This window comes from Merops nubicus, unplaced genomic scaffold (assembly GCF_000691845.1).
Source record: "Merops nubicus isolate BGI_N331 unplaced genomic scaffold, ASM69184v1 scaffold2250, whole genome shotgun sequence".
NCBI classification, from domain to species: domain Eukaryota; kingdom Metazoa; phylum Chordata; class Aves; order Coraciiformes; family Meropidae; genus Merops; species Merops nubicus.
In genome coordinates, this window is record NW_008584634.1 from 1 (window position 1) to 52410 (window position 52410).

Consider the following 52410-nt stretch of genomic DNA (forward strand, 5'->3'; position numbering starts at 1 on the left):
ATTTTGGTGAGGATGCTGTCAAGTCAGGAAAACATGTCATTATTTCTGTTGGCATTTGCTGTACCTGTGGCATAATTGGAAAAATTTGATAGTTTTCAGATATTTATGCATGGTAACGAGTTGGCAGGGCAGGCAAAGGTAGCAGCTTTCAAAACTAAAACCAAATTGCAAATAATTCTTCAGAGTTTAGCTATAGAAGTACTGTGCACAAAAGACCACCAGCATCTTTGAGTCCTGTGTATGTACTTTCAGAGAACTGCATCAAGTGACCTCACAATAAATATACAGCTGAAATTCCAGAACCAGAATGTGCACACATGATCATTAAAGGACTAGTACACCCAGATCCTGTGGGTGAATGTTTCTCATAGAGTGATCTCCAATGTGACCTCTCAATACTGGTCATTAAGCAAAACACCTTTCAATTTGGGAACATACATATTTGTTAACTCTACTGGCTACCAAAAATGAAATAATTCAGCCCCAGTGGAATGGTTGGAGAATGTGAAATAGTTGCTCTTTTTAAAGCAACTCCTCCATTATTTTTCTGTGCTCAGTGAGTCATGAAGAGCCATTTAGTATAGCACTGTCTAATGAGCAGAGGTAAGAAATTCAGTACGAGAACCACCAAAGAACCACAAGAAAAGCCTGAGAAACAGCAGTGATTAGAAACTGTTCCAAACACAGTCACAGTTAGTGTTGCATTAGTCTCTTAGATTTCTGCTTTTATTCAGCTTCTCAGTTCTTAAAGCCTAATTTTTATATAAAAAAAACCATGTTCATAAATCTTCAGCTAATTATTCCAGGTGTTTCAGTTGCAGGCACTTCTCTAGAATTTGGATCTCAGAGTTGTGATTATCAAACCTTGAAAATCAGAGCTTTTAGTAATGCTCTTTAGGATCTATCTTAAAGAAAAGAAACAAAAAGAAAAAGATTGCATTAAAATCTGTGACCCAAAAATTCATTTTAAGAGGAACAATTTCTCTTCCAGTCATTAGGAGTAAGAAAGGAAAGGGAGCTCATGTCTCAGCTGGTTTGATCCAACAACTTTTTTGAAAGGCACTTGCATATGAACTGAGATGAAAACTGGTTTTGTAGTGTGACTTTTAAATTACACAAAGCTTTCCAAGAGAGGCTGCATTAGCTTTCAGGTTTCTGTGCTTGTGCTCAAGCTAAAGAGTAATTTGGCTTGGACCAAAATAACTTCATGGACTGCAGCCTTTCTTCTCCCTGACTTTTATGTTGATAACTTGAAACTACATTCTTACTTACATCCAGAATCCTTTTACAAACTGATGAAAGCCCCATCAATGTTTGATTTAGATCACTGAAATATGGCTTGAGAGGCACAGATTTGCTGAGTTGCATTCTGTTGGAGGCTGAGAGAATATTCTAGAGAAATCTCACCATATTCTTGCACTTTTTTCCTGCCATGGTGCTTTTACCCACTGGACAACAGACCAACAAACTGACACAGAATGATTATTCACATACTCTTCCATTCTTAGAGGCACTTATTAAATATCAGCTTCTTTCTCCAGTGCAACAGATGATTTAAAATAATATTTTTTTTTTTAATCCCTGATATCTCTTGATTTAAACTTCCAAAATGTCAGAAGATTCCATATCCACATTTAAGATCCTAAAGAAGTGGCCAGAAGGTAAACAGATATTTACCATGGTAACATCTGTGCAAGTCAGTAGGACTCAGTATTTGAGAAAATGTGTCTGTTTATTAAGAATTTAACTTAGTAGAAAGAATTTAGTAACAAGAATTTGATAAGAATTTGAGAAGCAGGGTCTGTCAGGGACCTGAGTGCACTAATAGGTCTTAATAGCCCTTACCAGCCCCACCTGACACCCTCATCAACCCCCACTACCCATGGCACCAGGGACTGCATTTAAGCTTAGGTGTGGTGGTGCAGTGCCTGCCTAGTGCAGCTACATCTGTGCTCAGCCCTCTGTCTCACTGATCTCACCCTGGGTATGGCCACTGGCTCTGAGTTGCTGCCTTTTGCTCCCAGGTTTGCCAGCATAGAATCCTTTAGGTTGGAAGGGACCTCCAAGATCATCAAGTCCAACCCTTGAGCCATTAGGGCTCTAAAGTCCTCTGCTAAAAAAGATCAGAATCTGTCAGGGTTGGAAGGGACCACAAGGATCCCCCAGTTCCAACCCCTCTGCCATGAGCAGGGACACCTCCCTGACAGCCCAGACTCTCAGCTGATCCTGGCTACCAGCTCTGCCTGGCTCACCTTGCTCCTGTGCTGTGGGATGGTGCCCTGGCTGTTGAGGCTTCTGCCCCCCTGAGTTTATTGTCACCTTCCTGGCCACTACAGAGCAGCTGGCCTTTGCTGTTTCCTAACATAGCCTAACGTTCATACTCTGCCCTTAAATTCTTTTCTTTGTTCTTAGCTCAGTTTTTGTTTGTTTGCTTTTGTGTTTAACACCTTACTGTTCAATCACCTCAAAACATCCCTGTGAGAAAAGAAATGCTATTCTTTCTGCTCTGCAGGTCTTGCACTGGCGTTGAAGTGGATCAAAGTCACTTGCTAAACTGCTGAAAAGTTATTCTGGAGGATGAGGTCCTGTAGTGTTCAAATCAGCCAAGTGAATGTTTTTCTACTGTAAAGCAGCTCTGGAGGGATCATCCAGAAACTAGTTTGTCAGGTAACAAGCATTGTTAGGAAGAAAATAGGCTTTGGCTTCTGTACAGTACTTGGAAACTCCTCTGTGACAGAATCTTTCTTGGTCAATTTAGACTAGCTTTATAGTTGTGTTGTAATGGGGAGCATAGAACCTTGAGTAGTAAGAGGTGGTTTAGTAGAGCTGTGTTGATTTATGCTGAGAAATAGATCCATGATAAAAACACAAAGCTGCTTAATTCTATAATGGTGATTAGACCTGGAAGCTTACTGTATAGTCTGTAGAGTATTTATTTTGATGAACTTGAAAACTGAGTTCTAACAGGAATAATTTAAGTGTGAAATGCATATGCTCAGAAAATAGGTTTGAGTTTCTTTGGTATCTGACTTCAGACTGCTGCCACTATATTATTTTTCTGTTGTTTTTATGGAGTAACCCTAAAACAATGGTTACTCAACAATGACCATGTTGACTTGCTGTCGGCAAAACACTAGAGCACATTAAGATCACTGCAGTTGTCTGGTGATGGTGACTAGTTCTGATTGCTGAACAAGGATGTTCCTCTGAACTGCAAGGTAAACAGTTCTGTTCTCTCACTTTAAAAAAAAAATCCAAGGAAATAACTCTACCACAAGTCAATGAATTTGAAAACAAAAAGCCTGAGTAGACTGCTGAGTATGTATAATAGCAGTTTTGTACTGATAGCATGGTTAGGATTTTTTGAACTTCCTTTGTGAGAATAGAAATGACTGTATTTCGCACTGCTTCTTCTCCCTGACAATCAGTCAATATAAACACTGAGAAAATGTAGCATCTTTTCTTCTTGTGCCCAAGGCAGCAGCCATGCATTTGTTTATTAAAATATTCTTTGTGTAGTAAGGTCAAAGGCTTAACTTCTTAGTGGCGTTGAGTTTTGTGGGGGCAGCAAGAGAGGATGAGAGTTTCACTCTTAGTAAATTACATTTTGTTATTAAAGCTGCAAAAAGCAGTAAAAATGTGAGAAGAAAATGTTTTGCAATCAGGGGAAAATACCTCTAAATATCCATTCTTTATGGAAGCGTTCTTCAGTCTGAAGTCCCATTACTGAAAATCTGCTTAGAAAAGAGTGATTTTCTTACAGGAGAAGAAGCAGTTGATTCATTCACTTGAAGTGAGCTAAGGCCTATCTGGATCTGACGTCCCTCACCAGGATCCACTTGTTTCTCATACAGGGAGAGGTCAGTCACTTCCTGCTGGTGACACTCTGAAGTTTCAGTTGGTACAAGAAGGAAACTGTATGGTGGTGTGCAAAACAGCTCAACTGCTTTGGGGAATCAGGCCCAGAAATTTAAGTCTATATTCAAGGATGCATGTTTTCAATGTGTTTCAGCATATCTGTAGCCATCTTGAAAGAGCAGAAACAATGTTGTGCTCAGCTTTCCTAATCACATGTCTGAATTTCAGAATACTCTCTCAGTGACAAATTCTTGGGGTTAGTAGGGATGATAAGTTTGTCTGCAGTGCTGCAAAATTACTGCCCAACTATGTTTTCACAATTGGAACTGTCATCTGCAAGTCATGAACAGGAAGGCCAGTTCCATAGGGAGCAAACAGAACTACAAAATATAAGTGGGACATAATAGTTTGGCTCTTCTTCTGCAGAACACATCCTCCTTTCTTTGTGGAGCAGTGCCAGTGTTTTTTATCACTTTGGTTCATATAGTTTTGCTTTTGAGGTGTTTGTTTATTCAGAGAGCTTTATCTTTTGCTTTTTAAACTCTGAAAACAATCTTCAAACAGAAGTCCACATTTTTATTAAATCAAACTCCTGAGCTACACTGACTTTTTATTGTAACCATATTGAGCTGCTGACCAATTCAACACCAAAAAATTAAGCAGGGTATATTTGTTAAGGGAATTCATGACACTACCAGAGAATAGAAGTCCACTGTGTTGGCATTACTCTTATGCCTAGAAATGTTAAGCAAGTCAAAGTGCTGGGCCAGCAAAGAATAAGAAGTCTCTGCTCTAAAGAGCTTGTCATCAAAGTATAGGGAGCCAAGAAATGGAGACATACTGGCAGGGAAATGGCAGGTAGCAAATAAAGACAATACAGGCCAGGGCTGATGATACAGCCAGCAGGTTCTGTGTGCCTGCAGCCTAGCTGTTGTCAACATCTCTTGTTGGCACTGCCACCAGCACGAGGAATGGCATGAAGACAAGCAAATCATGCATGCTGGAAACTGTGTTCAGGGAATGACAGAAATGAGCATCACCCACTGACAACAGGGGAGAGGCAGCAAGCCAATGCTGTCTGGAGGGTGAGAGGCACACTGGAGATAGATATTCCACCAAGGCCCTTGCAAGTGAAGATGAGCAATGTATATCTTATTTAATAGAAAAGGAGGGGTTAAAGAAGGGGATGCATGGCAATAATAGTCAAAGCAGTAGGCTAGGATAGGGTAGGATCAAGATGAAATGGGCTCAGACTGAGCTGGACATAGCTGCACTGGCACACTTGCATCCTGTCTGCAGCCTTCTGGTAATTGCACTGTACATTCCATTAATTAAGGCTGGAGAAAAAGGATGTCATAGCAACTGAAACAGAAGTCAGTGAGGATCCAGAGGCAGCATTTAGCAGAGTAAGTATTAATAAAGGCCACACTGCAGAGGTAAACAAAGAAGAATCTCTTTTCCTCTAGAGGCCTCACATGAACACCTGCAAAATCAGAGTCCAAGGTGATCATGGGCTGGATGGCAGCACTAACAGGGGAGTTTATAAAGAAATGGGTGCATGGCTTTATGCTTCTGTACCTTGAGAAGCTCTGATTATAGAACTGTGGTGGATTCTCTTCTAGGTTAAGCATTAGGTCTGTTTCAGCTTGGACTTTGTGTGAAAGGTTTCAAGCTGCAGCAGGGAGAAACATCTATGTTCTCAATGGTTATGACAGAATCCTGCCCAAATCTTGAACACTGTTGTACTGTTCAAGAACCAAATTCTGCTTCAGCTGCTGCTGGCTGTTTTGACTTGGGCAGGACACATCACTGAAACTCAGCTAAAATATCTTCTGGTATTTCTACTTTGCACTCACTCTTCAGGCTGTTTTCAGGAACAATAAAAACACAAGACTTTGAAAAATTAGTGATGTTAGCAAGTGCTCTTTTTCTCCCTTCTTATCCTGCCCAAGTTCCTGAAGGCACTGGGCACAGCACAGTCTAGAACACCAAAGCACAGGACACCAGCAACAGCTGTGAGCTGCAGAGACTTAAGCTGCAGTCAGGGATAAAGCTGTCTGCTCATTAGTGCAGTAAAATGATTTTCTCTTGCAAGCTGACAATCTTTTCAGAATCATTGATGGTATTTTTCACAGGGATTTGTACACCAAGGCAGTACGTGCCAGGAAGAATAGCTGTATAACCATCAGGGCAGTGTATGTATTCTCCATAGACCGTTTGAAGACAATAGTGCTATTATTTTAGGAGAAAGATGAAAATTCTTTAACATCAAATGAGACCATACTTTGTTTACCTTCTGGTTATCATGAACTATTATCTCCTCAAACTCCAGGGTTTTCATTTTGATTGCTGTGTGTGGGTACAAATTGCTTCTTATTGTTCCTCTTCCCTTAGTGTTTTCATCAGAGACCTGTCTGTCTCCATTACTGTCCTCTGTCCTACCTGCAGCCTCTCCCCATGACAGGCTCTAGTCACTGAGTTCTTTCTATTTCAGAAGTAACTGCTACATAAGCAGATGAGATTAAAAAACAGTCACAAACCAAATGGTACCAGTTTTTCTTTCCATCAGCAGTACAAGCTCTCTGTTAATGCTGACCCAAACCTGGCACTGCTGTCTGTCACGGGCCACTGTGCACACCTCTAATAGCAGCCAGTACTTGGCTGGGGGAAAATGCCTGACAAATAGACTTTCTCTGCATTTTTTTCTCACTTCTCTGCCAATAGTTTTTCTTTTCCCCTCATCTGAGTCCTACCCTAGCTGGGAAACACACTATTCTGCTGTATCTCTGCATAAGCAAATTTTTCACAGTGCCTGCTTCCAGCAAAGATGCCAAGGCAGCTTGGAGACCACCATGTGCCGACCCCATGTTTCAGCCCACTGAAGACTGAGCTGCCCGTGGCACAGACCTGGTTTATTAGAGGCAAGAGAGTAGCAAGGAAAGCTTCCTTTAAGATTTGAATCTAATTATTGCCTGAAAGATGGGGAGGATTCTGCTTAGAAGGCAGAATCGTGTTCCCCCTCCTAGTTTTCCTAGGTAGAGAGATAAAGCAAGGAAGGCAAGGGTAATAAAGGCTTTGCACCGATTGAAAGTTAATAAAAAATGAAATATATTAACAGGGAACAGAAAGGAAGAAGGGTAGGGATTAACAGGATAAAAAGATTACAGGTGTAACAAGGTAAGAAGGGAAAAATTTCCAAAAATATGAAACCAGGCGCTGCGTTGAGGCTCCCCAGTACTGGATAGGCACTAAACTGCAGCATCATTTCATACATGTGAGAAGAGCTTGAAAAGTGAGAGATCTTATTTAGGAACTAAAAGTAGGGAAGCTTCCAGCTGAAATAATTTGAGAAGAGTTTGGGTGACTAGAGCTCCCTGAAGAAGGGTAGGCTTTGCACAGAGGTTAAGCCACAGGAGACATGGTAGGATGGATCTGAGTTCAGCCCACAAAACAAGGTATGAAGCTCTTTTTAGAGTCACTGCAAAACCAACTTGGCTGGTATTGAGAGCTCTTTGTGTGACTATTTTGTCTTCAGACTCTGAAAAGGACAAGAGGGTCAGAGGTGGGTTCACCTTTTCAAGCTACCTGACCTTGAAGCCATAAGCCACTAGAGTAGGCTGGGAATGCTACTGGGGAAACTGAGGCAGAACACTTGCTGGGTGGTGTCTTGCCATAAAGTGGCAGTCTAGTGCCAGGTTACAGAGCTCAAGTCATGCTGCTAGAGGCACCACTGATGTTCACCTCAGTGGAAAGTACTTTTTTGTTGGGAGGCTGCAGGGAGGCTAAGCCTTAGAAAACCAACAAACTTGTTTTTTGTTTGAATGGACTTTTCTAAACCATGGTTTTATGGTTTGGCCCTTGTGTACTCAGTCCAGCCCTGGGGTTCTCACTCTGCTGCTGTGGGGCCAGCAGCTCCAGAGTGGTACATGCTCACTTGCTGGCTGTACCTTGTGGTTCATGCTTTTGCCATTCACTGTAGATCTTGGCTACCCTATAAAATTAGAGCTACCTATGAGGTGAATCATTAGTTTCTATAACTGAGCAGAAACCACATTGATTTGATTTACTCTTTTCTGTTTGGTCTACTGACTTTTTTTTGGGTAGTCCCAAGACTGTGCTCCTGCAAAAGGCTATACAGAACTCAGCACTCAGTTTAACAATTTTATTTACAAAGGGTGTTCTTGCCTGTATGTCCTCTTGCCAAGTTACTCCAGGCATGAAGAACTTCATTTAATTTCTATGATTAATAGAGTACAAAGAGGACACATATTACACAACTCTCTCCATGCACTGTTACTTGGGCTGCCAAAATTGCAGCACGCTGTATGGGAACAGCTAGGGAGTGGGAGGGTTCCCACCTGGGAGATCTTCACTTTTAAGTTGGAAAAAGAACACAGATGGTTGAAACCAGATTTCTGTATAAAATGAGCAACCAGTTTTCACCTGCATATCAAAGTGGGTAAGTTTGTTGCAGGTACCTGAGCAAACATGGGCTTCTGAAAATGCTTCTGAGAGAAAGGTGTTTTCAGATGTTACAGCCACTGGCAAGCAATACCATACTGGATACCCAGGGCTCAAAGCTTTTGTACAGGAGGGCCTGAGTATGGAAGGCTGCTAGGAACTCAGATTTTACAGTTTGGGATTGCCTTTTGAAAGGCAGACACTGAAAATGGATAGACTCTCAAGTGAAAAATTGGTCATTTCTTCCTCTATCCCATCACAAGACCTAGCGTGTCTAGAAAGCAAGTAGAGTGTCCATTGAGGGCAGCACTGTTATCCCCAAGACGTTTTACAGGGGTCATAATTTTCATTCTCCCCCTCATAAGGGGGGATAAAACTGCAACTTACTAGCAAGCCTTAAAAACACCCAACTTCCTTGCTTTCTGCATTCCTTGTCTGTGGTAACACAAAACCCAGAACTGCACCAAAGAAGAGTGGGAGTCTGCCTTTCCCATTACTGAGCAGTCTGTTCCTCTGTCCTCGTTTTGGCCTCTGAAACCTAGCTCATATTTTGGAAAGCTTAAGCTCAGGTGAGTGTCTGTAAATACATCTCAGGGAGACACATTCATGCCTGGCTGAACATATCCCTGGTCTTCTAACTCCTGGCATTTCCCAACAGCAGCCTGCTTATCTCCTAAGCAGTGTATTACCTGTTCTTTCAGTCCCCTCTGGACTGCTGCAGATGAGCTAAAACCCAATTTCCCACAGAGCTCCCAGCCAAAGAAGAGGAGAGCGTTCCCTTTCACTTAATGTGCAAGAACTCCTATGCTCATTTGGACTTTAATTAAATTTTACCCATGCATTGTCTTTCTCTTGACCTGTAGACAATTTTATCAGTTTCATGGAAAGGTCTATGGTCTTTTTGCTATTTCTGTCTATGATTCATAAAAGCTATGAATAGAAGTTAATTATCAGTAGCAAGAGGCACAGGTGAAAGTCAGGACTTTACAACTGTGAAGGATGTTTTCACTATACTTATATGTGTCAGAATTCAGAAAGATGACTTCTGGGCAGGTTTTCTTTTTTCCAAAAGTGACTGGAGGGCAGTTCAGACCTGGGCCACGTGCCAGGTGGGCTCCTGGCATGTTTCACAGACAAAACTGTAGCAGAAACATTTCAAAATTTTAGCATGAGCCAGATGGCTTTAGAAAGTACCTGGGGTTGTGAACTGATAAGTATTTTTTGTTCCATTAAGCTTCCCAGGGATATAGCAGAGTTAAGCTTTTGATGGAGAATAAACAAGGGAGAGGCAGAGGGTGAATTTCCCTCCAGATCTGCAAGTCTAGCAGTTTGATAACTTTAAGTGAAATAGCCTTACCTGTAAAGAAAAACAGTTATCACTCAGTAAAATACTCTGAATTGTCCTCTCTGATTTAATACTGCATATAAACCAAAAGCAAACCTGAGAGAGAAAAAAGCTTTGTGAATGCTTATATGTCTTTTACTGACTTCCCAAGCGCTAGCTACAGAGAGTGAGATGCCTCATACTTCACACCTTGTGTGGTCCTGGGACATGGGACCTACTTCCATGGAAGCTGAGGCATTGCATACAAAACAGGCCACCTGACTTGCCTCTAGCAACTGGCTGTAATGCAGGATCAGACAACTGTAATCATAGGAACACTGTTCCATTGGACATGAATCTTAGTGTTAGGGTCCAATTTTCAGAAACAATTTCACCTAGCTTGCAAGTGCTTTGCAGGCCCCACAGGCTAAGGAAGGACACCAGATCAGCAGCCCTGTCTGGGCTAGTGTCCACTTCTCATTGGGAAGACTTTCTCCACTTCATACTGCATATTCTTTCATAATATACACTCAAGAGCTCCTGAACTAAACAAATTAATCTGGAAAGGCATACACAACAATGCCAAATTCAATGAAGCAAGAAGACACACATTTTCTATAATGTATGATTTACTTGAAAAAAAGACTGCATTTATTCCATTATTTGATTACTCTGCCAAACATATTATGGGCTCCTCTAAAAATGCCAAAACTTGGATGCTTCCAGGCTAACTGGAAATGAAATATTTTCAGTGCACTGACTTGTTATTAAGATGAGAGGAAATAAGAAGGAAGAAAAATGTCATCTGTGACCCAGGGAAAAGGAAAACTTAATGTACAAGCTGTATGTAAACAGATTGAGTGTTGGTAATGTGCAAAACTAAGAGGATTTGAGCTAAGGATATTAGAAAACTGAGTCAAAGAACATCTCTGATGCAGTATTTATGCCTGTCCTTGAAGACTCTGTCTCAAATTTTTTGTCTTACCAGTTTGATAAGAGCAGGATGTCACTGTGTGCAAGTTCTTTGAATATAAATTTCACAAAATAGGATATATCCCATTGCCTCCTTCCTCTGCACTTCAATCAGTAAGATGCACTTTCTGCTCTACTCCCTTGATAAGCTTTATTGGAAGATAGTTTGGGCTTTTGCCAGTCCAACACCATTGTTTGCTGCCTCATACCTACAGTGTGCTGCACCCAAGCTCTGAGTATGCAGGAACATCAAGCAACAATTTGGAGTTCACATCAATGTCTTTTGAAGTTTGTGCCATTAATGTCACATTCATCATTGCCCTGATATTAATGTGTCTGATGTGACACACAGAGAAGAGCACACTCCAGAAGATGACCATAAGAATCTCAGATGTTGACAAAATTGAAAATTTTCAGGTGATTAGCCACCTTGGGGCTCAGTTCTGCCACAGCTAGTTGACACCTGCTTTGGTTGTGTCTAACACTGCAGGGCAGGGATACTCACTGAAATCTCTCTGCCTGTCACAACAGGTCTGCTAAGAACTATTTTTAAGGTCTCACACTTTGAAAGCCTGTAGAGTCTAAGAAGTGTCTCCTCTGGTTATGTTCAGAGGCCTGGTGACACAAGGTAAATGTTACACTCCTTAAAGGACTTTCAAGGAAAGGAAATCTGCAGCACTACAGGTGAGTGCCTTTGATATAGAGGCACAGCTGCTGTTCATGCAAAGACATGCAACCCCTTTTCCCTCAGTTTAAGATTGGGTATTCCAAGTGTTCATTTAAGGAAAGGTACATGAGAAGAGGAATCTGTGCAGAGCTGGGGGAATACAGTTCCCACTGTTACTATCACAACCTCCCCACAAAAGCTTTCCACAAACAGTTCACACCATCTATTTTTACTACCAACTGCAATAAAGCTAATAGCTCACATTAGTGTCATTTTGATGGTGGGTGGAAGGCCTAAACTGTGATATACAGGCTGCAGTATCTGCTTAGAACACTTTTTTTCACACTCTAATTCTCTATTGCCATTAAACTCCACTTTAGCACAGTAATGGGCCTTCAGCTGGGAATACAGCAATTCGTACCTCTGTGCACAGTGCAATATAAAGCAAGATTATCTGTGTGAATAAAAATCTGCTTGTGCATGCCCTAACACAACTGAAAAGAAAGCAGACAACTCTTGAAACAAGTGGTTATTTCCTGTTCTCTGCCTAAGATATTTGTGTCCTTTTTTTAGAGCAGAAAGGAATGATATTACTGGGTTTTATCCTTACTTTTTGTTTATTTTTAGAAGTGGACCAACAAATAACCATGACCTAAATTCTACAAGACAGAAGTGCACACAAGCACATTGTTAAATATCAGAATCTATTTGAGTTCAGACAATTTCAGCAGAACTGTACACATTCATCTTCTTTAAAAGCAGACTACAAAAAACTCACCAATACAGTGAAAATGAGCAGTGAAGTCTAATATTTAAGACAGAGAGTGAAGACATCCTTTTCATTTCTTTGTCTTCATACCAGGATAATGTGGATATAGCATTAAAATTCAGACGTAAATCTGTCAAAAGTAAAAAAGATAACAGCACTTCTAAGTGAGCATTAGTTTTATACTGTCATTAAAGTGAAGCTGGAATCTGGCTGGAACAAGCTTCAAACTGGGCATGTGCAGCCCCTGCCTGTCTCCTGTATTTAAATGGAAGCTGCTGCTGCTGCCCTTTGCTAAGCTGAAGATGGAGTGAAACAATCTGAAGTGAGAAACTCTGCTTTGGATTTCACATTATTCCAGAGAGTTTAACAATTTGCTTTACACACACACAAAAGAAGGTAAATTGGCTAACTTAAATTCAGAGGAAGGCTTTTCTTATTTTGTTTTTGCTTAGATTTTCTTCACATGAATGATCATCCCATTCAAAGGGGCATCTCTTCTTCCTCTGAGGATCCCAACAGCATCAAAATTGTGGAATCCTTCAGCGCATGGAATGACCCAGAAGCCAATACCTACACGCTGATGGACCTGCCTCTTCGAGCCTCAACTGTAAGTGTTTTCTGTCACTAAAAGCTGTAGCAAGTAGTTTTGCTGGCAAGATTTGCATTCATAGAACTGTGAATGGACATTTAAGGTGCAAATACATGTTTATTTCTGTAATGCAGTAATGAACAACATAATGAGTACTTTAACATCTTCCTTTTGTTCTTTTAACTATCTATTTACTGCAGAAAGGACTGTAGAAGCAGTTTTTCAGCAGTTACATGGGCAGAAGACAGGAATGTGTAACAGCAAAGTACACCAAATATGTTGGAAACTATCCAAAAAACATGTTCTTGTGCATTAAACAGCTGTTTAGCAATTGGAACACAATGCTCTCTTCTGTTATTATTCAAGATTGAAATCCCTGTCATTTCTCTAATAGTCTGTAAGTGCAGTGGAGTGCTTATGTAAATGTTAAAAAGTTCTTATTTGCAGTTGTCCAAGAAAGCTGTTCAGAAAGTTTTCCCAGGGAAGATCTATCAAAGCTCTTTCTCTGTTGTTCAATACTAAAAAGAATGAAAATTTCCTCAGAAGTGTGAAGGTGAGACTCTGTTATTGTGACACTTGAGGATGAAATTTCTTCAGGCTCACTAAAAATATTTTCCATCCCACCCCACAAGACCAAGCCAAGTGAATTCAGGAGTCTTCTTCCTGCTTCTGTATCTCATCATATACTATTAGGATTACAAAGTTTTGCTCACTTGTTATTTATGCAAAAGTCTGTTTAAAGGTAAAGAATAATAATAATAAAAAGAACCAGACCCAGGCTACTTTCTGAAGTTTTTAAAATCTGAAATTCAACTTAAAATCTTGATGTGGTCACACAAAGTATTTTGGAATTGCCCACATAACACAGTGGACATTTAGAAATTGTGTGCAGGTTTCAAATGCTGCAAACACTTAATGCATATAGGATGTTGGACTGGGAGATTCAATTATATCCTAATTTATAAGGATGGACCAGTAAATATTTTATTATTTGCAAAGTAAAAATGCAGTCTGTTTACATACTTTTTAATAAAACCTGGATGTGTGCAGTGTATTACAGGAAAACAGAGAAGTGTCCTGAGCCAATGCACTTACAATCTAAATTAGATGGATAACCTATGGAAGAGGATAGCAGAACATAGCAGGGAGGGATAAGAGGGAATCAAGAACACATGGTAAAATGGAAAAGGATTCTGGGGACAAAGTGATTTACACTGGAAAATTAAAAATTGTTTTTTTCCTTATTCTGCTGAAAGGGACTGTATTTTCAAAATTCTGCCTTTTAATTTGGCACACAGATTGGTTTAAGAGAGTTTCAAGGCTGAAAGCAACATGTGCTGCTTCTGGTTGAGATTAAATCCGGAAGATAGGATGCAAAATCTGCTACCCAAATTGCTCAATAGGACAAACGTCATCTATGGAAAGCCCTGCTGCCTACTGGAAGGAGGGCTTAGCAGTCACCCCGCTGAACCCCTAATTGAGGTGGGATTACATTCCTCTCTGCAATGCCTGTCGTGACAGAGCAAGTGCCTACAGAAGCAAGCCCAGCAACCAGAGCAAGAAACTGTGAAGTGAAATAAGTGCTATCAGTTGTTTGAGGCCTCTTGTAGGCAGGCAGTACAAACCCTGCACCTCCAAACCCTAGGAAATTACAGTATTTCTGTTCTGGTAATTTTTCTAAACTGTGTGTTTTGTTGTAATGTGAAAGGCCTAACACTAACACTGGTTGTATGTCATACTGTGTAAATAAGAGGTTTAATTCCCTGTTACTTGTAGGAAAATTAAGAACAAAGAAACCTGACACATGTGGGACTGCCAAAACTTTGGCTTTATTCCACTAAAACACTCATTCTGCAAAACCAATGCCTACAGTTTGAAGCCAGATGAATTCATAAAAACAACAACGTAGCAGTCCCTGTTTCCTTTTCCCTGTCTTGTTTTACACCAAATTAGATATAATCCATCTGATGTTCAGGGAGAAGTAGCTGAAAAATGTCCTTGTCCCAGTCTTTTCTGTTCCTGGCTTTTGAAACAATGTCACACAAATAAATCAATTAATCAATCAGAACCAACACTGAAGCACGTTCAAATCCCCCAATGACCTTATAAGCACTTATTTTTTCCCCTATAAATATAAACTAAACCTTGCTTTATACTCTTGCCATTTGGGAGAATGTGAGAAGCAGGCTGTATCAAATGTGATTTATATTCAGTACAAATATTTACATGTATGGCCTTCCTCCCACCATCATCACTGTTAGCTTTAGTGAGAGATCAGTAATTATCATTGCCAAATAAACAGTAACTGACACAATTTTTTTCTTACTCTGAAAAAGAACAAAATTTCCCCCCCCCCCAATAATAGTTGAACCATATTCTTCACCTGTTGTCCTTTATATACAAATATTTTTGTCATACTATGGGCAGGAGGGGGAGGGTTGGACTTCCAAAACAGTGTGTCTTCCACTAGAAGTAATTCAGAGGTGAGCTAGTTTGGTTGGTTTGGGGCATTTCAGTCAATTATGAAATAACTACTTAGAAAACCTCCTTTAGAAAAACGTGTATGTTAAATAGATTCCTGAGGCAGAATACATGCAAGCACCAAATATTCCTGGGTTTTTATATCTGATTTAGACTTAAACCTTCTAGTCTGGACAAATCACTTAGAATTGTGGTTTTCTCCTGGACTGCAAAGGAATTCCTTTATCCTTTTAAGTTTCCTCAGATCAGTGTCTTGCAGGGTCTTGAAAAACTTCATGGTGAAATACAAGTCCTGCTCTACACTGATGTTCTCTGTGGCTCATTCTTTTTTACCCCTTCTCTGCTTGCACCAAGCCATAGCAGAAGGGACTGTGCACTGCTCTGTGCACAAAGAATCAGGCTGGCTCCTCAGATCATCCCTCCAGGAAGAATCCTGCCTCCCTTGGAATCAGGAGTGGCAGCAAGCCATAAATACAGAATAACAGGACTCCACATTGTGCTGCAGCCTCCACAGACAAGGCCAGAACAGCAACAATTTGGACATATTTATCTATCAATCACTTCTCCAAACTCCCCAAAAGCATCTCAAGTTTGTAAGTCTCAGTCAAGTTTATTGAATACTAACTGAAAACACAGTCAGTTCTGTTTTAGCTGGTTTGTTGTATGTAGTAGACAGGCATTTCTTCAGGGAGAACAATGAGCATTTTAAGAAGGCAGGCTGGATAAAATCTAGCTGTTTCCCTCTGTTCTGTAGTGTTTCCACAAGGACACAGTTATATGTGCTGGAAGGCAAAACACATAGAGCATCTTCACAACTTCTTGCCACAGACTCCACTGAGGCAAACGATAGAGGAGGATTTAGAAAAGGATTACACCTGTATATGGAGGATAAAAATATCCTCCACTAAGATTATCCTTTCAAAGGGATAATGATCCCTTTTTAGGATACAAACCAACTGTTAAGACTATACAGAAAACGAATTCCCATGTCACTGTTCACTGTGTGTGTTTCACAGCTCTGTGAGACACCCAGTTGTGGCTAAAGGCAGGCTGGTGTTTTCTCAGGAATGCTGCCCTGAATTTCGGTGGCACGTCCAAGTTCCTTACCACATCAAAATTATCTATCTGATTCTGCAAAACTATAGTGTAAATAAATGACGTGCCTTTCAGAGAGTAAAACCACAAATTCTTTTATGGTTCTAGCAAAAGGCCAGTTCTCATATACACCCAAACAACACTATAAAACCTGTTTATAAGGCTGACTGAAATGCCATCCTTATCTAGTGATGTTCTCCAACTGACCCTCAGTACTCACTGTGAAGAGATTTTGTTATGTTGCAGTTACTCCACTGAAGTCCTCCACAGCTTCCATAACCATTTTGTTTGCTTGCTTGAGCAATGTGCAATATTTATATTGACTGACTGTCAGGAAGTTGGTGTTGCCCAGTAATTGTTTCCTACAGAATTAATGTTGAGCTAAGCCACCCACAGCACAGTTGGTCTGTGGGTATACTGGCACCCACTGGTCCAGAGCCTCAGGTGCAAGCATCTTTTATTTGTTGACTAGGGAAAACTGTAGTCCATTTTCCATCCACTGGAATGTGTCCAACCTCTTAGCTTCCAGTTCAGTTTCTTTGTGCATTTAGTGATGTTTTAAACTATGCTATGTTAAGTAAACTGCTTTGTCATATAATGACTTCAAATAATGAAGTGCTGGTGTTGCCTGTTCATTTTACTTAGCTTTGTTACGAGGTGTTTACAGGAACAAGGCTGAGCAGTAAATCATCCAAGGCAACAATGGTGTGTGTTGTCAATGCAACTGAAATAGCTGTTCAGAATACTCTCAAAGGACAATTGCTACAGTGGGGATTGCAACAGTGAGATTTTTATTCTCCCCTGCCAACCAAGTACTCATGCTCTGGGGAGGCAACAAGAGACTAAACAAGGCAGATCTGCTGGAGAAACTGAATAGAGAAAAGTTTTGGGAGTTGTCTGATTTCTTGATTATCCCACTAACCTGATTTCTGCAAGCACCATCTTCTTCTCCCCGCCCTTTCTTCTGGCATACAATTCCTGCAGAAGATCTAGAGCTGAACTTGATACAGGCATGTGTTTTCATCTTCCAGTAAGGAAGCTGTATGTGTGCAACTCAGTGATGAATGTGAAGTAATTAGGCCCTGTCTAATGATTTGTTGGCAACTGGTACCTTCCTTTGACTTAGAGAAGCTTTGAATCAGATGTGCCTTTCCAACAAAAACAGGGGAATAACTTTTAGAAATAATTTACTTTTTCCTCTTAAAGAACAGCCAGAGTTGGGCCTTGTGGTAAAAATCCCAGGCCTACAGGAAGTCCACTGTAAAATGTGAATTTATTCCTCTTTGTCACAAACCTTTTTTTTTTTTTTTGTCTGTATATTTAAAGTTATTTCTGTCCTATCAGTGCTCCAGTATAAAGACTATTCCTTATTTTTGTCACACTTGACATTTTTATTGACTCTGAACTTGTTTCACTCTTTAATAAGTCATTTTAAAGTTTTCTTATGTCTCTTAAATAACCTTTCCTCTCTTATGATTTCTCTGTGTATTTATGTTGATCTTTTAAATTTTTCCTTGTCCTTAGTCCTCCACAAATTTAATTCTAATTAAAACCATTTTAATCTGTTCTTTGTAGCCAAAACAAGCTCCTTTAGTTGCTTTGTTTCTGTTACTTTGATCCAGTTCTGATTAAATGGATAGCTACAGGGAAAACCATCAGAAATCTCCATCCTATTAATAATCATCATTAGCTCTCTGTAGAACAGCAGTTTTAAAATGTTCTAGCCACAAGGCTAATGAGGAAAAAAAAAACAAACAACAAAATAAAACAAAAAACCACAACCAAAAATACCACCCAAACCAAAGAAGATCTCATTTAATTAAAACAGTTCTATCTCAGACTCTCCCTCTCCATTTGCCTTTAGTATGGGATTTTGTTTGTTGGTTTTGTTATTGTACTGGCAGAACAATTTCTACCTAGGAAAGATGCCCAACTTTGCATCAGGAACCTGAAATATAAATGCCATGGTCCTGTCATTCAGTTAATGTATCAACCTTAACATTTTGCTCCAATTACGGTAACAGCCAGAGCTACATTTTCTCTCTCTAAGATCAGAGTATTTGTGCAGCATTTCATTGTTGCTCGTGTAGAAACTGAGGGAGTGCACTCTCCTTGCTGAGGACTGCTGGAGGCAGATCTTCAGCACATACGCAAAGAAAATCTCTTCCAGAATTCCAGACACTCCTGGGTTTCACCTCTTGCTACTGGCACATTGGTTTGAGATAGACACTGGCTCTAATAGCTTCAGCCTAATCTCACCAATTAATTCAGAACTAATGTCTGCCTCTATTGTCTGAAAATACCCATTTCCTTTGATAACTGGGGTGTTGTCAAAGGCACTTCTAAGTTGCACTTAACAGTGTATGCCATCTACCACCACAACGGTAGCATAAAAGGGAGAACTTCATATCTACCTCTGTGCACCTTCCTCCTTTCCTACCAGCAACCCCCCTTTTCCTGGGAGGAAGGATTGCCTGTGACAGCTGGACCACCACCTGTGATTTGTGATTTGAAAGAACATACCCAGCCTCAGAGCACTAACCTTGGTACAGGCACAGACCTTGCGACTTTCCTGGGGAGGAAGGATTGCCTATGACAGCTGGACCACCACCTGCTGGTACTTGTGATTTGAAAGAACATACCCAGCCTCAGAGCACTAACCTTGGTACAGGCACAGACCTTGCGACAAGCAGTTCCCTTGTCCTGGATCCCAGGGCACAGCCAAGTTGAGAGTATTCATAGTCGGCAGGCTACAAAAGACTCAAAATATTTCCTGGGCTTTTCTCAGCCTTGGTGTGGTTCTTATAGCTCAGTAGCTGAGGAATGTCACGGCTGCAGCTTGCAGGATTGAGCTGTGAGCAGTGGTCCTGGCATGCCATCCCAGAGTGAGTGCCACCCTTGACGAGAAGAGCCTGGCTATGAAGAGCCACGAGTGATCCTTGCAGACGAGTGAGGACAGGGCTTGGTATTTCTCATGAGTCCACTGGAGTTGGAGCTGCTGCCAAGACACGTTTAGGACAGTGGCAATTATACAGAGGTGAGTGTTTTAAGTCTCCTTGCCTGACCTTACATGAAAAGACAGCAGAACAGTGATGGTTTGCACAGATGCTATCTCCTCTTCAATTCCTGTGAGGTCATTCTGCTTCCTGGGTGCAGTCTTACTGTTTGCTTCATTACCAGTCTGGTGTCACTTGGCCTAAAATGTACTTGTGACTCCTGATACTGAAATAAAAAATGTTTTTAAATGATTATTTAAAATGCTGTAGTGTTCAGACTTGGCTACTGAATTTTGCTATGAGTTATTGGCTGATTAAGACACAAATGCTTTCATCAAGTGCTTTATCACACTCTTCACAGAGAGCAAAACACCTTCATTCAGTGTAGAATGAAAAGAGAACTGGTATGGAAACCAGGCATAAGGTATAAAGGATTTCTGCTTTACTTTTTATGATCCTTAATTTAGTTTCCAAAAGATTCTTGTTCAATGCTGCCAAGCTTTGGGTAACCAAGTCTTGAGAGCAGCTCAAAATTCAGTGTTATTCGGTGGGAGAAATGGAACAGCCATACTACTAAAGGAATAAGTGCATGTTTAGACCATTTCTCTTGGTCAGAGAAGTCTAGCTGGTAATGTCAGAGGGCAATAGAAATCATACTTCACAGGTACAGAAACTTTCCTGGAATGAAAACTACAGAAAACTTACTTGTTAAGTACTGCATTACTTGATGTCAGATGCAAGGAGACTGGTCCCTTCCTGACTTTTTTCTCCTCTATATATCCTTATCCTTATATATGTTCATATCTTTATTTTGGGATAGAATAGACTGCTTTTCTTCACCAAAATTCTATATCAACAGTAAACACATAAACCACCCTTAGACCTTTGCACTGCTGATGGCATATTTATCCCTTGAAGGTCATCAACAGTAAACGTAATTTGAAAACAATTAGCTTAGTCTAATTTTTTTTGTGTGCTGTCTTTTGCATTCTTGACAATTTCCTCTTCTAGAGAAGCAAATGACAGTTTATTCAGCAAAATTTGACAATATATCTGTGAACTCTTGTTTACTCCACAGAAGATGACAGTGCAAGATGTTCCTGGTGCCTTTCCTACAGTGGATGTCCCAGCCCACGCCCATCATACGATTGGAGTAGTCATCCTTATAGTGGGTATCACAGGAACTCTGGGTAATTTCCTGGTCATCTATGCTTTCTGCAGGTATCTTTCTTTTGGATTTTTTCTTTTAAGTACTCAGATTCATCAATTTTAGCAGTACCTTGACTATGCTCTACAAATGTAGTGCAGGTGTACTACCAGACTACTGTGCAGAGACAGTAAAATGCACCGAGACACTTTGCTGTAGGAAAAGAGATGGTAACTTGCCATTTCCCTCTGACTTCCCCCAGCGACCACAGCCACAGCAAAACTGTCAGCAAAACTGCAAAGCATCACATAGATATGCCAAGCAATCCAAAAGCAGCCACAGTGGAAACCTTCCAGTGAATTTTTTTGCTCTACTGGCTGAACTGTGACTGCACTGGACTCATGGGATGTTTTGCACCCGTCTCCCACGTATCTGCTCTATTTTAGTTGTTTCCTTCCTCCTGCTGCTTACTACTCAGTTTCTTTTCCTCCTTTGTTCCTTAGTGGCCATGTCTCTTGTTTTCAGATTTTCTTGGCTTATTTCCTTTTAACTGCCACATTACAACTTTTCTACCCGCAGGAAACTGAATCTCTGCCAACAATGTGGCAGTTCCATAGTTTGTGTTCACCCATCTTGCTTCTGTTCTATCACACTGGGGCAGAGCATTGGCATGATGTCTGGGCTAGTGAGCTTCTACTTCATGATTGGTCTTCCAGCACTAATGTAATAAACATAATAGCAACTCTATTATAATTTGCAGTGTTAACTTAAATCACTGGAGTATGGACAAAAGCAGTGGGGCTTTTGAGCCGATATTTATGTGGTGCATTAAACAGAATGTTTCAATATGTGCATTCAGAGCAGGGAAGTGTGAACGACACGGCCTTAAGAACAGAAAAGGTGCTGGCATGCAGACCAGGTGTGTGAGGATGAAGTACCTGAGCTGGCTTAGGCCTGTGAAGATGTGAAGACAGAAAGTGATACTGACAGCAAATAACAAGCGCATCAGAGGCTTGCAGAACATATCAGATGCCTACAAAGTGGTCTTCAGTAATGGCAAACCATAGAACAGCCAGTTGCCTGGAACAGAAATATGTTCAGTAACTTTGCAGGCTACTGAACAAATGGCCCATGAGCATCTACTAATAATAGCTCCTTACTCCTAGACTGACAGATAGGGGACAGGGATTGATTCTGCATCAGTGCAAAGAACCCATCGTTTATTCTGGTATTTTTCAATTGCATTTAAGACCAAAAATTTGAGAAAGGAACTAAAAAGTTACACTGAGCCCCAAACTGAGGAGCTCTCTGTTTTGCTTTTATGTGCACCCTTTAAAACACTGCATCATAACACTGTGAATAACACAGACAGATGTGATACACTGAAGGCTGGCTATCGCTCTCTTTAAAGCCAGTGCCTGGACCAGGGAAATGAGGATCATAGAGAAGAATTAATGTAAATCAAAATGCTTCATCTGGTACATAGTGAGTTTGCTTAATCCCTGTGTTTGGAAGTCACTGCTGATCTTATCAACAGTGGGAAATGCACTCCCCTCCCCCTGCTCAACACGACCCAGATCCAGAAATCCATAGAATACATCGACTTTAATTTCCTGTTAATCATGGACATGCAGTGCACTGGGTCAGAATACTTAAAGAACAATATGATTTAACCCCATTGCTAAGCAGGTTATCAAAACAATCCTCTAAAGTGCACAAGAGTATAAGGGTGTAAAACTGAGCCTTGCTTATATTCTCATGAAGGAAGCAAGGAGCACTCTGCTCCAACCTGCTATATAGCGTCCCTTGGTATTTGTGGAGCTGCCAAGGCTCATGGGGAAGACTAACAACATACTTAACACTGCAGCAGTGTTTAGCAACATTCCTTCTGATCTCTGTAGGAGCAGGAGCCTTCAGACTCCAGCCAACGTACTCATCATCAATCTGGCTGTGAGTGACTTCCTGATGTCCATTACGCAGTCTCCGGTTTTTTTCACCAACAGCCTTCACAAACGCTGGATTTTTGGTGAGAGAGGTTTGTATGTGTTCTTTCTATGATATCACTAAGTGTGTTCTTATCACAGTGGCATTTTTAATCCACAGTTTCCTTAACCTCAGGTACACTTGCAATGTTGCAGTGTTTCTCAACATTGTTCCAATATTGACACAAACGTTCCTTTGAATATTTTTGTCTGTGTGCAACAAACACATTCCCACCCCAGGGAGGATAATTACATACATGAGATAGATACAAAAGGTGACATTGGCAGCAGGAGGCATGGGACTAGTCTTCTGGCTAGCATTCTTCCCCAGTGCTCTCATAACTTAGTTACTGGCAGAGTCCTGTGACAAAGAAGCAACACCTCTCAACACGCCAGCTTAAAAGCTCTTCTAACCAACCTGCTCTGGGACTTGCATCTGGAAAAAGGGAGGCAAGAAAGCCTGGCATAAGTGAATCTTCACAACAGAAATATTGACTGAACATTTCCTGTGCAGTAAGTGAAGTGGAACAAAGGTGCTTTCATCCTCCCTATACAACCATAGTGCGAGGAAGACTAGTCTTTGCCTCGTGAGCAGGTATTGACAGAGAGGAAGGTCACAGAAGTAATGTTGCTATTTTCATCTCTGATGACTAAAAGCACAGTTTCATGCAGTTTCCAACTGGATACATGTTAAAATAAAACCAAACCAAATCCCCTGCTTTTAATCATTAGGCTGTTTGAATAATTAAAATCACTCATTAATATATTGACAGTTTCCAGATTTACTTCAGTTATGCTGATCTTGAGATATAAGTGGTTCCACGATATCCAAGTAGCTATAACCCATTGTTAGGTAAAACAGCTGTTTCTGTGGGAGCTGCAGTAAAACTGGAGTTAAACTGCTGAAACGATCCCTCTAGAAGCATCAGAAATCAGTAAGTGGAAATATGTTAAGTAGCACTGTCTCCAGCAATTCAAGCAAACAAAATCTTTGAAGTTTATCTCCATGGATAATGTAATTAGCAGGACAGAGAGCAGCTTTGAAACAGCATTACAACTGCAGGAAAATTGAAGCTCCATTGCTTTACAAATTCCAGATGACATTAATTCACAAGTAACGCAGACTTGAACTAGCCCAGACATTAACTAGCATGGGTAGATTAATTTCACTGCTACTTCTGTCATCTTCATTGAAAGGCTGTGAGCTGTATGCCTTCTGCGGAGCTCTTTTTGGCATTACATCTATGATCACTTTGATGGTGATTGCCTTGGACAGATACTTTGTCATCACAAAACCTCTGGCTTCTCTTGGAGTGACGTCTAAGAAGAAGGCCCTAATAATCCTGGTAGGAGTCTGGCTGTACTCTTTGGCTTGGAGTCTCCCACCCTTCTTTGGATGGAGTAAGTCAAATGGAATAAACCTTTTTTTTTTCTTTGTAACATTGGATTAAAGATCAATTGCATGTATAGAAAAGGGCTGAATTAATGGCTTGCATATTAGGCTTGAATAAATCAATTTGAAGGAAATCAATAAAATACATATTGAAACTGAAGATCTCTAATCAAAAGAAAAAAAATCCAACATGTATTACAGCATATTATATGACAATAGCAATTTTCCTTAATCTCATCACCTACTGAATAAAGAACAGTATATAAAATCAAGGACAAAATTTATGAAGGATGCACCTGCCTATGATCTCATAATCCATTGAACCAAATTCAACAATATAAAAGCAAAATAAATGTATTTGTGAGTTTTCTGATTGCTTTCTTCCTCCTCAAAGGTACTGTGTAAGACATCAATCTAAATTTCTTTATTCAGATAAAAGAGGAATACAGTCAGAGTATTTTGTGCAAGTAGATCTTCAGTAAGTCTCGATTGTGTTCTAGGCAGACAAATTGCACTAGGTGTTGGTCACATTCTCTGTTCAGGCACTGGTATCTTCACTAAGGCTTCCATTAAGGGTGGCATTTAGTAATAACCAAGTAACTAATTTGCTTTTGTGAATCCAAATTTTATGCCTTTGAATTGGAACACTCAGCATCTTGATCCTTGCAACTTCAGAGTTTTTATTATTCTTTCTCATTGAAGAAATTTGTTTCCTATGAGTCACCAGTCTGTCAGTCAGTTAGAGTGAACTCACCATTCAAAACTCCAGCCTATTATTGTGCTCCCTAATTCCAGCAGAGCATGTGTCAGCTCAGCTGAGTTGAGAACACAGCAATGTTTGATCTTCCCAAAGGATGCTGCAACCAACTCTTTTACTGAGTAGAATTTCAGCAGACTTTTGTTATTGTCCTGTTATTGTCATTCTGGTCCCCCATAAACATGAAGCATGTTTAAGCAGGCATCCTGCAATACTGGGAGAAGCTGCCCTTAGTTCATTGAGGAGCTGTTAGAACAACAAAATGACAATTTAGTCTTAGATTCCAGATTCTTAATTGGAGAAGGTGGAATAATTGCTTGAAGGTTGTTGTTATCTTGTAATTAGATTCTAACAGTACCCACAGCACTAAGTCTGATGTGGTAATTAGATGCTTCTGGGCACATCTGGTGCAGTACTTCTTAGAGTTCAACAGAAAATACCACTGTAAACACTGAAAATTAAAATAGTAAGGTAAAAAGACATTGCTGTTGACAATTTCTTTACTTACCAGGTTGACACAATTCCTTTAAGATTATATTTTATTCCAGGTAGAATATTATGTATGTATGATTTTTTTATACTTGTACTCAACTTCAGGACACAATTAATTTGAGCTGCACAATAAATCTTTCTCCTTTGCATAGGAGACTTCTCTTGTCTGCACAAGCTTAAAGAAGCGGTAGCAATAAGTTTCATTTCACTCCTTAGGAAGACTAATCTACAGGAAATGGTGGTATTTAAAAACAATAAAGGTCTGATCCAAGACTCACTGAAGTGTTTGGAGAGATGCCTTCTGACTATACTGAGCTTTAAACAATAATTTAAGATCTGAAACAAAATTATTCACTTTTCTGATTTGAAGCCTTAAACTGCTGAACATAAATACAATTGGGCAATCGAGTAAAAGAAACTAAAAACAATTAAATAACTGTTAAGGTTGGGAAAAAGTGTTATGATGATCAAGTCCAACCGTTAACCCAGCACTGCCAAACCCACCGCTAAACCATGTCACAAAATGCCAAATCTACACGTCTTTTAAACACCTGCAAGGATGGGGACTCCACTTCCCTAGGCTGTTCCAGTGCTTGACAACCCTTTCATTGAAAACCTTTTTCCCAACATCCAACCTAAACTTCCCCTGGCACAACCTGAGGCTATTTCCTCTTGTCCTATTGCTTGTTACTTGGGAGAACAGACTGGCACCCACTGTGCTACAACCTCCTTTCACCTGGTTGAAAGAGCAAGAAGGTCTTCCCTGAGCCTGTTTTTCTGCAGGCTAAACAACTGCAGTTTCCTCAGTCACTCCTCAGAAGACTTGTGCTCTAGACCCTACACCAGCTTTGTTAGCCTTCTCTGGACACCCTCCATCACCTCAATGTCTTTCTTGGAGTGATGGGGCCCAAAACTGAACACAGTATTTGAAATGCAGCCTCAGCAGGGCCGAGTACAGAGGCATAATCACTTCCCTAGTCCTGCTGGCTGCACTATTTCTGATACAAGCCAGGATGCTGGTGGCCTTTTTGGCCACCTGGGCTCACTGCTGGCTCATACTCAGCCACCTGTTGACCAAAACCCCAGGTCCTTTTCCAAGGGGCAGCTTTCCAGCCACTCTTCCCAAGCCTGTAGCATTACAGGGGTTGATATGGCCCAAGTGCAGGCACTTGGCTTTGTTAAACTACATACAGTTGGCCTCAGCCCATTGCTTCAGCCTGTCTAGATCCCTCTATAGAGCCTTCCTACCCTCAAGCAGATCAACACTCCTGCTCAGCTTGGTGTCATCTACAAACTTACTGAGCATGCCCTCAATGCCCTCACCCAGATCATTGACAAAGACATTAAACAGAACAGGAGATGCTTTAGACAAAGAATTGTGTATCCTTTTAAACTCTTTTTCCCTTTAAGAGAATAAGACTAAATCACATGTGATTCTAAGTGTCTTTTTCTAACTTCTGCACTCCAAGGAAGAATCACCTCATGGCTTGTGCTTTCTCCTGTCTTTCTTTCCAGGTGCATATGTTCCCGAGGGTCTCCTGACCTCCTGTTCTTGGGACTACATGACTTTCACACCATCAGTCCGCACCTACACGATGCTGCTTTTCTGCTTTGTGTTCTTCATTCCTTTGATTGCTATTATATACAGCTATGTCTTTATCTTTGAGGCTATCAGGAAGGCCAACAGGTAAGTAGCCAGCAGTCTGTAGTCTTTATCCTTCTATTTAAGTGACTGCTTATTTTCTTAAACCAAAGACTAACAGAAGGAAATTGGGAAGCTTTTCACTTTTAATTCGTATTCATGACCAAGACAGGAAACCAGACAAGAATTCTGTCACTAGTCAACACAGTAAGAAGTATGATCCTTAGAAGGGCAACTCCTGAAGTTCACCCAGAGCTGTTCAGTATATTGTCTAATGAGTGGAAAAGTGTATAAGCAGCAGCAATAGAAATCTAAAGGCTGAGAAGGGACTAAATTAACTGAACAAACAAAATAAAAGAGGGACATTAGAGACACTTAACAACAGTGTATTGACAACTATTCCACAGAGAAATAATAGACAGTCTTGAACCACAAGTACTATGTTTGGCAAAGCGTGAGAAAGCAGTAAAACATTTAGTCACTGGTTTCTCAAACAAAAACTATTGTGAAAATAAAGGCCAATATCTGCCACTACATTTGTAACCTGAAGATATCTGGCCTGTAGATATCAGCATATCTACTCATACAGCTCAGAAGTACAGAGTGAGAGCAAGGTAGAAAAATCAGACCTAGGGAAGCAAAGATTTCTCTAACTATATTTAATATACCATTCTTCAATTGGCTTGAATTGTGAAATTGGCTTGATTTATGTGGAAGTTCTTCAGGCACAGGACTACTTTCTTCACTGAAGCACACGTGAATTTTGCCACTGGTTAGTGCAAGAACAGTGCATTGAATTGTGAAGGACTGGTCACATACACACATTAACGTGCATTAAAAGTGCATGACATCTATCATAAACTAATGTAGTTATCACTCCACTTTGTGGATCTATTTGCTCAATTCTCTACCTCCTTTTTTTGCTGTTGTATTTTTATTTCCTCTAGGTCTATTCAGACATTTGAGTGCAAAGATGGAAACAAAGAGTTCCAGAAACAGTATCAGAGGATGAAAAATGAGTGGAAGATGGCCAAAGTTGCCCTGATTGTCATCTTGCTTTATGTCATTTCCTGGTCACCATATTCTGTTGTTGCTCTGGTAGCTTTTGCTGGGTAATTATAAATGTATCAGCAAAGGAATATTCAGTGAAAGCAAAAGGTGTGAAACTGTAAAAGACAGATGAAAGTCAAAGCTTCCTGTCAAGTTTAATGCCTGAAGTGCATCCAAAACATTCACATAGTTAGAAGTGACATTTAGCAAATGAGGCACACACTGATTGTGATTTTTTTCTTAGTTTGACTTTAAAAAAAAGGAGAAACAAAAAAGGAAAAGAAAACAAGAAGGTTATTACTGGCAACATAACATTACTGTGCTGATGATAGATTCTCTATGACAGGCTATCTGAACTATATGAACTTTATTTAGCACCAAAATGCTAAATAAAGGGCTCACAAAGATCCACCCAAGGGCTGATGTCTTTTCTTTCTCCTCTTCTTTTACTTACTGAAGTCTATTCATTTTCTTGTGTTACATCAAACTGCTGAAATTTCTTCAGTGTATAAGTGAATTCAAAACTAGTACATAGTTGTATTGGGGAGCTTTTTGATGCTGAATATAGAAGATTGTAAATGTGCATTATCTAAGCATGCTCTTCATCTATTTAATTGCCAGCATCTTATACAGTTATTTCAAGAAAAGCATGATACTATTGATGCAGTAGCTGTACATAGTTTGACACCAGACTATAGTTTATACAACCCAGTACAAGTAATGGGTTGTGAACTCAGATGGCTGGGCTCTGAGTGCTTGTTTCTCCCATGATAACATGAATTTTCTGTGCTTCAGTTTAGTCTTTGTAAAATGGGTGTGACTATCTGCTTTAGAAAGTCTTGTCAGTGGCAAATCCTCAAGAAAAAGATAGCTATGACGGTACAAAACACTTTATTATTATTTTTCAAGTCAGAAATAAATAAAATGTAGGTTTTCCTACAATTGACATACAGGATAAATCTAGTTATGACAGAGAATTTTGAGAGGCAGGGATGATCTTTGTTACATGCCTAAGGAAGAGGCCACTGCAGGACCTCTTCTCAAACATAGCTTAGGGTGGCAGCTTCCTAAGCACAGCACTTCTAAAATCTTACAATGAAGAAGTAAAAGTTTTAAAAGAAGAGCATTCTTTCCCTTTCTATCCAGAGAGTCAATTCCAAGCAGCAGCAGCAACAATTTCTCCATGAAGGTAAAAAATGCAAATCCTTAGGATGTGTCCCAGTCTCTCATTTCCTATCCCAGGGACACTTAGGTACTGGGCACCCACCAGCCGTGGCACTTGACCAGCTAGAGACAGAGGAAGACCAAGAAGACAAAGAAATGCAGCACAGCTACCCTGCAGCACTACTTGCTCTAAGATATTTTAAAAAAAAAAGAAAATAAAAAATGAGGAGATGTTTTAGGCTAACCATTTCAGCTCTATAGAACTGTCAGGCTGTCCCATACAATCAGTGTCTACCTGAAGATGATAAAGTGCCCACTGAACTTGACTTCTGGCCCATGTCTTACACTGAATGAAATGTGAACAAAAGGATAATTTTATAACTCTGCAGTATGTGACTAATGAGCATTTGCAAATTTTGCTCATGGAGACATCTGGTGAGGAACACAGCTTCATTCAGCTTTTTCTCCACTTGTGAAGTATGCCTTTTAGGCAATCCTTCTGGGATTCTTCTGAGATTAATAGACCAAGCCTTCTGTGGGCTTTTCTTCCAGCAAGGTCGTACTGTTGTGTGTTCTCCAGGATCTGTGAAACACACCTCTAACCAATGCTTTAAAAGTATGATTAGGAGAAACTATGTTAAAAATTGTATATGAAGAACGTGCTTATCAGAGAAAAGCCTTGAATTAGAGATGAAATGGCATCTCAACATTCAGGTGGCTGACAAGATGGTTCTTGTACTACCACTGGCAAAATAATTCTCTGTCATCACAGAGCATAAATATTCCCATAGTATGATGAAAAATTTCTTCACCAAGATGAGCTGCCACCTACTTATGCAAACCTCTCTGTTGTTTGTTTGCACACTCATCTGAGAGAGACCTTCTTCTGAGAGAGGACTGAGAGGAAAACCTTTTTTCTCCCATAATATCATAGGAATGCAAGGCTAATGAAAGATGGGGCTTAGGCAGGCTGGTCAGGAAGAAGAGCTGTGATAAAGAAAGGATAATACCCTGGGGAAAAAACTGACTTACAAAGCTACTTCACTTAGAATGCTTTCTACCAATGCAGGCAAAGGTCCTCATACCCTCTAAGTAGGTCTATAGGGAATTTGCCTGTTGCTATGGTCTGTGCTGTTCTATTGACATTCTTCTGACTAAGACTTAATGGGTTACTTCAAGCTGTCTTCAAGATTAACTGGCTGATAGCAGCATGGCAGATAGACATCAATAATAATTCTTTTATCCTTTATAGTCACATCACCTGCATACATGCATGCTCACAGTAACACATGACCATAACATGACACCTGGAAATACTTCCTCTTAACTTTTTAGTTCAGGTCAGGCAAAAAATAAAGTTGGAATAGGAAAACAGACTTATTAGTTGTCTTTCCCTATAATGTCTCATTCTGCACACCTCTTCAGTAAAATATTACTCAGCAAGGATATCTGCTGGGCTTGGAACAGACAGTTACTCCAATGAAAGCACATTCACTTACTGAAGGCAGGACTGAGGAGAAACAACATGGCAATTACCATCATCCTGAGTCATAGTGGTGAAGTACTGCACAAAAAGCCCCAAGAAAATGAAATTCCTCAGAAATGTGTTTAGGCTGGTGTTGATCTTTACAGGCAAAAGATGTAAGGTTTGTTCTCTCACTGCCTGGGTACAGAACTGCCCCTTCTGCTCTCTCTGGACCAATAATAAGGCATTGCCTTGTCAGTGTGTGACTGCACAGACTACAGAGAAGTCAATACTAAATGTATGATGCATTTACATTACTCTAGGTACTCCCATGTCCTAACACCTTTCATGAACTCCATACCAGCAGTGATTGCCAAAGCTTCTGTCATCCATAACCCCATCATTTATGCCATCGCTCACCCCAAATACAGGTAAGTTCACTCTTATGAGCTATGCTTATTATAGCAAAGAGAATCAGACAGTAACTTTGTCACTTTTAGGACGAGTACCTGAACTCTGCTTCACCTGCTCATTTCATCTCTGCAAGACAGCTTTACTCTCCCCAAGAAAACTTCTCAATACCATATAAATGTCAGTTAGATTTGTACCTGGAACAAATTGCTATGCAGATGGGAGTTAGAGATGTTTATGGATCCTGATCTGTACTTTGAGATTACACGATAAAAAGTAAAGACCTACCCACCTCAGAGGAAAACACCATAAATTTTTAAACTATCTTTATGAGAGATGCAGACATTTGTCAGTGTTGCAGATAGCAGTTTGTTAAATTAACCAGGCCAGTGAGAAGTGCAGCTCAGTGAGTCAATCCACCTCTTCCCTTTCTTGAAGCTTTCATATTTCAGGCAGTACTTCTTCTGAGTTGTAATGTCTAAGGTCATTACCATGCCAAGGCCAGATGCAGGCTGTGAGATCAGATGGATGGTAGCAAAGCCACATATGTGTTGTTGCTTCATTCTTTACAATGACCTAATGAGGAGTGGATAGAGAAGAGGTGGGCATGAACATCTAAGTGGGGAAGGCTGGGAGAAAGGGGAAAGCTAGGCAAAAGAGTTTCCTCATGCTGCATAGGAGGAAAGAAACACTGTAATATAACTGCACATTTTGTACAACTCTACAGATAGCCAGCAAACAGCTGTGTAAAAGGCAGCTAGAATAGCTGCTTAGGGGAAGATTAAAATAATTCATTATGTGGTACTTCTGCGAGGTTCATTTTAAAGGGACAGAATGTTATTTTTGCCCTGATTAAGCTGAAAGCAGATAAAGCATCATTTTAATAGCTCCCTTCAGTTCGAAGAGTTATATTTTAATGCCCTTAACCCTGCCAAGCAATAAATTTGAGTTCTGCAGAACACTGTGAATAAGTGATCTTGCAGGGTGATTATATATGAGACATTGGATATCTGGAAAACTCTTTCTGTACCCAGTAATTTTCCAGTCCATGCAGCATTAGTTCATCTCTCTGAATAAATGCATTGTTTATGATGACTGAATTTTTGTGCTAACAGAAAAAAAATCTGACTGGTTCTACCTCTCATCTATTAGAACAGCCATTGCAACACATGTTCCTTGCCTTGGATCCCTGCTGAGAGTTTCTCCTAAAGACCCACGGTCTTTCAGCAGTTATCCCTCCTCCAGACGAGCGACCGTAACCAGCCAGTCTTCTGAGACCAGTGGGCTGCAGAAAGGAAGAAGGCGACTGTCATCTCTCTCTGACAGTGAATCAGTAAGGGAGACAATTCCCAGACACCCAGTTTTAATTGCAGAGTAATTCATTTTCATTCAGAGTCCTTCAAAGTGGTAGGTTCTTTGGATGAAATGCATTATGGTGGTCATTAGAAGAGCTCCGTAGAAAGTGGAGGGACAAAGTGAAATAAAAGACAGAGGGCTGAAGTGTAAAAGCAGGATGCAGATCTTTGTATTCTTGATGACTTGTGGCACTGAGGGAAGAGTGAGAAGATGGACCAACAGGAAACTAAGAAAGTAATAGAGGCTTAGAGTCAGAGCACCCTTGAAAATCTGATCATACTTCTAGGACGTGCTTGTCTGGCCACAGATTTGGAGTCTTGACACACATCAAAAAGAAACTGGAAACTGCTAGTCACTAAATAGTGCTCTAGTGAAAGCAAGGTTGTAATGAAACAGGTGATGCTTTCTGAAAGTGAAGTGGGATGTATTTGGAAACATATTAATCATCAGGTTTAGACAGATCAGCAAATCCATTACAGAGTCATTCTCACAGAAGACTTCAACAGCTTCTGCTGCCAGTCTAAGTGAAACCAAATGTTTTGCACAGCAGCTGAAAACAGGGCAAATATTTGGCATCCTAGGCTCTCTCTTGCAACCCAAAGTTAACGTTACTAAGTAACTAAGCATGTTAGCTAGTTCACTGCAACTGTTTTAAATGAGATTTTCAAACGTATGAAAAAACCATAATTTTCTTGGTGATTCTTTTTCATAGACAAGATAATAACTGTATCCATTTTTCAACTTCTTTGCACTCTATACTCTTTTGACTTTCCAGTTCAATCAAAATGGAGTTCCTCTGGCTACTAGCCACCATTCAGGTGGAGGGTTTTAAAACTGGCCAATAGAAAAGGAACATTTTTGTATTGCATCTCTTGGTCTTTTGCAATCTCAGGATTGTGAGTCCCAATTCTTAGAAAAACAACAGACTCCTTCAGTAACACTCTGTGTTCTTGTACTACTATCAGTGCTGGCGAAGGGGAACCACACAAACAATTGAACCATACTTTTTTCTTAGGAAAGCAACTCTTAATATTCATGTAAAACAGTGGAATAAGGAATAAAAATTACCCACATTAAAAAATTCCAAGCAGTTGATATGCTTCCATCTGGAATTTTCTGTAAGCCTTGAGTAGGTCTGGATCTTGTTCAGAACAATGACAGAGTCAAGATTTTCTAACAAGAATATAAGTTTCCCTTTACTGTTTGATTTGACCATAGAATACTCTGATTTAAGAGTAAGTGATACTAGTTTAGGTGAAGTACAGAGAAAAAAGAAGGGCTCAAATTTAAAACAAACAAAATTGTTTTGATGCTTGCTGATAATTTATCTTGGAAGGTTTTGCACACTATATGCTCAATGAAGCTATGAGACCTCTAGACACACAATGCAAAAAGGCAGTACCTGTGCTGCCATGTATTTTATGTTACGGCTGGTCATCAAACTGTAAGCCAATAAATTATCTTTATGGATTTTTTTTGTACTCTTGTGGATGCAAAGGTTTTCTGGACCTTGGAAAGACCTAAAGAAACAATTTCAAATCAGTTCTTTGCAGGGAAAAGGAGTCAAGCTCCAGAGCAGATGCTCAGAAAACAGTTGCTTCCATTTTAAAATTCAATCAAATGGGCCTGTATGTGCTAATACACACTGTGCATGGAATGGGAGGCACAGTCCATGTTTTTTAAAATGTTGGGATCCAGAAAATAGCTTAGCCCAACCTATTGTGCTTCAGCACGAAAATATACAAAAACAACTGTTCCAAATTAAATTGCTTTTTCCTTCCCCTCCTTCGGTGTTCCCCTTATCCTTCCCCACAGTTACACAGAAAAAATGGTGCTGATCCTCCTTAGAGCACTCCATCTGTTATGGATTAAAATTATGGTACAGCATGGCCAATTGAGATTCTCTTTTAGCAACAGACTCCTCAGGCCAGTTTCTCCAGATCCATCAAAGATCACATTTTTCTACACTTCTTACTTTTATTTTCTGCCCTGGGGAAGGTTTATCAAAGTATCAATAATTTCAAATATCAATAATTTCAAGTATCAAATATTGAAAATATCAAAAATTGCTTTAAGTATTTTCAAGCAATTATATACTCACACCTGATGGAAGCTACATCCAAAGCACATGAAAATCCCTTCCTGCCTGGAAAAAATTAAGGAAGTATATTGCACTGTCATGTTCCCCCATTTTAAGGCAAAGTACACTGTCAAACATAAGACAGGTTGGTTTGCCATAGGCTGCTCATCACGACTTCAGCTGCTTCACTGTTTTATTATGATCTGTGGAATTCTCTGATTCTTCATCACTGCAGCAAAGAGGCTGACTGAATGAGGAAAAGCAACAGAGGTTTTGACTTCTAAGAAAATCTGGTGGGTTGGTTTTTTTTGGTTTTGTTTTGTTATCTTTTGTTTCTCCGTTAACTGGAAGAAGGTTTATAAAATAACAGCTCTTTCATGAAACAAAACGTTTCTAAAGCATTGATTCTGCAGTCCCCAGGCATTTCTTCTGCTTATTTCTGCTTCCACCCAAATCACTTTGGAAACTTTGGTCCTCATTTCTCCAAAGACTTGTGCTTCCTAGTTGGTGACTACTATGGAAACACTGTCTCCTCATAGCTACAAGGTACATCAGAGAATTGTCAACAATAGCCTATAACAAAACACTATTTTGTTTGAAATTTTGAAGTGCATCCTGTGGAGGGAAAAAAAAAAAGTAAGCTGAATTTTAGACTCAACAGACTCGATAGTTTTATTCATACTGCTTGTAAGCAAAGACTTTATGAGGTCATACATGGCCTAACTTTTGTGAAATGTTTTTTATACAATGTCTGCCTCTCACAGTTTCTGTCTAGATAAAACTGATTCTCATGAGGCAAATTAGGTGGAAGTCTAAGAAGCCTAGAATGACTGGTTTTGCTGTATTCATTTTAGGGTTGCATTGACACAGAATCTGATACCCCCAGTATGTTCTCCAGATTTGCCAGCAGACGTGCTTCCTGTGAAATGGATAAAGACATAACTCAAACCAGTGACCTGAGAGCCAAACCCAAACTGAGGAGCCATGATTCTGGGATTTCTGAGAAGGTAATAGACTGTGTAATATCTAAATTCTCTGACCACTGATAAGTTAACAAATCTGCACATTTTACCACAATTAATCATGAAGGTTCCTGCCAAGAAGATGGGCATAAACTATGAGTTAACACGAGCAAAGACTTAGAGGCTATAAAAGGTCATCAGCTTTTTATTGCCACCCTGGTTCATTATTCATCTGTCTGCAATTCTGACATGCAGCAGTGCTGTTTTTGTGATCTTAGCATCTGAATGGTGTGTTGTCTTGTGTTTGGCTTAAAGTGGGCATTCAGTAATATTTGTATTGTATATGTCAAAATTACTTGGTCAATCTTCTTGTTTTCTTGCCATTTGCTATCAAATGAACATATATATAGAGAGAGGTGAAAACTGGGCCTATCTTTAGCATCTCTCTTTTCCCAGCCCATCTTCTGCTGTCCCTTCTTTTTCTTTTTCCTGTAATTCACATTGCATGTATGTAAAACACTGTGACACACTTTTATGTCATTTATGTCTTTCTTATCTGTGTTCATTTTTCAGACAGCTGTAGATGCTGATGACATATCCACGGTGGAATTGAATGTCACCAAGTACACTGCTTCACCTACTGTAAGAATTATTATTTTAATATTTGGCATGAGTCTTAGTAACCAAGGGAACAAAACCTGATGACAGTCCCAGACTCTGAGCACAAATTAAGTTATTTTTTGAGATTCAAAAATCACACAATACTCCCAGCAGAATACAGACAACACTACCACAAAGGGTAGGTCATTGCTGAAACTGAGCAGAAAGAGACTACATGTAGTACAGAGTTCTTCTTAAGTCCAGCTTCTTCAAGGAACTTGAATATCTTCTTGAATTAAGTAGTTCCCCTGACGAGGTCTGTGACTTCCTTGGTGGAGCACAGAAGCATTAATTGTGTGCCAATTTTATATGAATAATATACACAATAAGCTGAGATGGCCATCCTGATGGCTGTACCTCTGAACCAGCCATAGTCTTGTGGCAAGTAACTGCTGCACAAAGTTTCACTGTTAACTGTTTAACGTTCTCTGTTTTGGGTAGCAACAAACACCTAAAAAATGCAACCTGGAGGAAATCAAGGTATGTTTTTTCAAAATATGCCATATCACCTGTTCAGTAAGATGTTGTGCTAGTGTCTATTTCTTCTTCCATTCAGCAAAGCTACAGCATACTGATAATTTTTTTTGACATCTGGCACAAGTGAATCCACTTGCCTTACTTCCTGACAGACAGGGAAATAAAAAGAGTTGACAGGTGAAAACAAACACAGTTTTATCTTTGCAGTATTAATCCCAATGTAATATAAACATATTAAATTATCTCTTTATTGTTACCAGTGATCCTTATAAGCTATTGGTAGCTTCATCCTAACACACTCATTTTTTGGTCCTGTACAAGTGACTAACATTGCTATTGTCAAAAATGTGAAATTATCTTTCCCTCAATTCATGTTTTTGCTGCATTCTCTAGTTTGCTTCCCCCTTCAAACTACCCAGGCTTTTATCATGACATTTTACATCACCTCTTGTCCTAGTGAATCTAAACAGTCCCTCTTTATGGAGGGACCCCTTACTTGACTGAATTTATAGGCTGAGCATATTCACACCACTTTTGTTCCTAGTGAAATGTGCTGTCATTAGCCTGATCTTTCATCTAAGTATACCAGCTCTTAAGCAGCAAATGCAAAGTCTGTGCTTTAGTACATTAACTCATTGAACAGGTTTTTTCTCATAAATTTTTAATGAAATATTAAAAGAAATGTTCAGATCTACTTTTTCCTCCACCCTTTAAGTTTGGGTTTGATTTAGTCGTGGGCACTGGCAAAGTGCTTATCTAAATACATGCAACTTTTCCCTAGATGATGCAGCCTGATCTCCTTGTAGATGTTTGTTCTTTCTATTTCTTCTAAATCCTTGCATCCCTTAGAGAGGCGAGAGCCTGAACAGTATTGCACAAGGAAAAGGAGAGTCTCACCATGGACCACCTGCAGCCCAGATACCCAGCATTACAATAACATACAGCAGTGTCCAAGGAGTAGAGCTGCCTTCCAGGTACAACTCTGGTTTCCTGTACCCTAAGATCAACAGCCGCAAGCAGAACAAGAATTCCAGCAACTGAGTGTTGCAAACCAGAATGCCACCCTAGCTAATACCTCTGGAAGAACTATGGACCAGCTGAAGCCAGAATACCTTCCTACATTGTTCTGAAATGCTCCTACAAAGACGCAACACAAGACAAGCAAGGGTAAAAGCAAGAGGAGTAAGCTTTTCAGCATCAGAACTCTCCCCAGTGGGTCACTTCTCGATGCGATTCACACTGTAATTTTATTATTTCTTCTTTATGCAGCTCATGAAACAATTTCTTTCACTTGGATTTTACTCTGCTCAAGTATATCTCAGCACTGCACAGATTTTCCCTTACAAGCCTCCTAGGATTAACTTGAGAGGAAAGGGAAATATGAGATTCAAAACTGGCCAGTACTTCCTGATGATGGTTTCTTCATTACTGTGAAGTTGCTCAACCAAATGAAAACTTAATCACACATTCACTGCTCCCTTTCATTAATGACATATTTTCCCCTCACTTTATTCTAAAATCCCATTTCTGAGATTCTGGAGGAAGAGAAAGGAGTAACAGCGAGGACAAGGCTATTATCCTTTCCATACTTAGCCTCTTTTTCCAACAGTCACTTCAGAAACTCATTTAACCCATTCTCAGCTAACCTACCCAGACCTATAGGAAAACAGTAGGAAACTCCTTCCAACTTTCCTTTACCAGGTTTCATGAGAAGAATGAAGAAACCAAAGCAGTGTTTGTACTGAAATGTCTTATGGGTGAGTCAATAACTTTGAATTGGTTTACCTTTAGATGTGCTTTCTAAAGTAAGTCTTGGGAGGATAAGTGTTAGTTCTCCAAAAATAGTTGTTCTAGAGATGTGTGGAATCCACACCATCCTCACGTTAGCATTTTATTTTTCTCTTCTCTAAACAGCAGCATTCTTACAGCTGAGTTGTTGTTGTTTTTTTCCCCACAATGACTATGAGATTGTACTTATTTCCCCCAAATGAAAAGAATTCTGTGAAACAGTGATTTTCTGCTTTTCCCTGATGCTCCTTCTAGCACATAAGAATAAATGGCCAAAATTTATTTGCAATGCATAGCGGTCTACATCACAAGAGTTAGGAGGAGAGGTCAGTCCCCAGTGGGAATATATACCTTCTGAGCCCAAAAGCACACAGCATGAAGAGCAATTGGAACAGTTCTTCCCCACGGGCCTTCTAGTAGCTCTCCCCTTGCTTGCAATAACAGAGGGAACTCAGCAAGCTATTTTGTCCTAAGTAAATCAGTTCTTCCTTATATCACATCAGAAAAAGCCAGAAAATCAATAATAATGTAACCAGCTTACTCCTTTGAGGGGGAAAAAAAGAAACCAGTGGTTCCACAAGATCAGGGGCACTGTTTTGGAGCAAACTCTTGGAAACTTACCTCAAATTGAGGTTTATTGAAAGGAAGGTTATTAAAACTAAAAACAGAGGTGATAATAAATTCTGCAGCAGTCTAATCTTAGATCATGAAAAAAGTGGGCCATCCAGGTTAGTAATAAACTGCCAAAAGAAACAAACTGTTCAAAATCCAGGATGCTTTTACTTAAATAAAACTGTAGGCATTAGAATGGAAAGGAGCTGTTACAGTTCCTCTCTTCACCTATCACAACCAAGCATTGTCTCCAGACAGAGGATAATATTAAATTGATAATATATGCAGCTAGCAATAAGGAGAAAGAAGAGACAAAGTATATCATCTTCAGACAGGAAGTATGTTCAAAGATATTAAGCAAATCTAGAAATTTTGGTATGAGTTATTGTTCAGGCTTTTAAAATTATTTAAAAACATGAAGGATGTAATTCTTCCCATTCTGTGTCAGGAGGGCTATTCACACTACTGAAGACTGGGAATAAATGCTAGTGAATGCTGCCCACTTCCTATGGGTCACAAAAGGTTTGAACCTGTCAAGAAAACAGGTCAAAACTCACACATGCTGTTTCATATGTTAATAAGAAGTGCACAGTATGTTTCATTAAGAGCTAGATCCTCTGCTCCTGTCATCATTTTCTTCCCAAGTACTACTCCTGAAGACTATATTCTGCAATCTGCTGCATTCTCTTCCACTTTTAGAAGGTATAAAAAGAATAATTCCATGGCTAGAAAAGCCTTATGAATCCACAGCATGTTGTTCTTTATATCCTTCAACTTCAACGTGTACGACAGATTAGTTTGTATCTATAAAAAGAACCACAGCTGCTCATGCTTGTCTACTTACAAGAGGCTTGAAAAGCACATATTAATTAGGAGAATTTGTTTGGGAGCACTTCAAAACTCTTGTGTGTACTCCCTTCACCTCCACTGAGACTATAAAAAATGTTCAGGGGAAAGCCTACAAAATCCATTTCACCTGAATACCTCTCCAAGTGTTTCACACTGTAACCCCAAAGGCATCTGGAATAAAACATTATTAGTTCATGGCATTTTAGCAGCTTTATTTGTGTCCTGTATCCTCTACTTGGCAGTCATTCTTTCCGCTTTGCTGTCTCTTTACACCCTTTAAAACAGATGACTGATTGGATTAAAATAATTTGGGACTGAGATGATTCATATTTCAGTTCAAGACAACTGAACAGCCTGTTCTGCACTGGAGAGACTGCCAGTAGTTTGCCATGCACTCCAGTACGTTCCAGTGACTCAGAGAGGTGAAAGGACCAGGGCAAAACTGAAGTGCTTCCCTTTGGCCTTTTGTCCTAGAGCAGCTGCTTGCAGAGCAGCGTGCTGGCAAGGGCAGCAGCACACAGTGTGTGAGTTAACAGGCCAGCCCTTCACCTCCAGGGGCTCCAGCTCAAATTCACAGCTGGGTCACAATGAAAATGTGTGGTCTGATCACCTGCAAGTCAAGACTGAAGTACTGCGTAAGGCAGCAGTCACAAGCTTCCAGTCTTTCCAATACTCACACACTGCCAGGGATCTTAGTCCCTCATTTTCCATGCTTCTGGAAACTGGTTTGCATTCACCACTGGACTAAGAAGTGTCATCACAGCATGTGACACTGAGTACATTTTCACACATTCTCAGTTAAGACAGAGGAGCAAAGAGTAATTCTCTTGAAGTCATATGCAAAACCAACAGCAAGCTTGACAAGCAGGGAAAAAAGGCTTTTTGGGTGTTTCCACAGCATTTTAGGGCATAACATGAGCAAGTTACGTGTGCTCCTGTTTTATTCAGTGACTGGTACCATTTTTTACCTAGGCCATTCCAAGCAGTGCTGCCCTGTGGCTATCAGTGAAAGATATTATCATCTCAGTAACTCTGATAGGGCACCTGTCTGTCTCTGCTTCTGAAACTACTGCTTCCACAGGGCTCTGTTGAGAGGCCCCTTATCTGCAAAGCAATGTTAGTAGCAAAGGTATTTCAGTGGCTGAACAACAGGTATCCACTTGTGCTTGTAGCCTTGCAGTCGTTAATGCCATAGGAATGTGAGGAGTCACACATTATAAACAGATTTATACAAAAGCAGCCTTAAAACAAAGAAATAAATGATTAGTACCATCATTCCTAGCAACCCTGGACATGGGCCACAATCTCATACACTAAGTGGTTCATGTAGAACAAAAAGATTACTAGACCTTCTTATCCCATCAAATTCACAGCCTAAATGCTCATTTTCAAACTCATGTAAAGTTCACGGCTGTCAAGATTCATAAGTTGTCCTATTTACATTCCTCCTAACAACACCAGAGTGAGTAGCTCATCAGTAAAAGCTTAGCAAAGCCAGAAAAGTTTATCTAGAGCAATCCCAGCCCCAACAAAGCACAAAGAGCAGTAAGAAAATTTTCTTTGTAGGAAAATACTTCTTTCAGTTACAGCAGTCCTGGCAGCAGCAGGGTTCTACTGGAGCCACAGCACAGAAATTCTCTGTACCTGGCTTGCAAAGCAAATGCTGCAAGAGTCACATCAGTGTAAGAAAGTGCCAGTACATTTTCCAAACACTGATATCACCTCCCTGTGTATAGAGATGTCAGGATCTTGTGATACCAGACTATAAAGCTAGCCTCACAGTGGCTGGTTTGCAGATTACCTACAGACAATTTTTGGCAATGAAATTTGCTCTCAAGATTAAAATTAATCTATAACTGGGGGTAAACAGTTGCACCAGTGGCTGAAAAGAATGGAAAGGGATTCAGCCCTCTTTACAGTGTCTTTTTCCTCCCTACCCTTCTGGGTCTGTTTTTTTTTTTTTTTTTCACTGTGTTTGGTGGGTTTTTTTGTGTTTTTGTTTGGTTGGTTGGTTGGGTTTTTTTGTGTTTTGTTTTGATTTGGTTTTATGTGTGTGTGTGTTGTTTCGTTGGGGTTTTTTTGTTTGTTTTTAAATAAATTAATAAATGAATGAACAAATGAATAAATAAATAAATTACACCACCCCCCAAACTTACACAACAAACAGCACTATTGATACAGATTTAGTACCAAAGATTTCTTTGATCACTTTCAGGAAAATGTTAAACAACTGTTGCCAAGGAGACCTTATGTGGGAGAACCTTTTTAAGACCCATTTTCATCTGGGTTATGACAATACATACTCAGTCATAATGCATCAGATCTGTGACTCAGAAGTGCAGAAATTCACAGTGAACACGACCTAAGTAGGTCTTCTGATGATGACTGGAACTTGAAAGAGAAGTAGAATTTGTAAACACCCTTTTTAACTTTACCAGGCTTCAGTGAAGCCTTAGGTGTGCTGTAGAGTAGAGTGAGCTGCAGCTCAGGTTAAACTGTCACAGCACACACAGAACCTTAAAGTAAAGCTCATCACGTGCCTCTTCATCCATTATTGTTTGGTGTTTTCTTTTGTGGAGTTGTATGTGGTTTTCTAGTACTAGAGCTTACCCTGGAGGCAGTTATCTCCTACATAGTGCAGTTGCAGTAGATGTTGCATTAAATGAATTTGTGTTTCTCTCACCCCATAAAAAATCTGCTCTCAGGATTATCATCCAACTTCAGTATTCTACCTTGTTATCAATAATTAGCCTCAGCCAAGGGGAACTTTTGCAAACAATGCTTTACCCACAATGTAAAAACAAAGCTGTTATTCATTTTTCTCAAAATTTGGCCTACACTGCAACATTCACAAATGTACAAGAAGATGGTTCAGAAACAGACAAAAAAATCTGGGACTGCATCATTGGCTAGCACAAGCTCTCCCCTGTAGAGATTCATAAGGGACACCTGAACAGACTGTGGCACACTTCAGGGCATACTTAAAACTGATCTATGTTTTCCACTGACTGAAAAAAAAACCAGAATGGAAAATCCATACCCTTCCACACAGCTCCATGCCTGAAGGGTCACCCAGAAGGTGACTGTACCTTCTAATAACACTTCCTTCAAAAGCCCCACTACTATAGAAATGTATTACACGTGCCCAGATGCACCCTTTGGATTGCTGTATTTGATTTTTTGAAAAAATTTCAGATGCCTAAAGCTAATTGTGTACAAAGAGGAGGAAGGACAGTCCTGAGGAAATGCACAATTGAAATCAGAAAATCAGAAGTTCAAGAAGTTCAAGATTCTATTTTTGTTTTTTTTTTTCTTTGTGACCTTGTGAAAATTACTTAAGCTTCTTACATCTCAGTATTTCTACCTGTAAAATATAGATCATATGCTCTTCATCACCCTGAGGCTACTCTCAATTAACGTTTGCAGTTCGTTCCAAGGTTCACAACTGGAAATAAAGTTTCTTTTTTCCACTGTTCACCATTTCTTCCTTTACTGGGCAGTTATCAAAAAGTTTCAACTATACTATTGCACATGAAAGTCAGAGATTGTTACTGAAGTGGACAGGGGATACATAGTAATTAATTTTTTCAACGGGAGTTACTCAACAGAAATCATTCACAGATGCCTACGGCGCTGCCTCCAGTTACCAATTAACAGGTATATTTTACTTTACAACACGAGTCAAGTAGAATCAAGCATTTTAATGGTAAAATGTAACCAATAAAAATATGTATTATGCCATTGTGTACATCCTTTGATCAAAGAGCCTGACATGTAATAATATTCCCTTGAGGAAGCTGAATACTGAAAATTGCTGGATCAAATTTTACTCTATGGTACATAAGCAAAAAAGAAAACGATCTGTGGAGAAGGTGCTGAAACAGATCTACAGGCAGAAAGAATTCATTGCCAGGAGATGATTTAAGAGAGGAATCCTTGAAAGATGGATCAGGCCTCATAGGTAAGGCTTGTCCCCTGAAGTCAAACAGAGAGTAGAATAATTTTCAGGGTTTTCTGATCTATTCATGGGGCAAAAATTGTCAACAGAAGGCAGCAGTCATTGACCAGCAGTGTCACCCAGAACACCAGGGCAGCATTAACAGGATGAAGCACTACAAAATCAAATCAAGATTATTTTCACAACCTTCCCTGGATATTGCCTAGGACTGAAATCAGAGAAAACTGCATAGCTCAGCCTGCTCTAATACCAGATAGTCATTTCTGTCCTGTCCAGGGATGAGCTAAACTTTCTATGACCAACTTCTTCTTTCATGCACAAAAGAGCCCCATTAATGTCAAAGGACAAATCATGTCATAGTTGTAAACATGTAACAAGGGAATAGAATATACCTCAGTGTTTTGGGTAATACCTCTCCCCTTATTTGTCTGTGCTAGACATGCTATGCAAATTCACTTTAAAAAAAAAAAAAAAAACAAAAAAAAGTTCTGGATATTGCCTAGGACTGAAATCAGAGAAAACTGCATATCTCAGCCTGCTCTAATACCAGATATTCATTTCTGTCCTGTCCAGACATGAGCTAAACTTTCTGTGACCAACTTCTTTCATGCACAAAAGAGCCCCATTAATGTCAAAGGACAAATCATGTCATAGTTGTAAACATGTAACAAGGGAATAGAATATACCTCAGTGTTTTGGGTAATACCTCTCCCCTTATTTGTCTGTGCTAGACATGCTATGCAAATTCACTTTAAAAAAAAAAAAAAAGAAAAACAGGTTTAAAAACAAACCAAGAAAATTCGTTTTCCTACTTGTTAATCAGAAGTTTCAGATCTGAATGTAAAAGTTCTTTCCCAATGCCACTGCTCATCTTCATGCTGTTGTGCAGACTGCAGAGGGCCTGCTCAGCTCAGTCCACATCTCCTAAAGATTCTTCTCTCTCCCTGCTCCCAGCAATGAGTGACCTGTCAGCTCATCACTAGTTAATCCACGGGGCCAGAGGACAGGCCTTTGCTAACTCTTTCCAGGACCTGGCATGAAATAACTATTTCTCACCCCACTTCTCTTTTTAACCCTGACCTGGTTAATGCCTGTAAACCCAAGTCTGAGCTCTCTTCTACCAGGCAGATGTTGCAGTCACCCATTCCTTGTCACTTACCCCAGAGGCAGTCCTGGAGCAGTCCAGCTTTCAAGCCCTCTCAGCAGTATCACCATCTTCTACTTCTCACTAGTTCACACCTCTAGTACCTTTTTCCAAGCTGTCCCAATGCCTTCAGGTGCCAAAGCCAGCATTAATTAAACACAACTTTTAAAGGAAGCTGACTTTATTTTTTCCTGGCTTTTAAAGAAACCATGTATGCTTTCACAGTAGCATGTAAACAGATGGAGTCTGTGTTTATAATCATCCTTCAACTGTTACTTTAAAATATTAATTCCTTTGATGCTGCTGTCCTCAGCTGAAATCCCTGAGTAACAGAAGCATGTGGCAGAACCCTTGTGCATTGATGTATCTTATTCAAAGTGCAGTTTTCCAGATGCATTGGTTAAAACTCACTTTCTGCTGCTGCTCAGGGAAGTAAGAAGACAATATGAAGAAGGATAGCATCGAGGTAGTAGCATCAGGCAGTTCAGTGGATGGTCATATTCACTGCACAGAATCCTCCTGAAAATCATTCCCCTAAAAAAGAAAAAAAAAAACCACACCCATCTTTCAAGTCCCAGACTGTTACTTTCAGTCAGATGAGAAATGTTTCATGCAGTAAAAGCTGCTATCTCTGGACAGTGCAGAGACCATTTATTTCAACTGAAGGAATTAAAAACATTAAAACTCCACGAAACATCATGTGAAATTCCATTTCAATAAATTACACCCCCTTTAATTCTTGCTTTACCCTGAACAGTCACAGTAGAGGATGGCCAAAAGAAAACACAAGCCAGGGCACCCACTAGCACTGCATCAAAACAAAGTGACTGTAAATAACCTAGGGAATCCCCAAGTGTTGCAACAGAGTAACTTCATACGCAACATGCCTCTTCTCTTCCTTGCGGGCATCCATCAGAAAAGGAACCTAGAGTTACCACTTGCGTCAGAGTTCCTCTTGCTTCTTTCACTGACTCAGCTCTCCTTCATCTTTTCCCGTGCATAGGAGCCAGACCACAGTGATTCCAGAGCCAGGGCTAAGGAGGCCAGAGCATGAGTGAGAGCACTGCATCTTGCAGCCTCCCTTCGTTCTGTTTTTTTCTTGAAACAGAAAGAATCCCCATCACAGCTGAACCTGCTCCGTTTTCACTGGGATACAGCACAAAGGAAATCACTTATCAGAGCAGGTCATGAACATGGCAATAGTGTTAGCTGCCTGAATTCCAGCTTTTAAAAACAAAATTACTGCAGGAGTTTTCTGAATAACACAGCTGACTGTCCAACAAAATGGGAAGCCATTTCTGGGAAACGTAGGATTTGTGGTTTAGATAAGTTTAGTGCCTTTCTCTTGCCATAAGAGGCCAGGGCCATGTGCCTTCCTAGAGCAGACATACAGGTAGGAATGGCATGGTACCAGTAAGGACTTAGAGCATAATGATTCAGCCACATGAGGTAGATCATAATGGAAACTGGGTTTCAGAGACATGTAATTTCTCATTCACTATTTAAGGAAGATTCTCTGAAGAGAAAATCCTGGCAGTTAAAGCACTTCACAGGGATCTCAACTCAGTTTTTAATTTGTCAGTTAAAAACCTTAAAACTAAAGAAAAAATCCTATGGCAATAAAGCAACACGCCCTATTAAGCACTTTGTGTCTTAGTGATTACTTGCTTAAGATTTTCATGACACCAGCATTTCTTCCCCAGTTTTGGATCTCTCAGGACTGGAGACAGAGATCTGAAAAAGTATCCTGCTTGTGCAAAGGATATCCATTTGAACTTTAACAAATGAAGTCATGGTCTAAGTACTAATTCAACAGTCCCAGCTATTACATCTCATCAAAAGAAAAAAAAACTCATCCCAGAGCACAGATTTCATTGGAAATTTCACTTCAGTCCCTTTGCAACTGATATCCAACATGTAAAGGCTGAGGAACAAGGTATGATAAATGGAATAAACTCCTGTTGACTTGTCTGGGAGCTCTGTTCTTGTTAGCTCATGCATTCCTTTACACATGGGGGAATCGAATCAGGTTACTCCTATAATAGAATCCTGAACTTATATCCCACTTGTCCTCCCCTAGGCCACTGAAACTCAGTTGGAAAGTTTGGCTGACCCTAAACGAACTTTTCATTACTGAAATTGCCAGTAAAGCTAGATATTAAATTCTTTTGTTTCTTTTACTGGTTGTGGTAGAACAGAGGTAGTCAAGAACAATTTTTGACATGGAGGCCTTTCTCTACCAGTCCTTTGTTCTGCTTACTGCATGAAAACATTGTGCAAGTGCAAATTACACAGACGATTTGGCAGTTCCCGTCTTACATGAGTTGTACATTTCACATCTGACCATCCAGATATCCCATGTCTTTCCTCCCCTCAACTGAGAAACAATCTTCCTACACACCTTTCAAACAGGAAAAAACTACCACTTGGGAGAAACAAGCTAAAGCAGCCAGCACACTCCCTCACTCTGCCCTTCTTGCTTTCAGTTCCTCCCTTATTCCCAGCAGAATCGAAAACACTAAGAAAGGAATGGAAGAATGTATGAATGAAAATTGATAAGACTTTGGTTAAATCATTATTAAATAGCCAAGTTCTCATCTGAAGCAGTTCTGTCAGTGTAATTTGCTGGAGCATTTGGCTACAGACTCCTCACTGATGCTGAGTTACAGCATCAGCTGATGTTTGCTTTTGCACATATTCTCTTCTGAGATTTATGTAACCAGCTGGACAGATTGCTAGCATAAATACATTAAATGAAAACTGTTGTGCCAGGTTTCAGTCTAGTTTGTTCTATTCCCTTTTAACAGACATACTGCTATGATAGTAGCTTGCTCCAGGTTATCTGTTGTTAAATTTATTAAATGGTGGTGTTAAATTTATGTTATGCTTGAAGGGCCAAGAAAAACTCTGTGGGATGTTGAAAGATGGGGCACTGAGATGATACCCTTTGAAAAAAAAAAAACCCTACACCATTCTCCAGTGGCTGTGAAGCTTACCTTAAAATCATTATCTTTACCTGCAACTATAAAGTGGCCAAAGCATTACTTGCAGGCCACCTAAAAAAGCCACTGATCCAGTTCTCATGTTCTATTTACAGATAAATGAAAAATTCTCAGAAAAGTGTGGTCAGTTTGCTCCTCCTTAAATGCTTTGATGCAGTGAACATTTGCAGCAAAGCATGCTAATTCTGTTTGTTAAAGCAGGTGAGCTGGCAGACTCTTCATTTGGATAATCTACAGGTCATACACCCCTTGCAAATAACCCTTTTAAAAGGCTCTGGGAATGTACATTTTAATGTTCACACAATTTTTAGTGCTCAGGGAGAAGTGGTGCTCGAGTTAAGCCCTTATTTGGAAGAGCCAACTGGCTCACAGTTTTCTCAGCTAAGTTTATCCTAGTCTTCACACATCACAATTAAAATTGTTTCAATAAATCAATGGGTTCGATTGAACAAATAATCAGATCAAGGCACCAAGTGATCAAACTGAGCAAGACTGAAACTCAGCTGACACTGCTTTGCAGCAAGTATCAAAGATTATCAGTTCTGAGCCAGAGTATGGCACTAACTCCCCCCGTGACCTTGACAATTTCATTTACTGCAGTGCCCAAATTTATCTGTAAATGGGCATAGTGTTTATTCTTGGAGCACTGCAAGGCAAAATTAGGAAGCTTTTACACAAAGGTTGCAAACTGTAACCTTTTTTCCATATTCAAAGGATTAGCAGTGCCTGTTTTAGGAAAGATGCAATGATGGATTAATCAGCCTTCAACTGAGAGATGCAGAGAGATACCACGTGAAACACGTGGGAAGAGATTTACCTCTCCCTTCACACAAATAGCTTGCATTTACAGCTGAAGTTTTGCAGTTCAACTGTGAGCTAGAATTAAGAGGCCAACCTTTATTTAGACAAATTAACTAATACATCCCATTTAAGCTTTTCTTCTGTCTAAAATCAGAGCACAAGATTTGTGGATATCGTGTAGCCAACACTGACACTTGAGGCTGGATTGGCCCCAAGTATGAAAGCAGCCCTGGTTATGAGTCAAGCTGCATTGCTGAGGTGCATCCTGCTGACAGCCCCTCTTGAATTACCTACTGCCATCACTCTGGTTTCACCCTCTACTAGAAACGTTATGCTAATAAATGTAGCTCAGGGAAATGACATGAACACTCCAAGGAGGTTACCCCACCAACTGTCTTCTCTTTTACGTCTGAGCACAGCTCCAGAGTTGCAGTTCACAATGTTTTATTGAACTCTGTGTAACAACTGGGTGTTTTTATTGTTCTGTTTGCACGTTTGTTTGCGCTTCCTGTGGTCAACATTAAGATGCTAAGACTGAAAAGGGGAATGATGAATCTCTCACAAGGGTAAAATTAACAAAGTAGAGTCACTCTAAAAATACAATTCACATCTGAGCTGCGCTTGCTACATTTTCCTAAGGTTTTCCCTAGAATTTCTGCAAAATAAAATAATTTTGAAGATGCAAAATATGATGCCTTTGACACCTTTTTTTTTGCTGGTGCCAAAAATTAATTTACAGTCCCATGCGAATTAGACTGTTAGGTGAACATACCTACAGTCCTAATTTTAAAGGAATTCCTTCCAGTCCCTTATCAGAAGGGAAGTGAAAATTTTGAGCTGTTTTGCAAATTGATCATTCATTCACTGATGACAGGAGGAACAGACTGTGGAATCTCCCACCCCCTTACACAGCATGTGCAAAGGGCAGTGAAAGTCAGAACTGCAAAGCAGCAAGCAATCACAAATGGAAAGGCCTCATTTACTGGAGCTGTTCTAGTTCAGGTAAATGACAATGGAAAGGCACCCCGGACCGTGCTCCTCTTAAAAGTTACCACCTCTGTCTGAAGAGTCACATCAAAGTCACCCCAGAGAAGTAACACCTACACAGCCCCTCAAAACCAAAGGTTGCATCTTGTTAGTGGTCAAGCAGCTCTCATAAAGCCACATTTGTCACTAGCTTATTTCTGAACTCAGCACTGTTAACCCCTTCAGCTTGGCAGGGAATGAGATCAGATATGAAAAGCACTACCTCAGGGGACAGCACGCCCAGCTTTTGTGCTGCAGTGTATTTAATTCACACCCGAATTCTCCTGACACCATCACTGGTGAGGAAGGCCCTGTGGCTGATGAGGCCAGCCCTGTGGGGCAGCAACCATTCCTTCCCATTGCCACCCGTGGGGCTGTACCTTCCCTTCAGAGTTACCACAGCTGTGCACATAGCTTACTAAAATGTTTCACAACTCTAATGAAACCATATTGCAGAAATTTATGAAGAATTAGGTACGTATGAGGAAAATAATCTTTCTAGGATTAATCTAAGGCTGAACAGAAAATGCAACAGTTGGGGAGATCAGATTACGATTATAAGAAAGGAGGAAAGACTCAGACTTGTGGAAAATGCAGAATTAGCCCTTGACAGAACTATCCAGTTTTCCCAAGAAAGGAAGTTGTCCAGGCTGGAATGAAACTCACAGGTCAAAAGCACATCACTGGGCCAGTCACAGAGAAAGACAGCCAGCCAAATCTACCAGTAAGCTACTTTGCAGAAAGCAAATAGGATTGTTTGCACAGGACAGCCTAGCTAGAGCAGTCTCAGTTTTCTGCTTTTTGTAGTAAGTGGTGATCCTAAAGGTGTTTCACAGAACTATTCCAAGACCGTTGGTAGGACAGTAACAGATTTTTGAAACATTATTTAAAACACAAATTTAATACTCTGACTAGTGCTTGCTAGAAAAGGGGAAGAGGTTTAAGGTTTTGTCCCACCAAAAGACAGACACAAGTTTCTGGGAATGAGTTTGTGTACACTTTTTTAGAGAGCTGAGCAGGTAGAGCTCCCATACTTTCAAATTCCCTGGCCTTGAGTGACTTAATGAGCATCACACAACCTAGTGGCTTCCACCTTGTTTGAAACAAAAACAAATTCTGAAGCAAAATTGATCCACCACTTATCAGAACAGGATTACAGGCCAATTTGCTGTCATCCTTGCTGATGTGTTTACCAGGGAGCATAAAAAGAGGTTGCTAAAGGCCTTGTAAAGGTTCAAGTATAAGCCCTTAAATCTAAATATAATATTATTTCTTCTACCACATGTAGGGTGGAATAATCTAACAGGTTCATAATATTATGAAACTTATTCATAATAGCATATTAGCACCTGATTCATAATAAAATAAACATAATTTCTCCCCATCTGGATCATGTTTTCCAGCCTAAGTCATCAATTATGCTACTTTACAAGGCTTGTTCATCTTCAGGAGAAGCACTTCTGGTCATTTTGCAGCTTTTGCTAATGAAAGAGACAGCAGAGTCAAAGAGGAATTCAAAGGACAACAAAGAGCTACAGCTAACTCTAAGGATAACAAAGCATTTATTTTCATAGTGGTATCTGCTAACACAGATCCCACTGCATAAAGCCTTTAAAAATCAAAGTTCCTACCCCTTAAACACACTACTGAGGGTCTGAGGAGGGTTTTAAACACACATGCATACAGCATATGATGAAAATAGTTCACAGCACACAGAAGGGCCTGCAGCCATGTGCCACAGAAAGCCAAATCAGATTCTGCCTTCATTTATCCCCACCTAATCTTCCTAAAGAGAATCAAACAGGGTATGAACTTGAACAAGAGGGAGGCTTACAGCATGGCAAAAGCATTAACAAAGCTGAAAAACAAAATATCTCTTGAAGTTCTGAAGCCTTCTGGCAGAAAAGACATTTAGGTATTTTTTTTATATCCACATCAAGATCAAATAATCACTTACTTGAAAAGTACTTCATTGCAGTTACCCCCTGCAAATATCCATTATTTTCATTAACTGGTAGATACAGAAGTATCTATATCATCATCAGAGTTGGTCAGCATCATCATTTGTAAATAAAGACACATGAAGTTTAAATAAATTGATTTGAGTAAATGTCTTACATTTTACCATAGTTTCACTGCTGCCTCAAAACTAAACTAACAGGCAATGGTTCACAGCTCTGTTAACTGTGTAATAAGAAGCAATTCTAAAAAAAATACCTTGGTCTTTCCAAGGCTCGAGGCATCAGTAGCCCCCAACATATGTTTTGAAATCAATTTTCTAATTGCTTTCTTTTTAAAGGACAAATTGAATATACTGCTGTCAGCATAATCATTTTTTTTTCCCTAATGAGATGTGTAATTTTAGCTATGAACAAACTTTGGAAAAAGTGGTACCTAGTACACTGTTGAAAAGTATGTGGTCTATAAACTGCACAAGGCTATGGTACACTTTTCCTCCTTCCACAGTAACCATGCTGTTGTTTTGTCATATTGGGGAGTTGAGGGGGAAAGAAAATTACAAGAGTTCTTGATTTTATAACCCATGGTAAAACTAATCTGTTCTATTTGCACATTGCCTTAGATCTGACAAACCTTTCATATAAACCGTGTTGTCTTGTGGTAATCGTTGATAACTTTAATGCTCCATTAGAGGTGATGCATTCAGGCATACAACAAGATGCAAAATGTTTCCCTTGGGAGTCTAAGCCAACTCGAAAGAGTTTCACAACTCCTATTAAGCACAATCCACATGAATATGAACTTGGGCCAAATATAAATACAGAAATAATTTAGAACATGATTTCCCGACCTGTTCTATGCATCCTGGTGTTGGAGCAAAAGAGCCCACTTAGCGCGTGTCACAGTCACTACTTAGCCACAGCGCACATGTGGATAAAGGCTCTTCAGGTTCCCTAAGAGGAGAAACACTAAATTTCAGCTGCAAACCACTTAAGCAGGCCAGAGGTATGCTGAGGAAGTC

At 39.9% G+C, this 52410-nt stretch overlaps 1 protein-coding gene across 1 annotated transcript; it reads left to right on the forward strand.

Annotated features, from left to right (window-relative positions):
- The first annotated feature begins 12631 nt into the window (after positions 1-12631).
- LOC103777200 (melanopsin-A-like) lies at positions 12632-37291 on the forward strand. Its single transcript, XM_008944747.1, has 12 exons — positions 12632-12658; positions 20291-20433; positions 22261-22394; positions 23539-23742; positions 26499-26670; positions 27573-27737; positions 30628-30735; positions 31868-32048; positions 35006-35158; positions 35687-35755; positions 36215-36253; positions 37100-37291. The coding sequence occupies exons 1-12, from the start codon at positions 12632-12634 to the stop codon at positions 37289-37291; spliced, it is 1587 nt and encodes a 528-aa protein (XP_008942995.1).
- The last annotated feature ends 15119 nt before the right edge of the window (positions 37292-52410 follow it).

Excerpts from the sequence above, each read along its gene's own strand:
- LOC103777200 (XM_008944747.1), top strand. The coding sequence starts at position 12,632 with ATGGACCTGCCTCTTCGAGCCTCAACT. Across the intron at positions 20,434-22,260 it reads GTCATCTATGCTTTCTGCAG|GAGCAGGAGCCTTCAGACTC; the intron begins GTATCTTTCTTT and ends TGATCTCTGTAG. Across the intron at positions 26,671-27,572 it reads GCTATCAGGAAGGCCAACAG|GTCTATTCAGACATTTGAGT; the intron begins GTAAGTAGCCAG and ends TATTTCCTCTAG.